We start from the raw sequence: 72,089 nt of genomic DNA, 5'->3' as shown, positions 1-72,089 counted from the left end.
ATAAGTTTCTTAAACTTAGATATAATCTTAAATTTCATGGATAATAACTTACTTGAACTAATAATCTTAAATCGTTCATATTTTTCCGTTGGTACCTCTGAAATTGGTATCAGAGCCACGCAAATTTCTTTCGCGGGGGCTCTAGCCGATGAATTTAATATACATGAATACGATTTTAATAACTTAATATACTTAGATTTTAATTTTATAAATAATACTTTTATAATGCAAACAGAAGAAATTTCCTTTTTCTTCCGAATACTATTAAACTTAAGATTATATCTAAGTTTTTATAGATTTATTAGAAAAATTCCCAAGAGAATTTTTCTTGGTCTGGAATAACCTAGTAAAAAGACTCCTGGTGTAACCTGGCGATATCTTGGTCAAAACGGGAAAAAGGTACGGAAGCATGTTGGACCCTTGTTCTTTTTAATTTTAAAATACTTTTAAATATTTGAATCTCTTGGGTCTTATAAGGAAAATTCTCATAATTAATTTGAAACAGAGATATAAATACTTGCCTTAATAATTTTAAAATTACACTTAAAAATAATCCCTATGTGTTTAAATTTTGCATAGTTATTAAATATTTGTTATAATATGTGGTTTATAAAATTCATAAGTTTCTTAAACTTAGATATAATCTTAAATTTCATGGATAATAACTTACTTGAACTAATAGTTTTAATAATTATTATTATTATTATTATTATTATTATTATTATTATTATTATTATATAAACCAAAATAATAATAATAATAATAATAATAATAATAATGGAAAGTAAAAAGAAACTTACTCCGGATAGGACAAGAGAGAGCGTCGAGCCTGTACCGGCGAGATTTCCGGATTCTGAATCAAGAGGAAGATGAGGAATAGGCTCGAGTACAAGCTGCGAATCATTGAGTTTTTGCTGGAAGTCAATATGCTTTCTACTACTAGTATATCATCATCATCATCATCATCATCATCATCATCATCATAATAATATTAATAATATTAGATCGAAGGAAGGAAGGATTATCCGGTGAAAATTCCAATCCGTACGTGCAATCCAAGCATCGATTGATTGTTTGGGGTTTGGAGTTTGGATTTCTTCTTTCAGTCAATCGGCGAATTATTATTATTACTATTATTCACATAACCTCAAAATCATCTCTGGAGGAAAGAATACTTCCTTCTGTTTTGATCCCTTGAGTATTCGACTTTCCGCATTCAGTCCGTTCTTTGAAACAAAGAAAGTAACTACGTTTTGAGAGAGAAAAAAAAATTAATACCGTTAAGTGTCTTTTAACAAAGATCTATTGAGAGAAAAATAATCGAAAAGTTAGACCGTTAACAAAGATTACTAAAGATATATTATCGGCCAATACACAAAAGGTAAGATTATTTATTTCAAATTTGTCCAAATAAAAAAAACGAACTTAAAATTTACATTCTAAAAATGTGAATGATTCAAATATTGAGATCCAGTTCATATATAATATATAAATTTATTTTTATTTTAGTATAATTTTACTAACCATAGATTTTATCTATTTTATTGTACTTCTAATCTATCATTTTCTTATTTGTTTTTTATACTTGAAGTTACTAAACACGACACAAAGGTTTAGGTGTAGTTTGTTTTTTAAGAAAAAAATTGTCTGCAATATGATTTTATCTGATTTAATGTCTGTAACTGAGGATGTGGTTTAAAGGTCTGCAATCTGAAAATATAATACTGTTTGTTTTATAAACTGGATATCGTCAGCATAAGATGAAAATTAGTTACATATCATATATATTACAGTAGATAAAAGTCATTTAGCGTTTGTAGATTGCTAAAATAATTGGTAATGATGTACGAACTATGGAAGTGGGTGGTGGTAGACGATTGTGGTAGCGGTGAACGGTGGGTAGTAGTGATGGACGGTTGTGATGGTGGGGTGGTGGACCGTGATGGTGGTCGACAATGGGTGGAGGTGGTGGTGGCGGCGGACGGTGGGTGGTGGTGGCGACAGACGGTGGGTGGAGGTGGTGGATGGTGGTGGTAGTGGACGGTGGTTGTAGCCGACGGGGGTGGTGGTGGTGATGGACGGTGGTGGACGGTGGGTGGTGGTGGCGGCGGCGGACGGTGGTGGCGGCGGACAGTGGATGGTGGTGGTGGTGGCGGACAGCGGGTGGTGGTGGTGTTGGACATTGTGTGTTGGTACTTGGTATGATTTGAAGAAGTGTGAATATTGTGAAAAAAACTTATTTTTTAAGAGCATAAAAGCACTTTTCAGATTTTTTTTAAAAAAACAAACAGTCTTCAAGAGCTTATGTATGCGCGCCCGCAGACATAGGCTCCTTACAGACCTTATAAGAAAAAACAAACACAACCTTAGTTATTTAGCTAATGTATATTTCATATGTTGTAAATAGTATGTTGCTAATTTGATAGATTTGTCTTTGTTATCCAAAAGAACTTCAAATCCATGTAGTGAATATTCGAAATTTAATCCCGTTATTTCAAAACTATTCAAAATTAAAATTTTGTTTCTAAATGTCAAAATTGTATGACAATTGGTTAAATCGAATAACCTGCAATCCAATTAGTTTAACAAATGATAAGAGTGCATATACTTTTGTGGAGTATTTAAAAGGTTGTGTTATTTATTCTATATGATGGATATATGTGTATGACCAATTCTTTTGAAGACAAAAAAAAGTCTACAACTACAAAATTGGCTCAAACTTGACTAAACAAGTAGCTGGCAATGTTGACTTGCCACTAACATTACTTTTGGTAATAACTACAAAATCACTATTTCTATTATTAGTAAAATATACAACGGATGACTAGAAAAGCTAACAATCTTTAAAACCTGATAACAAACCAAACATATTGTCTTGATTAATTTATGATCACTGAAACCGATTGAGTAAAAGTCCAAAAAACATGATCGGTTAGAATTATATATTTCCCCATTTATGATTTATAACTTGAATAACTAGGTTTAGTGGTTCGTTTCATGGTTTAAAGTTTGAACCCGCCGTATACCTTTAACATATAACTATTCTTTTCACATTTTTGGAATATACATGGATAATATTATGAAGAAACACAGATTCAATCCCCGGGTATGGGTCCTGGATCTAATGAGTTCACAAGATAGGATACGATAATTACAACCAAGATATGAGTACAACCTCCCAAAGTCCAGTGACCGGAACCTGAAAACAGACACCGTGAGTCTCGTTACGGGAAGGACAAGAGGGGGGGTCTTCCCGTAACCACCCTCCGGCGTGAGAATAAGTACTGTTCTGTAGAAGATAAGCACTTAAGTAAATTGAGAGAATACAGTGGGAGTGAATGAATACCTCATGGTAACGAAGAGAGTATTTATAGCCGAAGAGTGATTGGGCCAGCTGCCCTTAAGAAGATGCTCTCGTAACCACCTGGACACGTGTCCTCTTTTGATAGGTTCGGTTTATACGTTGCATGTGCATGTATAACCACCTGGACATGCGTCCTTTTGATATAGGTTGATGGGCAACACTAGCCATGTGCATGGTTATAACGGCCTTGCCAGGTGTCCTTTATTGATTGGTTGAGAGGTCACGTATTGCCCAAGAAAGCATCTTGGTAGATCTTCTGAAAGGTATTTGACTGTTGACAGCTGTTCCCAAGGTAATACCTCACAGTCATTAATGCGGAAGAAAGCTCCTTCTTGCGGATGACTCCTGAGGGTGCCAAGGTGCTTCCGCATGTTCTCCGAGGGTGTTTCTTCCTCAAATGCTTATGCGGATGGTTTATATGTCTCGCGGGTGACTTGTGGTAGGTTCACGGTTGACCCGCTGGTGTTACTTAAGGGTATTTAGGTCTTTTCAGTACCCTACCTCTATAAGTCCCCCCAGTCCAGTGTTTCTTCCGCGTTAAGTACTTTACGCGGGTGAAATTTTGGACTTAATGTGTATTTGGGGGGCTTTATTCTTTATAACTTGGTAGAAAATATCTTCTGTTTGTTGTGGATAATCATGAAAAAAGGACAAGTTGACAGCTTGCAGGCGCGTGTGCAGGTGACATGACGTTTGTGACGGCTGCAACTGTACCCGACTGTACAACTTTTTCACTTTTTCGAATTTTCCCGCGTGACGTGGTGAGTATCTGTTGGTCGAATTTTTCTCTCTCCACTGTTCGTATCTCATCGCATTAATTGCGATGAGTATATATAGGGGGAGTTAACTTCTTTTTGAAGCTTTATCGTCTTTGTATTTTGACTACTCTCTTATTTTCTTTCTCTGAAACTCTCTGCATATTCCTTTGATTTTATCATCATACCAGGCATTTGACGTTTATGACTAGCACGATGGAGAGGTGCAGTGGGACCAAGATGAGTATCAAAAACTTATTGAACCGTATGGCATTCCACCGGAGTGGGGGTCGGAATTCCCTTCTGTCGGTTCTATTGTCAGTTTCCCCCCTCCCGGGAAGATGGCATTATATGCTGATTATTTTGTGTCGGGAAACTTCCGTCTTCCCGTCACAAAGTTATTTATGAAGGTGATGAAGGCGTTTGGGATTCACTTGTCCCAGCTTCACCCAGGTGCCGTCATGCGAATTCGTCACTTCGAGTTCGTATGTATGGCTCATGAGATGGTACCTCGGCTGGACCGTTTCCCAGTATTTTACAAGATGACCCGTCAAAATGGGTGCTTTTCTTGTCATTCGTCGTCTGACAGGGCTTTCGGGCGCTAGGTTGGGACGATATCCAAAGACTGGAAGAGGAAGTTCTTCTGGATATCGGAGGATGTGGTGCCGGAAGCCATGGTTCGTCGGTCAGGCAACGAGCCTTTAATTGACCTTACTCCGGCCGCTCATGAGAACCGCGACTGGGTCCGCAAACTGACTGCCCCGCTAACACCAATGTGAGTATTGCCCGAGGAGGCCCTTGTCTGGGCGGGGATGAGCCGCCTATGGCCTGCTCCCGGTATGGAGCCTGTTTTAGTTGAGCCGGACGGTCGTAAGTTTACAACTTTTTTTTTAATCCTCCGAAATTCTGTTTTTAAACTTCGTGTTTGTTCTTCAGGTTTCGGATCCATGCTTAACGCCCTGTATGATGATAAGGGGTGCGTGGGGAAAACTATCCGCGACTTTAAGCAGGTGCCTGTCCTGGAGAGGAATGCCAAATACTTCCTCTTTCCTGTGAGTGTGCGGGCCGAGCCGGTTGTCTCGGATTCTATTTTTGAAATAGGTGCGTATATTTTGAACCCTCCTCCTCTCCATGTTCTAACCTCGGATGGAACAATCGTTATCTTAAGTGACGATTCTACCACTTCCGAGGGGGAAAACTCGGATGACGCTTCTGAAACTTCGTCTGTTTCGCATTTGTTGGCAAAATTATACCGGAAGAGGTCTCTCCGAACTTCTCAGGCAAGTGACACGGGTACTAGCGCCGATGATGCCGGGAAAGGACCTAAGACAAAGAAACAGCGAACCCGGCGCTCGAGGAAGCCGGAGCCTAGTCTTGCGGAACGTCTGGGAACGGTGACTGGTGAGTTTCTATTGCTAAAAAAAATTTTAACTTCTCTTAACGTCCGGATCTGATTGCAAATTTCTTGTGTAGATCCTCTGATTGTGGAGGATGACGTGGTTGAGAAGTTATCCATGCCTACTCTGATTGTTGAGAAGCAACCATCTCTTTCCCCAGAAAAGGTGGTTGAGGACAAACCTGGTTCTCCTCCCACCGAGGCGCGTGCGGAGGGGACCAGTGTGCGCCCAACATCCAATCAGTCGATAGATTATCTTTTCGATCCTGGGGTTGCTACCGGGAACGAGGAAGATAACCCAGTTGTTGACGATGCTGGGTTTCTGGTTCATGGGTCTCCGTTTCGTCCTTCTACTGAGCAATTTTCCCCATCACCTTTGACTACTAATGTGATGAGGAGTTCGCTGTTTGGACCATCCGTCCATGAAGCCGGGAGAGGGTCAACGCAAGGTGCGCCACCACAATCTTTCTCGATGCCTATACGGCATGAAACCTCAAGCTCCCAGTATTACGGGGATGCGCAATTAGGAGGGGATTTTGATTTGTTTGTCCCACCATGGAATATTATCAATGGGTCACATTTTACCAACCCTGAAACGTGTATGAATTTTGTGAAGCACTGCGTGCCTCCTGCCTAAATGACAGATCTTCGGGACCGCTCTCGCGATGATCTTTACACTGGTTTATCCGTGTCTTTGGCTAATACTGTAGCCCAGACCCAAGAGATCTTGCGGGAGTGGCGTACAATGGGTGGAAATCTGAGTGCGGCTTCCGAGGCCGTTAAGGCCGCGAAGGCATATGCTGAGGAGCAGCGTAAGGCGGCGGCTGCGGCTAGGTGGAAGCTGATTGATGCTCAAGCCGCACTTAAAGCTGAGCAGGACCGGAGTGTTGCTGCTGCTCAAGGTTGGAAGGAAGCTTGCGAGAGGTCTAACAACACTCTCGAGGCTTCCCGAGCTGAGACCCAAAGGAAGAAAGATGAATTGGCGAGGACTCAGTACGAAGTGTCTCGCCAAAATGCCCGAATCCAAGAGCTCGAGGAGGCATTACGATTGCAAGGGGATCAGTTTGAGCTTAAAGATAAAACTATTGTTGATATGCAGTCTGCATATGACTCCCTCTTGCAATCTCACACTGAAGCAAGTACCCATGCCTCCGCCGAATTACAAGGACTTCGTGATAGAGCGGAGCGTGCCGAGCGAGAGAGACAATACTTCCTCAACCGTGGTCTGAGCTCGGTAGGATTTCTTCATATTTATTCTATCCATGTACTTCTATCTTTTTGCTGACGTGTCTTTTATGTTTTGTTGTTAGGTCATTCATTATGTTAAAAAGAGTAGAGAACTCACTGACTGCTTTGTTAACTTGACGACTGCTGCTAAGGCAGTTGGGCGAGTGGGAGGCTTCAACGAAGGTTTGGTGTTCGCTCAGTCCGGACGACCTACTGATAACCACCCGCTACATGGCCTTGACGCGAAACAAGAATTAGAAATGCGGGTTCAAGAGTTTGATGATCTTGTTTTGCCGCTAGAAAATATGCTTCCGGAGTTTGCTTTGAATGAAGATGGCGTAAAAATATTACGCGTCTATATCGAAGATGAATCTGAGGATGACGAGTCCGAGGACGAGGCTCCAAATGCTCCGGAAGGCACGTCTGCTCCTAATCCGTAGATAGGTTTTGGGATTTAGGCTTTTGCAATTTCTTTTCCATATTTTTGTAATCACTTGTGAATATTTAAATGGAAAGAACTTTTGGTTTGATAATATCTTTGCAAGATATTTTCCTTTTTGAATTTTGAATTCGTGTATCTTGGGTAACACCAGTGACGTGGCGGGGAGAGAAATTTTAAGCGACGTGTGACATGCCCTTTTTGACAACCTGTCATGCTTTTCGAATCTCCCGCCTGACGTGTCGATCATCCCATGGTCCGCGTTTTCTCTTTCCTCTGTCAGTCAGAAGGTAGCATTTATTGCGATGGGTATAAATTAACCCTTTGTGAATCCAATTCGGTCTTATCACTTTCAACATCTAGAGTAATCAGAAAAAACCTCCATCTTATCTGAGAGATTTCTGTAAACTTCTATCATATGGCTGGTGAGAAGAAAAATACTCCGTCGATCCAAGAGGTTACAGTGCATTTGAAAGAGAAAGAGTACGAGGACGTCATCAATATTTACGGATTGGCTCTAGAATGGGAGCCGGAACGCCCGGCGGACGGATCTATTGCGACTAATCCTCCGACGGGGAAGATGGCCATATATAGAGAGTTCTTTACAACGAGCAACTTCCGGTTACCTATAACGAAGTTTGTGAAGGACGTTCTGACTTCCAACGGCCTCCATCTTTCCCAGATTCACCCACTAGGGATGCTCCGAGTACGTCACTTTGAGTTTTGTTGTCAGGCTCATACTATCGACACGACGGTAGGTCGATTTGCAGTGTTCTACAAGCTGACGCACCGCGATGGGTGGTTTGGATGGTCCGCTACCAAAAGAGGCCGTAACGAGGGCCCTATTGGTACCGAGTGCTACCGGAGTCTTTACGAATGGAAACCTAAATTCTTTTGGGCTCGGGAGGGTGTAATTCCATTTACGATGAGTCATCGTAAGGCTACAGATACCCTTCCTTCCGTTGTTGCTACCACAGCGACTAATCTCCCGTGGTATATTTCATTAATAAAGACGCCAACGCCCATGCAGGCGATCTATGAGTCGGCGTTAGTGTACGCCAAGATAAGCCGTTTGTGGCCGTTCCCGACCTTAGAGCCTTTCTATGAAAATTCTGGTGGAGGTAAGTTTTTACATGCAATATTCCAAGGTCTTGTTCTTTTTCTTACCTTTGTGTTAAATTTGCAGGGGAAGGATCCATTCTTTCCTCTTTACTGGATAAGGTAGGAGGCATGATGGCACGCCGTCCTATTGCTGCAACCGACGTTCCATTTCTTGAACGCACCGAGCATAACTTCTTATTTTCTCCTCTCCGCGCGGAGCCTGTTGTTTCCGAAGCAATGTTTGCGAAAGGTGAGAAGAGGATTGCTGAAGGTGACGAGGTTCTAAAACCTCAACCTCTTACTGCTGTGACTTCCAGCAGGGTGGTTGTTCTCCTTTCTTCTAGCGAGGAGTCATCACCTCGCGAAGAAAGACCATGTACTGATACTACTTATTCTACCAATGTCTTGCCTATGGCCACAGGTTTGACCCGCAAACTTGGTAAGGTTTCCACCGAGAAGACCTCGGGAGGTGGTGACGATGCTGATATCGCCGATGATGCTGCTCCTGAGGACGAGGTCCCAATTGTTGGCGAGGGACCATCTAAAGTTATTACAAAAACGCAGATCTCAACTTTCCGAGACCGCCCTTCCTAAGAAGAAGAAGAAAAATATGAGCTAACCTGCGGACTTAGGGTCCCGTTTGCAGGAACTCGATGCCCAAGATGTTTCTATGGGTAAGTTTTTTTGTTTTTGGCATAAATAACCATGCTCCGCATGTCTTTTAATTGACTTTGATTAAATCTTTCAGTGGCCCTGAAAGATTTTTCTGAAGGTAGTTCAGGTTTGAAGGATTCGGGGGCTCCGAAACTTCCAACTCCGCCTTCCTCACCCAAGAACACTTTCCAAAACCCGCTCTATCTGACGGGTATCTCTCATTTGAAGGATATGGAGAAAGGAGGTCATGAGTCTGATACTCTCCGCATGTCTCCGAACTATAACGTTCATCATTTTCGAGACCAGGGGTATTAGTATGTTTCCTTACAAGGGTCAAAGTTCTCGTGCTGCTCATGAGGGAGAAGCTGCTCTGCATTGTCCACGTTGGACATTGCGTGAAGATTCCACATTCAATGACGCGGATCTCTGTTATGAGTTTCTTCAAGAGAGTCTTCCTCCTGCGGAAAAGAAGCGGCAGAGGGAGCGTATTCACCAAGATTTGTTGAATTCCAACTCTTATCTCATGGCGAATCTTGTCTCCACCAATCAGAAGATAGCCCGGGATTGGTTGGCTATGAACAAAGAACTTGATGTCAAGGATCATGAGCTACTTGATGCTAAGAAAGAAACATTTGAGGCTTTGACTGAAGCTAAGGAAAGTTACTAAGCTTTCAAGTCCTCTGAGGAAGCTAAAGCTGCTCTTCAAAAACAATTGGATGAGCAAGCTGAACTGATAAGGTCTTTTCAGGCCGAATCCGCGGCTAAGGAGAAGCGTTTAGTCGACCTTTATACCAAGAACCGAGATCAGGCTTTAGAGTGTGCTGGTCATAAGATGGAGCTTGTCCGGGCCAATGTGGACAAGAAATGGCTATTATCAGCAGCAATTCCCAAGGTATTCAATCTTACACTTTGATTATAACGACCATTCTACTCGTGCTTATGCATGTCTTAATTATTTTATCAAGTTATTACTGATGTCCGGAATAGTGATGACCTCGGAAATTGTGTCGCGGTGCTTTTGAAGGCGTCCAAACAAGCTAGACGACAGATGGGCTTTGCGGAAGGATATAAGTTTGGTTCCGAAGGTCGGCGTCCGGAGGATTATGCCTTGTTTGGTAAGGATACTGCTTCCGTCCTTATCGAGAAGACAAAGAATTTTGATACTCTTAAGTTCGCTCTTTCCGAGCATATATCAGAGCTTGCGGATAAGGAGGATGCTATTTATCAACTAAAAGAGTTATTGGGTCTTGATGAGGAGGAAGAGGAAGCCAAGAAAATGAATGATAAAACGGATGACGAGGATGTCGCTCCGTGAATGTATAAATAACTTTGTTGTAAACGATTCCTTTTGCTTGTAATCTCTTTTGACTGGTATGATAAGAAGTCTTGTTTTCCTCCGGTGCACTTTGTCTTATGTACCATAATATAAGTGTCTATCCGGATCTTCGTTCTTGTCAATAAAAGATTACAACATATGTTACAAGTACGAGATTTTCATAGATTGGGCATAAGCCTTCTTACAATAAAGGAAATTATATGGCTTGTTAGTCTATTGAGGCAAGCAGGCCAATAAGAAAACACTTTTGCTAAATATAACATCTTTTCAACTGAGCCCCATTCCAAGTTCTGGGGATCTCAGTCCCATATATTTTCTCTAACTTGTAGGTACCTTTAGGTAACACTTGCTTGATTCTATAAGGTCCCTCCCAAGTTGGGGCTAACTTGCCCAGAGGGTCCTGACCGGAAGCCTCGTTGTTGCGGGAGACAAAGTCTCCCGCATCAAATTCGCATTGTTGGATCCGCGAGTTATAATATTTCTGAAGCTGTCACTTGTAATTATGCTCGCGGATCGATGATAATTCTCTCCTTTCTTCGAGTAAATCAAGATTCAACCTGAGTTCGTGATCATTATCATCGATTAACAGAACTCGTGCGGATGGAATCCCGATTTCAGCAGGAATCATGGCTTCGGTGCCGTAGGTCAGACTAAACGGGGATTCTGCGTTGCTAGAATTCTTCTGGGCGCGAAAAGACAAAAGTACATGGGGCAGTTCGTCGACCCACCCTGTCCGTTTAGTTCCTAATCTCGCCTTGATTCCCTCCTGGATAGTTCGGTTGGTCCTTTCGACCTGACCATTTGCTTGCGGATGAGCTACAGAGGTGAAAACTTGAGTGACTTGAAGTTCTTTCAGCCACTCCTGCAATCCGCTGTCAGCAAATTGGGTCCCATTATCACTTACCAATTCCCGCGGGAGGCCTGTAACACCCCGCAACCGCAGCGGAAACGTAAACGGGATGCGACAGACACCTCTGATATCAACCACATTGTTTATAAAGAAAACTGAATGCATTAATATACTTCAAAATTACATTATCTCGTATTTCATACCGTCTAGGTGATACACACATCATACCATACGATACATAACTCTATTTGTTATAATGTATCCTAACATCCTGCACGCAAATCTTACACACATCAAGCACTTAGCACGTAAGCAATCATTTCATCTTAATTGTACCTGAAAAGCATGTGAGAAAACGGGTCAACTACGAATAGTTGGTGAGTTTCACAATTCGAGTAAACCATGATATATCAATATCAAAATATAATATTATCGATGTAATTATGCTGAGCCCACAAGTGAAATCTCTGTTAATCCAGAACACTTCCAATAACCTCTGGGGACACTGTTAACCCAGAACACTTCCAATAATCTCTGGGGACACTGTTAACCCAGAACACTTCCAATAATCTTTAACCCAGAACACTTCCAATAATCTCTGGGGACACTGTTAACCCAGAACACTTCCAATAATCTCTGGGGACACTATTAACCCAGAACACTTCCAATGACATCTGGGGACACTGTTAACCCAGAACATTGTTGCGGGACCTTACAATATTAACAACTCAGACAATTACCATCTTAGTACATTTCCGTACGATTCCCGTACAATAAACAATATATAAATACATTCATTTCCATGCGATTCGCATGTACTTAAACATTTTGATAGAAACATGCTTTCCGCCCCGGGAAAATATTTAAAACAGTTCAGTAAAAAGGGGCTCGTGAAACTCACCTTAGCACATGCAAGCAGGTAACAACAGTCATTATCAATTAACACGTCCAATCTGTAATATGATCCCTACGATCGTTATTATACACTCATTATTAATATAACTTTAATCGTATCAACCGGTACATCTGGGAACACTGTTAACCCAGTCCTGTACTCATTCCGGGGGCAATGTTAACCCAGAAACACTTTTCCGGACTCAGATTGTGATATCGTTTAGAGTTCCATGGTCACAATTGCTATTAGTCGTTTTTCTCGTTTTGCGTGCCTAGCACGATTATCCGTTTTTATGTTTCAAAAATGAGTTTGGTCACACACGACCCGAAAATAGTGGTTGTTTGATAATTAAATTTAAAATGTGAAATTATAGCTCGGTTTAGACGTCCCGATTGGCCGCGGAACCCGTTTCCGTCTTTGGCGTACCGGAAACTGTTAAAATCGGTTAAAATACCCAAATCATCCGAATTATTTTCGGATGATTCATTTTTACTTGTTTAACTCAATTATATGAAAATAGTCCATTTTTAGGGTTTTTATACACCAGTCAGCTCGCTTAAGCGAACTTCACCGGTTTACGCGTTTTAACTTTAAAAGTTTGATAATTAGCACCAATACTTATCCGTTTACTCTCGGATCTTGAAATTTTGCACAAATCACTTTTTAACAGTGGGGAATTTTATAAAAATATTTCCAGAATTAATTTCTATATTTAAAATTTATTTATCTATTTTTAAACACCATTTTAAACACTAAATATGTCGTAAATACCAAACGATCTTAGAAAAATCCCAAATTTTTCCTGGATGTCCCCTGCCATCCACATAGTCCCCTGTAATTTTTCCAGAACCAAAATATTCTTTTACATGCCATTTTTACTAAAACCGAGCTAGAAATCCCCTGCCATCCACTATGTGGATGTCCCCTGCCTCCACATACTCCCCTGTAATTTTTCCAGAACCAAAATATTCTTTTACATGCCATTTTTACTAAAACCGAGCTAGAAATCCCTAGAACTCGTTTAACCGAAAAGCCTACTTTGACTTCTCCAACAGACCTCAAATTTTGTGTGTGACTTATACATGATATGAAAAGCTTATCTGAAATTTTCCAGAATTTTTCATGATATTTAACTATTTTTCACCATTTTTAGCCAAAACCGAGCATTAAATTCACCAAATATTCATCCTTTGTCCAAAAATTACCAAAAATTCACAGAACTCTTATTTTCATGTGTAGAACATCTCTGTAAAATTTCATGATCTAACTCTAAACGACCAACAATCTGTCCAAAAACACATACACCGACATAAACCGAATATACCTTTCGTTTTCCGCCACTACAAGCTACAAACTCGTCTTTCCGCCTTATCTACCACTAAACACAGAGCCTACAAACAACATACCACAATACCAAGCAAGTTACACTCACGATCAAGCCATTTCTTTCATGGTTTCGGTTATGATTCCGAAAACAAAGATTTAACCGTAAAAATTCGTTTTTGATTCGTTTAACTCCTTTCTTGGACCAAGATCCTTTGTATAACCCGTATACATCACTTGATCATGCAAGAATCGGTTTTCATCATTGAAACCTCATTTTCTTGCAAACCAACTCAAGAAACGAATATGAACACGTAAATAACACGATTTTCCCTCGGTTTTTCTTGCTAGAATCTCGGGTTTTAGTTCAAAGGTTGAGAGGTTTGAAGGATTGTTGGATTTGTGTTTGTGAAAAAAGAAAGAATGGAATGGGGTTAACCCCCTCATTCCGATCGGAGTAGTGTGGGGGGTGGGGTGGGACCCACCTCTCCAATATTAGCCACATATTTGGATTCTCGTAATCCGGATAATGTTTTGGATAATCTGGTTCAGTTCGTTTTTCGGTTAAATGTTTAATTCGGCTTAAAACGAGGCTAAAACGGTCGTTTTTCGGCTAAAAAATGAAATTTATATAAAATCGATTTAAGAACTTTAAAAAACTTAAACCATGACATTTATTAACTTAAAACATCATATCATTAATTATCGCGCATCTTTTTCGGCTTGATCGATCATCTCTTGCTCGGTTTGGTATTAAAGGTTTCGTTTAACGTACCAACGTACTATTAAATCGAAATCCTTTTTCTGTTCTTTAATCCACCTATCCCGCAGCTTTAATACTTCGTAACATCACTAAATACCATATATCTTGTCTATAATTGAACCCTCGATTCATTCGGGTTTCAATAACTATCGATCGTTTGATCGCATATTCAATACGGTGAATTATATATTCACGTACAATCAATACAATGAACCATGTATTCTCGTATAATTACCATGGTAATTCATGTTTCCGACATTAAATATGACGTAACTATTGTCTACCGGTTAGGGTATACCGGGTTTCGTCGGAATCGTTACATTCTCCCCCCGTTAAGAAATTTCGTCCTCGAAATTTTACACGCCCACTATCCCCTTCCGAGAGAAAGGTGGGGGGTTCTCCTTCAGAATTCACCCTCACGTGAATTCCACTTAATCTTAATCAGTAAAGCTTGGTGTGTCCAAACCGTTTAGTTTTCCCGTCTACTATCACTACGGAATTATTTATGATATCAAGCATGTCTTCTATGAGTACCTCCATTACTAGTACTTTTGTTGCCTCATCGCTTAGGTACTTTTCAATCCGTATACATGGCAAAACATTATGTATAGTACTTAGCCCCTGAAGTACTTTAATCGATAAACTAAATGACCAACCATGGAGATAGTTCTCATGGGGTCCAATTTATTAAGAAGCTATTTTCGGTTTTGCCAAACCTCATATCACCTTTCTCTAAGGTGATGCCTTAAAATGCCTTGTCACCTCTATTCTGGGACAATGGTTTCCTTTGAACGTTGGCATAAATCCTTTGCCAATCTCGCGCTGTTTTCAACTTATCTTAAATATTATAAATCCGATTGGTTGATTCTCGAATCAATTCAAATATTATGGCTTGAGTGACACCCATTTTCAATTTAACAAATTGGTGATAATCACTTCACCCATAGAAAGCTTCAAGCTCTCGATGCTTCCTTCCCCGCCTTCCAATAATAGAAGTAGAATGACTATTTCGATCAGAGATAATTGAAAGTGTACTCTACGATGAGATACCATTTCACCATTATGAATTTGGGCAAGAGTTCATTGTGGTAATCGTCATGGTTTGGGATGAAATGCGAGGATTGGTTACTCGATCCGCGATTACCCAATTTACCTCATGCCTTTAATATATCTTGGGAATTTGCGTCCCGAAATCCATGGTAATTTATTCCCACTATCATTGGCGAATTTTCTGTCGTTGCGGCGTACCCCAGGGTTTTCGGTGTGCAGCCTTATCTCTCGCACAACTCAAATATCCTCTAATATACGTATCCATATCTTTCTCCGACTCAGCCATTAATAAGATCCTTTCAGATATTCGCATCAACACTAGTCTAATCCGATCCCAGATGTATGAAATATTTCGATCTATGCGCTTCGTCCATGATTAAATCACGAAGGTCATGGAGGGTCGGGATCCAAGCCCGATTTTTTTGAAGTAGAGAATTTCGTCCACGCGCTGTTCGAAATTCTTCTCATTGCCGTAAAGTCCCTCCTTTTCCAATTATTTCTCTTTCAACGCCTCCCGTTGAGCGACTCGAATCAGGTCTTAAAGGTTCGACTGGACTATCATCCCCCGTGCTCGCACTCGCAATGGCTTAGCCCGATCTTTCCTACTCAAGGCATCGGCTACGACGTTAGCCTTGCCGGGGTGATAACGGTTGTCACAGTCATGATCGTTTAACAACTCGACCCATCTTCGTTGCCTCATATTCAGTTCTTTCTGATCGAATATGTGCTGCAAACTTTTATGATCGGTGAAGATGGTGCACTTCGTATCGTAGAGATAATGTCTCCACATTTTAAGTGTGAAGATAACCGCTCCCAGTTCTAAGTCGTGAGTAGTGTAATTTTTCTCGTGTACTTTTAACTGTCGGGAAGCATAGGTTATAACCTTATTATACTGCGTCAACACGCATCCTAACCCTTTACGCGATGCGTCACAATACGCAACAAAACCATCGTCTCCATCGGGGAGACTTAAAATCGGCGCTTGGCACAATTTTAATGGTTTCTATCTTATTTGGATCTTTGTGAAATCTTTGTTGCTTTACAACATGAACAAGGGATTATGCCTTCTTTATTCAAAATCACATTTTGAAAACTTCGCGTATAGCTCTTCTTGATTTAACACTTCCACAATTTTCCTTAATCGTCGTTCGTGCTCTTCTTTACGTTGCGAATATATCAAAATATCATCAATGAATGCTATGACAAATTTGTCAAAGTAAGGTTTACAGACTCGATTCATGAGTTCCATGAATACTGCCTGCGCATTTGTTAACCCGAACGGCATGAATAAGAATTCATAATGGCCGTAGCGAGTCCGCAACGCTGTTGCTGCAACGTCCTCCTCTTGGATTTTTCATTTGGTGATAACTATATATAAGATCAATTTTCTAAAGATAAATCGCCTTTTGCAGTTGGTTAAACAGATCATTTACTTCGAAGAAGTGAATACCTATTCTTGATCGTCACTTTATTCAATTCTCCCTAATCAACACATATCCTAACACTTCCGTCCTTCATTCCCCAATTAAAACTGGTGCACCCCATGGTGACTAACTAGGTCGTATAAAATCTTATCCAACAATTCTTGTAACTGATTGGATAATTCTTGCATCTCGGACGGTGCAAGTCGGTAGGGTGCTTTAGCAACAGGGCCAGCTTGAGACATTAAATCGATTCTGAATTCGACCTGTCGGGTTGGCGGTAATCCAGGAAGTTCTTCTGGGAAAACTTGTGGAAATTTGCGTACCACCGGGATATCTTCTATATGTTTTCTTTTAAATACTTTGGCAATCACGTTTGTTAAATACACCACGTCTTCTTGTCGTAAATATTATAACATCTCAAGATGAGATTAGAGTGGCAACATAATACCGTACACTTTTCTCTGTATTTAATCGCTTCATCGTCCGAAAGAGAGCTTCTAATCATCTTCTTTTCATATTTGATTTCTGCTTCATGTTGAGTTAGCCAATCCATGCTAACTATTACGTCAAAACTTCTTTGCTTTACGTTAGCGATTCTACAGTATAGGGTTCTATAGTTTCACTAAATCGGTATCTTTCCAAATGATAGGAGGTTAACGGGAACTAACTTCTATCGACGACCGTAAAAATTATCACTGAAGTCTATTGATTTAAAACTACCACATACTTAGCACCACCTTTGGATCATGACGTGCTTTATTCAAATTACTCACAAAAGCACAGCTCCTTGCTTGATCAGAGGTTGATGCTTGTCATGAGGTTCGTCTTCCAACGACACCTTGGTTCAACTTTGGGCAATTTCTTTTGAAACGTTCTGTACTGCCACATTCATAGCAAGTACAACTGTTTGGCATAATTTGGTTTCTTTGGATGGATTGTTATTGAAGTTGTTGGGTTCGGAGTGGTTGTACATGAATGGGTTGGGGTTGTCGGTTCACATGGCTTCACTTGGTTCTACAATCGTGGCATTACGTCCATCTTTACTACACCTGTGGCCTACTATCACTCGACATTCTTTTTCCTGCCGATAACCATATTTTCCACATTTAGGGAAGAACCCCTTTATGCGGTTCATGTTTTCACACCAGAACTAGTCTTAGTATAATTATGGGTTGTAGGACTTACCTACTTATTCAAAGGCCTATCTTGCACTATGCCTTTATCACTTCTCTTCTTTAACACCCGACGTCTCACCTAACGTCCTTCCAGTCCGCTTCCCATAGAGTTAAGTATATCGATGCTGGCTTGTGACACAACCCTTCCAAAGGTTGTATATTTTACCGGATTGACTATACTCCTTATCGATGGAGTTAGTCCCCAATATAGCGCTCACTTTGCTTAGTTTCAGGAGTAATTAGCCATGTTACCAGACATGACAATTCCTTTAAACTATTAGCGCGTTCTAAGTGATCAGCACACAACATTTCTATCTTCCATAGCTCAGTTTCCAGTCTCTGAACTTAATTATTCGAATAAAAGTGCTCTAGCACAAGAATTTTAAATCCTGACCATATCATCTGAGCAAAAATTTTCTAACTATAATTTTGTACCATCGTGTTCCATCACGATACAACATAATCTACCAACATATCTGTAGCATATTTCACTACACAATGTTCTAGACTCATACCAATATCCTTAACCATTTCGATCTTTTCTATCCACTCACTAATCTATTCCTCCCTTTACCATCCGTAAACTATTAATAATTTCCTTAACACAATCAACAGACATATCCTTTATACCGGATCTAATTCATTACGACTACTATTCATGTTTAGTTTATAACTAATACTTGTAGTCATAATAGTATTCGGTGGAACATTATCACTTTTAGTAATACCACCAAGAATTGAAATATTCATATTCATGTGATTGCTCGATCTACAATCTTGCGATCACATTTGCATCAACACTAGCAGTGATCTATGATACGACATTCGGTATCATTATCTGCCATCTTTGAGCAATCAACTGAATCATATCAATCTCCATCATTGGAGTTACTCTTTTTATGTCATTCTGCCGTACTCATCCCGTACGCAGTAATCAATACTAATCTCACCGTATAACTCGTTACCAGTTCAATCATAACAGCAGGTACACATACACACCAAATATTATCATACATATTACACATACCAGTATCTAGTATATATGTCCCACAAGTATAATAACATATGGACTTAACCTGACGTCGGTTAACTTTTAAATACGTTTCATAACCCTTGTCACCAACTGACATTGAGATCTTCTCAACAAAGATCAATGTTTAATATGCTTGATTTCAATATCCGTCTGCATGTCAGCATAACTGATACACGCTCACCGTGAGCACCAAACGATTACATACCACGGAGTTATAATATCCGTGTTTATTCGTATATCCGGCATACACAGTATACCACCTGCTAACGAATAACCAACTATGCTATAATGATTCCAGCACTTCTTTATGTATGGGTAATCATTCTATTCGAGTAAACATGGGTATAGGCATCTAACGGATGTAAGGTTAACATAGGGAGTTGCAAGGTTCAAGGTAATCACGCAACATGGGTTGCCTTCAAATATTATTAATTACTATTATGGGGAACTCTATCGCTTGCTCAGTCAATGTCCTCCGGCGTTCTAGATTCGCTAAAATCGGTAATTCTCGATCTGGAGATGGTATGACTCATATGTTTGAGAGTGAGAAATACATATATATACTTCTATATATTATTTTTATCTGCTGATTAATTATCAAATTTATTATTATCATTATTTTATTTATTTATTTACCTTAATGGAATAAGAATGGGTTCAGGTACGGATCCGTCCGTACGTGAGGGTCGACGGTTCGGGTGAACATCCGGGGTTATTAGGATATACGGCACCGGTGTTGGTAGGGTAAGGGATTCATCAATTTTGGTTGGGAGTGACGGTTACTAGATATTTCTGGTTAATGTCAAACGGGAGATCTAACTTGGTACTATCATAATTATGACCCGATAAGTCAGACTCATCATCAACCGATGCTCTTAGAAATTTCGGCATCCTCGGTACTTTTATTATTTCATCCCCTGGTTCCTTATCCGAGTCCCATTTCTCAATACATGTACCCACAAGATATGCACGTATATATATATATATACACATTAGCACACATAAATAATATTATATACTTTACACATATGTTGCCATTTTTACCTATCAATGTACCCCGTGACTTCCCCTGAATTCCCTCGTGCGGACAAGTCTGTTATTATGTTCCGGACCATAACAACTCACTTGTCCATCCAAGTTCATCCAGACCTCGTCACTATAAATTATTAGTTGATATTCAGATCCTATAATACTTGAGCTACTGGTTATATTTTAGGTATCTTTTAAAGACATCCTAATTCTTTTATAACCAATGGCTCTGATACCAAGTTCTGTAACACCCCGCAACCGCAGCGGAAACGTAAACGGGATGCGACAGACACCTCTGATATCAACCACATTGTTTATAAAGAAAACTGAATGCATTAATATACTTCAAAATTACATTATCTCGTATTTCATTACCGTCTAGGTGATACACACATCATACCATACGATACATAACTCTATTTGTTATAATGTATCCTAACATCCTGCACGCAAATCTTACACACATCAAGCACTTAGCACGTAAGCAATCATTTCATCTTAATTGTACCTGAAAAGCATGTGAGAAAACGGGTCAACTACGAATAGTTGGTGAGTTTCACAATTCGAGTAAACCATGATATATCAATATCAAAATATAATATTATCGATGTAATTATGCTGAGCCCACAAGTGAAATCTCTGTTAATCCAGAACACTTCCAATAACCTCTGGGGACACTGTTAACCCAGAACACTTCCAATAATCTCTGGGGACACTGTTAACCCAGAACACTTCCAATAATCTCTGGGGACACTGTTAACCCAGAACACTTCCAATGACATCTGGGGACACTGTTAACCCAGAACATTGTTGCGGGACCTTACAATATTAACAACTCAGACAATTACCATCTTAGTACATTTCCGTACGATTCCCGTACAATAAACAATATATAAATACATTCATTTCCATGCGATTCGCATGTACTTAAACATTTTGATAGAAACATGCTTTCCGCCCCGGGAAAATATTTAAAACAGTTCAGTAAAAAGGGGCTCGTGAAACTCACCTTAGCACATGCAAGCAGGTAACAACAGTCATTATCAATTAATACGTCCAATCTGTAATATGATCCCTACGATCGTTATTATACACTCATTATTAATATAACTTTAATCGTATCAACCGGTACATCTGGGAACACTGTTAACCCAGTCCTGTACTCATTCCGGGGGCAATGTTAACCCAGAAACACTTTTCCGGACTCAGATTGTGATATCGTTTAGAGTTCCATGGTCACAATTGCTATTAATCGTTTTTCTCGTTTTGCGTGCCTAGCACGATTATCCGTTTTTATGTTTCAAAAATGAGTTTGGTCACACACGACCCGAAAATAGTGGTTGTTTGATAATTAAATTTAAAATGTGAAATTATAGCTCGGTTTAGACGTCCCGATTGGCCGCGGAACCCGTTTCCGTCTTTGGCGTACCGGAAACTGTTAAAATCGGTTAAAATACCCAAATCATCCGAATTATTTTCGGATGATTCATTTTTACTTGTTTAACTCAATTATATGAAAATAGCCCATTTTTAGGGTTTTTATACACCAGTCAGCTCGCTTAAGCGAACTTCACCGGTTTACGCGTTTTAACTTTAAAAGTTTGATAATTAGCACAAATACTTATCCGTTTACTCTAGGATCTTGAAATTTTGCAAAAATCACTTTTTAACAGTGGGGAATTTTATAAAAATATTTCCAGAATTAATTTCTATATTTAAAATTTATTTATCTATTTTTAAACACCATTTTAAACACTAAATATGTCGTAAATACCAAACGATCTTAGAAAAATCCCAAATTTTTCCTGGATGTCCCCTGCCATCCACATAGTCCCCTGTAATTTTTTCAGAACCAAAATATTCTTTTACATGCCATTTTTACTAAAACCGAGCTAGAAATCCATAGAACTCGTTTAACCGAAAAGCCTACTTAGACTTCTCCAACAGACCTCAAATTTTGTGTGTGACTTATAAATGATATGAAAAGCTTATCTGAAATTTTCCAGAATTTTTCATGATATTTAACTATTTTTCACCATTTTTGGCCAAAACCGAGCATTAAATTCACCAAATATTCATCCTTTGTCCAAAAATTACCAAAAATTCACAGAACTCTTATTTTCATGTGTAGAACATCTCTGTAAAATTTCATGACCTAACTCTAAACGACCAACAATCTGTCCAAAAACACATACACCGACATAAACCGAATATACCTTTCGTTTTCCGCCACTACAAGCTACAAACTCGTCTTTCCGCCTTATCTACCACTAAACACAGAGCCTACAAACAACATACCACAATACCAAGCAAGTTACACTCACGATCAAGCCATTTCTTTCATGGTTTCGGTTATGATTCCGAAAACAAAGATTTAACCGTAAAAATTCGTTTTTGATTCGTTTAACTCCTTTCTTGGACCAAGATCCTTTGTATAACCCGTATACATCACTTGATCATGCAAGAATCGGTTTTCATCTTTGAAACCTCATTTTCTTGCAAACCAACTCAAGAAACGAATATGAACACGTAAATAACACGATTTTGCCTCGGTTTTTCTTGCTAGAATCTCGGGTTTTAGTTCAAAGGTTGAGAGGTTTGAAGGATTGTTGGATTTGTGTTTGTGAAAAAAGAAAGAATGGAATGGGGTTAACCCCCTCATTCCGATCGGAGTAGTGTGGGGGGTGGGGTGGGACCCACCTCTCCAATATTAGCCACATATTTGGATTCTCGTAATCCGGATAATGTTTTGGATAATCTGGTTCAGTTCGTTTTTCGGTTAAATGTTTAATTCGGCTTAAAACGAGGCTAAAACGGTCGTTTTTCGGCTAAAAAATGAAATTTATATAAAATCGATTTAAGAACTTTAAAAAACTTAAACCATGACATTTATTAACTTAAAACATCATATCATTAATTATCGCGCATCTTTTTCGGCTTGATCGATCATCTCTTGCTCGGTTTGGTATTAAAGGTTTCGTTTAACGTACCGACGTACTATTAAATCGAAATCCTTTTTCTGTGCTTTAATCCACCTATCCCGCAGCTTTAATACTTCGTAACATCACTAAATACCATATATCTCGTCTATAATTGAACCCTCGATTCATTCGGGTTTCAATAACTATCGATCGTTTGATCGCATATTCAATACGGTGAATTATATATTCACGTACAATCAATACAATGAACCATGTATTCTCGTATAATTACCATGGTAATTCATGTTTCCGACATTAAATATGACGTAACTATTGTCTACCGGTTAGGGTATACCGGGTTTCGTCGGAATCGTTACAAGGCCAAACCGGCATATGATGAATTCCCAAAGGAATTTTTTTACGCTTGATGCCGTTATTGAGGCAACTGGTTTGGCTCCCACCCACTTGGTGAAGTAATCGATGGCCACTATCAAGAATCCGACTCGTCCTAGGGCTTCTGGGAAGGGTCCCATGATGTCAATAGCCCATTTTTGGAACGGCCAGGCAGATGTTACCGGAACCAGTTCGTTTTTAGGTCGCAGGGTGTTGGGGGCATGGCGCTGGCAAGAATCACACTTTCTGATTTCTTGCACAGCGTCCAGGTGCATGCCAGGCCAATAGTACACCGCGTTCATGTTTTTTGCAACTGTCATTCTCGGTCCCGCGTGCAGTCCACATATACCCTCGTGGATTTCACGGATTAGGTAATTTGCATCTTCTGCGTCTACACATCGTAACAGTGGGCCGAGAAATGATCTCCGGTACAAAATGCCATCATTCATCTGGTAATTTAAAGCTTTGTGTTTGATTTTCTGAGCCTCGGCTTTTCCTGCTGGAAGTGATCCGGAAGATAAATAAGCTTTGATGGGTGTCATCCAAGATTCAACACTAGTTTGTATTACCAGGACTTGGTTTTGTGGAACGGATGGATGGTCTAAGACTTCGACACGAATATCTTTTGCAAAATGCTCGAAATTCGTTGAAGCCAGTTTACTAAGAGCGCCCGCTGATTTATTTTCACTCCTCTTAATGTGAATAACATTGAAAGAGGCGAACTGGCGAATCAGTGCTTTTGCTTGGGACAAATAAGAAGCCATGACATCGTTCTTAGCTTCATACGTTCCATTTATTTGTCCAGCAATTAGCATGGAATCCACCCGAGCTTCTAAATGTTTCACCCCAAGCTTTTTGGCTATCCGTAAGCCTACCAAGAAAGCATCGTATTCTGCCTCGTTGTTGGTACTTTTAAACCCAACTTTATGGCATATGTAAACTCATGGCCTTCGGGATTGACTAGCCTAAGGCCTGCGCCACATCCCTCACTGCTTGAAGCTTCGACCGTGAATAAAGACCAAATCTGTTCTGATTACGGAGGTGCTTGGGGTTGTTGCTCGGTCAAACATTTTCTTTCTTTGTGATGCGGGACTTCTGTGACGAAGTCCGCCAACACTTGCCCTTTGATTGCTGGCCTTGGTTTGTGTTCTATTGCGTGCTCACCTAGTTCGATGGCCCATTTGGCCAAGAACCCAGACAATTCTGGTTTACTGAGAACGTTTTTGAGCTTGTATCCGGTTAAGACATTGTTGGGATGTCCTTGAAAGTACCTGCGGAGGCGTCGGGCAGCATAGACCAGTGCCAACACAAGTTTTTCAAGCATGGAGTATCTTGTTTCCGGGTCCGATAATGTTCTGCTGACATAGTAAATCGGTGTTTGAACGTTCTTTCGATCTGTCAGAAGGACAGCCCCGATGGCAATGTCTGAAGCCGATAGATACAACGTTAAAGGTTCTCCCGCGTGAGGTGTTGTTAACGTGGGAAGTTCCATCAAACTTTTTTTAACCTCCAAGAAAGCTTGTTCCGCCTCCGCGGTCCATTTAAACTGTGCTTTCTTGAGGCAATTCCTCAGAGTTGAGATGAAAGGATGAGACTTGGTTGCATGATTTTCCAAAAAACGATTCAAAGCAACTAGTCGGCCATTGAGTGTCTGAACTTCCTTGAGGGAAGACGGGGAAGGCATGCGGGCTATAGCTTGAACTTTATCTGGATTAGCTTTGAAGCCCGCATCCGTGACAATCACTCCCAGAAACTTTTTTTCTTCCATTCCGAATGAACACTTGGCTGGGTTCAACTTCATGTTAATACCTTTCAATGTTTCGAAGGTCTCTTCAATATCTCTCAACATCTGGTCCTCCTCAACACTTTTGACTACGAGATCATCCATATACACCTCTAAGTTTCGACCAATTTGGTCTTTGAACGCTATATCCATTAATCGTTGATATGTGGCTCCCGCATTCTTTAGTACGAAAGGCATCATTTTATAATAAAAAGTGCCCTGGTCTGTGCGAAATACTGTCTTATCTTCATCACCTGCTGCCATGCGGATCTGGTGATAACCCTTGTAGGCGTCCAGGAACACTTGAATTTAAATGGTGCCACAACATCAACCTTGAGGTCAATCTCTGGTAAAGGATAACAATCCTTAGGACATGCTTTGTTTAGATCTTTGAAATCAATGCACATCCGCCCCGTTCCGTTGCTCTTGGGAACTATGACTGGGTTAGCAACCCATGTCTGATAGCGGATTGGGCGTATGATCCCGGCTTGTAAGAGGTCATGGACTTACTCGTTCATTGCCTTTGTTTGTTCCGGACCCATCTTTTGTTGTTTCTGAACAATTGGCGTAAATAGCGGGTTTACCCTTAATTTGTGTTCCGTGATAGTCCGTGGGACACCAGTCATGTCCGCGGGCTGCCATGCGAACACATCAACATTTTTTGATAATAACTGTTTCAAGAAAGTCCGTACTATCTCGGAAATAGCAGGTCCAACTGTTACAGTTTGATCGGGGAAATCTTTGTTCAAGACCCACTTTTCTGGTTCGGTTCTCAAAGTTTGTTTTGGGATCTTGCTGGGTTTTGAGCTCTCGGTTGCAAAGAAATGTCGATTGACGTGAATTATTGCTATACCAGTGCAGGTCGGAACTCCTACTGCACCGTGTGCTGTGGACAGATGGGCATTGAAGTCACCAATTGCTTCTCGTCCGAGAATAATGTCATGTTTCGATATTGCTGGCAAAACTAGAAATTCGACCTCCTCGGTCCTCGAATGAATTCCGTCGCTCAAGGTAACTGGGAATGAAATTACCCCTCGCGGATGCATTATTTCCCCTCCAAATCCCGAAACTGAAGCATGTATGGGTTTCAATCTTTCTTTATCTTCTTCGTCAAGCTGTTCAAAGCATTGTTCATACATGATGTCCGACGTACTGCCGGTGTCGAAGAAGACATAATGAGAGCGATAATGCCCGAAAAGGGCAGTGATGATCAGGGGGTTCTTGTTGTTCGGGCCCCCTTTAATTCGAGGGAAGATCACTGGCTCATTCTTCCACTCTTCATCATCAGATTCTTTCTTCTTATTCCATGTATGGGACTCGCCTTGTATCATATGAACGGTCAAATCTTTAATTTGCTTTTTACTTGGACCTTGGTTGTCCCGAATGGCGCTTTACCGTTATCGGGTTTCCCATTTTTCACTAAATGCTTAAGTTTTCCAAACTTCACAGCTGCCTCAATTTCACTTTTTAATGTTCTACACTCATTCGTATTATGACCAATGTCATCATGATACGAACAATGCTTCTTGGCATCTAAGAATGACCTTCTTGTCAGTGGCTGTGGCTTTCTGAAACTTATATTTTCTGTAGTGAGAATCTCAGCGGGAGTCTTTGAAAGAGGAGTCCAACTGTTGGGACCTTGGTTCGAGGGTCCCGCTTTGTTCTTGTTGCCTATGAGGGACCTTGCATCAAATGGTTTTGATACGTCCGAGCTTGGTTGAAGTCTCGCCCAAATAGGGCCTTTCGCCTGTCTATTAGGTCTCGGAGTTTGAAATCCGACTTTAAATTTTTGCTTCAGATTACCATTCCTCAAAGTTTTTTCTGTGTTGGCATATACTTTCGCCGCAGTCATAAGATCGTCCCACTCTTTTGGCATTCCATCTCTGCCAGTGAGTGTGCGGACTAGATCATCACATTTAACATTTTTGCGGAAGGCACCACGAAGCATGTCCGTACTTATCCCGCCGATGTTCAGACTTTCATCGTTGAATCTGGTGATAAAATCTTCTATGGACTCGTTATCACGGCGGACAACATCTAAAATTTCTGACTGGTCTCGCGTATGTTTCTTTTGCTGGCTGAATTGTTGAGAAAACTTTTTTACAAGGTCATCCCAGCTGGAAACTTGACCATCAGGTAACTTTTCAAACCATTCTCTCGCTGCCCCTGTTAATGTTAATGCGAACCTATGACACCAATAAGGGAGCGTCCAACCACTAACACCCTCTACTGCCACGAAGTTCTGGAGATGATCACTTGGATCAGTCATACCATTGTATTTTCCTATTGATGTAGGTATTTTGGAATTAACAAGGAAAGGTGCAGTAGCAATACTTGCTATGAATTTCGATTTTTCGGCAAAGGCTGTCGGACGATATGGTTTGGTGAAGTCCCGTTCAGCATTGCTGTGATACTCAGTGTAGCGGACTATGTCCTGCGGTCGACTACTTCTTGCCCGTGAGCTCATCCTACTATCGCCGGTATACATACTGTATTCTCCCGGCTGATAAGTTGAGTCGTAACTATCAAATTCTTCTAAGTAAGATTGCATCCGCATATTTATGCGAGGACGAGGGCGTAACCTCGGTAATTTGCCAAACTCTGATTCCGTCTGTTGGCTGTAACGGATCTGACTTCCTCTTACTGTTGGTGGAGGAGAAGGAGATCTCCTGGGAGATTCCTCATAATTCAAAGTGCGGGCATGAAATCGTTCATCACGTTTTATGCGCTCATATTCAGCCACCAAACTTTGTTGTTGCACATGAAGCCACTCCTCGGGAGTAAGCTTTTCTCTTGATTGATGGGATCTCGCCATGTCAGATTTGCCTGAATCATTTTCCAGATCAAATTCTGACTGGTTTCGGCGAGTCTCATCCGTAATCCGTCTGAGATTACCCAAATTTGAACCTTCCGGTGCCGAGCCACGTCCCCCGTCTGTGGAAGTGGGACCGGTTGGTGTTGTAACATTTTCTAGGGTAAAACCCCCAGGTGTTACATTGGTGATTCGTGACCCGGAGTTGTGACACGTTCAAGAATACGGCCACCTGGAGTCGTAATGCGTGCAAAAACACTAAGACCCGGAGTTGCTTTCGTGTTAGTCACACGTGAATTGGATGCAGGGGTTCCCGTCGGCCCTTCAGGAAGTTTACTCATATCAAACGAACTAAAAAACCAATGAAAACTATTGCTGTTCTAAAACAAAACACGGATGGCGCCAATGAAGAAACACAGATCCAATCCCCGGGCATGGGTCCTGGATCTAATGAGTCCACAAGGTAGGATACGATAATTACAACCAAGATATGAGTACAACCTCCCAAAGTCCAGTGACCGGAACCTGCAAAACAGACACCGTAAGTCTCGTTACGGGAAGGACAAGAGGGGGGGTCTTCCCGTAACCACCATCCGACGTGAGAATAAGTACTGTTCTGTAAAAGATAAGCACTTAAGTAAATTGAGAGAATACAGTGGGAGTGAATGAATACCTCATGGTAACGAAAAGAGTATTTATAGCCGAAGAGTGATTGGGCCAGCTGCCCTTAAGAAGATGCTCTCGTAACCACCTGGACACGTGTCCTCTTTTGATAGGTTCGGTTTATACGTTGCATGTGTATGTATAACCACCGGGACACGCGTCCTTTTGATATAGGTTGATGGGCAACACTGGCCATGTGCACGGTTATAACGGCCTTGCCAGGTGTCCTTTATTGATTGGTTGAGATGTCACGTATTGCCCAAGAAAGCATCTTGGTAGATCTTCTGGAAGGTACTTGACTGTTGACAGCTGTTCCCAAGGTAATACCTCACAGTCATTAACGCGGAAGAAAGTTCCTTCTTGCGGATGACTCCTGAGGGTGCCAAGGTGCTTCCGCATGTTCTCCGAGGGTGTTTCTTCCTCAAATGCTTATGCGGATGGTTTATATGTCCCGCGGGTGACTTGTGGTAGGTTCACGGTTGACCCGCGGATGTTACTTAAGGGTATTTGAGTCTTTTCAGTACCCTACCTCTATATATTCCGAACTCAGATTCATATTAAAATAATATAGTTTTGTAATTCTTTTATTAAAAATGGCGTTTTGGCCAACCACTTATGGTTCTAGGTTTTAACTCAAAATTTTCGTTAAAATCGAACCAGACAGTACCAGGCAATCAAGTTTTCATAAAATTTTTAACTAAAACAAATGATCAAGATTAACTTGTTCTCCATATACATTAACAATCCAGTTTTGGCCTTTTGGACATCAACTCTTTTTGTACAAGAACTAGGCAGTTGTCCCCCCGCGTTGCGGGGAAGAAAGAGAGGGGGGGTGGCGATTAAGAAACGTTGTTACACGTTTGTACCGAGCAATCACATATTTTATGGTTTACATTATCCATATTGCCCTTCATTACATCATATTAGAGGGTCTACAAAACATGTGCAAAAACTAATTACAAATCTTTACGTCATATTAGAGGATCTACAAAACATGTGCGGAAACTAATTACATAAGGTTGTTAGTTATGTCTTGTAGAGTTGTTAGTTCTGCCAAAAGTTGTCTTCTGCCACAATCAATGTTGTCTTCTTCCAAAATGTGTTGAACCTACCAAAATGTCTTATAATGTTTGATCATCTTCTACTGCTTGGCCTGTGATAGGTTAAGAACGATTAGGATGATTAAAAGGTTATAGGTGGCATACATGTTGTGCACAAAAATGTGCTATCAATGTGTGATCTTGTGATGTAGGTCATGAGGCAAAGAAGACACTTACTGCTGCCTAATAATACTTATTAATGCATCTTGTGTACAAATAATGTGGTGTGCTAGTCAATGACTAGCACACCACATTATTTGTACACAAGATGCATTAATAAGTATTATTAGGCATATCTATAAGTTTATGTAAATTCTTTTTAAGGGATATCTTTCAAAGTTCATCTACTGATTACATTTAGTTTTAGAATATCGACATTTTAATCAGATGTAATGGCGATGGTCATTGGAACTGCATTTTAAATGATTGAATGTATTAAGTGTTGGTGTGGTGTGATGTGTATTACATGCAATAATCAAGCTTCATAGTTAGTGTATCTAGAAGATCTTAGATTGGCCTCTCTGATTTTGGGTTTGGGGTTGGTGGTGGCAACCTGGCAGCCCTATGTGCATCTCTTCTGAGGTGGATTGATCTGTGTCAGTGCCGGACAAGTTGGTGATTTTTTTGACAAAAAATGATCCATCTGATTTTACCATTAGATTGATGATCTTTGGAACATCTATTATGTAGAGATTTGTAACGGTAACTCACTTTGGCTGATGTATTCCATGTCTAAAGCCATGGTCTAACATTTATAGTCTTCGGTACATCAGTTATTGTAGATTATAGATGACAATATTGGTCATTTGGTTGTATCTGTGTCACCGATGATTGACGCATTGAGGCAGTGCGTATGATTTAAAGTATGACTTTCAGCTGCCTAAAGGTCTATTGGTATTTCTGTGTAATTGGATTAGGTTATTGATGGTTATGATTTTTGCTATTAAGTAACATCTTTGTTTTGGGCAGGGTTTGAGGAAAAATTCACTGATATTATATCCTTCATACTAAAGAAATAATGTATTTGTGAGTTGTTAATGTATACTTAATAATAGAAGAGCATGCCTAGTGTTGCACCATTGCATTTGCAGCCTTATATGGATGTATAACAACTTTTTAATTGTCACCTTTGTTGGTCAGATTGTCCTAATGTAAAATAGGTTACATTTAGGCTTTAGATTGTTGCTTATTGATAAGGAAAACTGACGACTTTTTTTGTTAAGATTGAAAGTTTAACAAGGATTTAACGGTTTATATATAGTTAAACTAAAAGAAAATGTTTATATTTTCTTTGTTGTACAGGAGCTGTGATACATTATATATTTTCAACTTGTTGTGCCGATACACATAAACTTGAGATGACAAAAACATAGGGTAAAGTTAAAATACAAAGGACAACAAAAATGAGAAGGGTGAGAAGGAATTTAATCCATTGATCTTATATTTGGATGGTGGAGATTAATTCAAGAATAAAAATTAAATTAAAATAGATGAGAAGGGCATGAAGGTAATAACTCATTTATGAAGACTTTCTCTCTCCACATGCAAGGCACATGTCAATTCCCCCATCATTTTAAAACGTCTATAACTTTTTCATACGACGTTTTTTTTAGAAATTTTTTTTATCAAAATAACGAGCGTTTTTTATCTTTAATATGAATATCATATTGTTATATAAAAATAAAAAAAAGTTGGTGGGTTTTTTTTGTATTGTGTTATTTGGTTGTCCATTGTGTTTTTTAATTGGGTTTTTCTATGCATTGTGCTATATATTTTGGTCATTGTGTTTTTCAACTGATACTCATATTAAAGATAAAAATTAAAGTAAAGATTACGTCACTGTGTCTTTCGTTTGTCACTGTGTCTTTGTGCTCAACATTTGCTTTATGTTGATTGTGTATTACGTTCAAGCCATTGTGTAATATGTAGATTCCATTGTGTCTTACGTTTAAGGTCATTGTGTTATATGTATTTACCATTGTGTCTTACGTTTAATGTCATTGTGTTATATGTATTTACCATTGTGTCTTACGTTTCAAGTTATTGTGTTATATCTATTTACCATTATGTCTTACGTTTCAAGTCATTGTGTTATATGTATTTACCAGTGTGTCTTACGTTTAAGGTCATTGTATTATATGTATTTACCATTTTGTCTTACATTTAAGGTCATTGTGTTATATGTATTTACCATTGTGTCTTACATTTAAGGTCATTGTGTTATATGTATTTATCATAGTGTCTTACGTTTAAAGTCATTGTGTTATATGTATTTTACCATTGTGTCTTACGTTTCAAGTCATTGTGTTATATGTATTTTACCATTGTGTCTTACGTTTCAGGTCATTGTGTTATATGTATCCATTATTGTGTTTTATGTTTCACGTTAATGTGTAATGTGTATTCATCATTGTGTTTAGTATTAGATTATTTGTTGGTATTTTTCATTACATTTACATATTAGTATTACACAACGATGTTATTAGTATTAAAAAAAACACAATGACCAGTTGAAAGACACAATGACGAAAAAACACAATAATAAATAGAAAGACACAATAACGAAAAAAGACACAATGGTAAGCAAAAAGACACAATGACGTAAATTATTTTTTAGTCTTATGTAACAAAATTATACTCATATTAAAGGTAAAAAAACGCTTGTTATTATGGTGAATTTTATTTTAAAAAAATATCATATAAAAAAGTTATAAAAGTTATAAAATGATGGGGGTATTAACATATGTCTTGCATGTGGAGAGAGAAAATGTGTACAATTACATCTATACCCTTTTTCCTTTGGTCCCTACTTGACACATGTCAATTAATTATGGCTTCTCATACTTCTCATTTTTATTCCTCTTTGTAGAATAACTTGACTCGTATACATATACCACACACTTATATAAAAAGCACATAATTAGCTACACTGTTGTGACATCCCTTAGCGTATTTGGTGACAATAAAAGAGATACATTACTGAAGTATGTGAGTACATAATTCTTACCATGTTTTGGTGCGATATGTTGTATAGCGGCTCGTTGATTGTTGTTGGGATTTGCTCTTGGCTTTGTGTTATGGTCAATGGGAGTTGCTTCAACCTGTTTTCATTGGATTCATGGTTAACAGGTTATTTATAGCTGTTTGATATGTACACCAATTTTTATTTTAGTGTTTTGGTACCTGTCGATTTATCGTTGGGTGTTTGGGCCCGTTGGATTCACAGTGATGGTTATTAGATGGGTGGATTCTAATTGTTTTACATAGTTATAGTTCATGTTCTTGTTATGTAAAGTTTATTTCTATATAAATAGTATATTCAGGTACTTACATAGTACTCTCTTACTATTCTTGATGTGATCACTGGTAACATGCAAAGTTGTAGTAGCAGGTTGGTATGTTGTCATTAGATATTGGTATGAACCTGGTTTTCCTTCCAATAAAGATTGAAGCTTTATGTGAGATTACCAAGATCGATCTTCTTGATGAATTGCTATATAGTTGGTGGCATTGTAGCATGACTAATCTGTGATGCGCATCAGGGTGACTGATCTTTCAATCTGCGACAACATCGATTGCGTCACCTTGCATCAAGTGGAAAATTTTGTGATTTGTAAGATTTGTTTTGTTCATATGAGTTTTGAAAGTGGTGCTACTTACATGGTGGTCAACGAATAGGCAGCATAAATGTTGTCGCTTGTCTCTTGATACCCGGTGTTTCAAACATGTATCATAACATTCTTATATTTCAGGCAGACGTATGGTTGTCATTTTTTTGGCGTGACTTGTTTTCTTTGTCAGATGTTGGATGTCACCGGCAACCTACATTAAAGTGTCATTTGAAAAATTATCATTTCACAAACAATAATGTAAAGGGGGTGTATATATGAACACCTTTATGTTATTGATTTCTTTAATAGTGATGTTGTTAGTATGAGTTGTGTAAATGTTCTTTACGTTGTAAGATGACACAATAATCATAAAGCAAACAAACATCTTGTCAATCTTAGTTTTATGACAAATCAGACACGCGAACGAAAAAGAAAGACACTATGGTGGTAACAACTAAACTATCTTAACTGAAATTTCAGCTAAAAAATAAGTCACCTTACACTAATTAAAAGAGCACACTTTAACAACACATGAGACTAATAAAACAAAGTACAAAGAACATACCTTAAAAAACTTTGTCGTCGATCACCATGAAACAAAAGCGAAATCAGGCATGCGACAATCATAGACAAAACCCCAAATCATTAATGAAAAGCACAATTCATAGTGTCAATAGGATGTCATAAAAATAAGAAACCGTATAAGAAAAAGGCATGCCAACACGCAGAACACTATCGCATATCTGGTCCAAAATAATTTTGTAAATCCACTTAAATAGTTATAAAATTGTTTGATCATTATATCTAGTCCAATTAAATCATATCTTACTGTTTAGTTCCTCGGTTTTTGCATAGCAGATTGTTAAGTCTCATAAAAGTAGAAAATCAAAATTTCGTTTAGATGTCAACAAACCATTACACCACTCATACCAATTAACCACCAAATGATATTGATTTACAAACCAAATTACCACACACTACCAAAATAATAATGTTAATAATAATAATAACCGTTTGTTCAACATTATTTCTCTTAAGCATTTCATCAAACAGCTTGCATGCATGTTAAAGTAAAGTACAATTTGAAGCAATTAATACATCAAACGATCCCAAACACGTAAAGAAAAACACAATTATCATAAAGACACGTCCCATATACAAACAATAAAGAGGAACATTTAACCTCAATTTCCCATTTCATGACTGAAAATTAACATCGCCTTCTAACATGCAACATCGTAGTAGACGGAAGCAATAGAGAAAAACGACAGTCGGCGACGACAGATGATTATGTAGATGAAAAGAAATGTAGATCGGGTAAACTGATAAAGCAAAGAAATTGTTAATATATAAATTTAAATGAAATATCTTGTGGTAACATATATTTATAACAGTTTTCATGACAAAATCCACATATAAACAGTTGACCAAGCTGTAAGAGCAAAAGCAGCAGCCAAATAAGTCCACATCATAAGTATTGCACACTCCTCTTGCCCAACACTGAAAAACTGTGCCATTGTACCTGCATATTCCTTTCAGAATAATTTTTTTGACTTTGAAAAGTCCTTGTTTGACTTCCAAAGTCAAAGGTACTTACATATATTCACACCAGGTGGCAGAGCAAACATAATCAACTACACAAATCTAAAGAACGGATCCGGTGGAAGCAACCCCATCGTTCCTGCCACGTTAATCACACCAATCCCAATAACAGGAAGAGTTGGGTTGGGTTCAGCTATGTCAGTTATGGATCGGTTATTTTGGTTGTTATACTTACAGAGGCAAGAGTTGGGGGAGCTAGTAGTTGCTCTAGAATTTTCTTTAACATTTCTATTAACTGATCTGAAACCGACTCGTCTTTTTTCTCATCATTCTCTTCAAACCCCTTATACACAGTCTACAAATCATGAACACAAAAACGAATTAAAAACAAAAACATACACGAAAAAATTCAAAGGAGGATGCTTACACATTGGTTTTCTGTATCATCATTGATCATGTTTGATGAAGGCATGATTGTATCAATATAATCATAATATACATTATTTAAAAGAGGTGTGTTTTGATTTGCATCCAAGTCTTTATTTGCTTCATTCAATAATTTATTGATTTCTTTCGATTCGTTGTACCTCAAAGCCGAGCCTTGGATCATTTGGTAAGACATGTCCACGTTTAAAAACTACCCAACTGCACAAAATCATTTCATAATACTCAATTAAGCATGTAAACGAACACGAAAGTAACATGTTTGTGTATGATCTTTCAGTTGTGACTGAACAAACGATCGAACACCAACAATTAAACGAATGGGAAATTCTTGTTTGTAGTTGTTCGCTAACAAAATGAACATGTTTGTGTTAGTTTATGTTCATTCAATGATAGTATAAACGAATGGCTTACAAACGTAAAGAAACAAACATAACTTAGCAAAAACCAATTAATAGTAATATGAAAAACAATGTGTCGAGACTAAGAATTATTACTAAACTAAGTCGTAATGGACCAAAAGAATTCAAATGAATATATTACCGAACCTAAATGAATGAGCTTAAACAAACATAAATGAACGAACATAAACAAATTTAAATAAACAAACGCTCACGAACATAAATGAACGTAAACGAACGAACATAAACGAATTTAAATAATTGTATGTTCACGAACATAAATAAATGAACGAAACATGTGTTCATGACCGCTCTTTTAACTAAATGAACAAAAAAATTTTCATGTGTATTCATTTATTAAAAACAAACGTCCAGCAAAAGGGTTCATGAAAGATTTACAGACTGTTCACTGAACGTACGTTTAGTTTACGTGCCTATAGTCAATGCGTTTTTCTTTATTGATAAATGTTATCTTTGAAGGATAGTTTAGACATTTAGACATTTGATTGATTTGGGTAGAAAATATTTGCATATAGGTTCATTTGGGTCCATCTAAATTATACAATGGGTCAAATGGGCCATTGTTACAAAACTTGCTAATACAAAATGGGTCCAAACAGGTCAACACCACATCCCGTGAACCCATTTTGATCATTTGTGTGACATTCGTGATAAAATGAGGTATACTATATTCACCACGTAGCGAGTAAACGATAAATCGGTTAATTCGTAGTGCTTTAACGAGTAACCGACTGATACAGATTACGACCCGTATATATACTGAGGGGTCATATACGAGTTTTATATATATATATATATATATATATATATATATATATATATATATATATATATTATAGAGGCTAACATATTGATATTTAGGCCCCGGTATGCTTAAAACCATTTAAACGAAAAGGGTTTCGTTTATTGATACGCTATGAGTTTATACTCAATCGTTAACATCAAAATGAGCATTGTAGCATCCGTTAAGCCGAAAAAGATTTATAAAACACTTATATGACATGCTCTAAGCATTTCGTGAAAATACTTCGGATTTTTACAACGAGTCAGTACGTTTTTCTTATTTTACAAAATAGGCTGAAAAAGACTCGTTTTCGCGCTATTTTTCGCACTCGAACTAGTTTTCTTGCGAAAAACCGAACCCGAATTAAATTTTGGACCGAAGTTTACTCGTGGCACGAATATCGAGGCACCATTGGGCCAAAATGGAGGCCCGGCTACAAAAAGGGGTTACCCCACCCTTTTCTAGTATCTTTTATATAATAATATAACTTAGATATTTTGACAAATTAACTCAAGAAGCTTCATTTTCTGCTGGCTATCTTCTAAATTCAGCCAAAATTTAGAGGTAAATCACTTAAATTCACATTAATTTCAAGCTTGATTACTAAGGCTTAAATATGGAAAATTAGGTTTTGATTACTTTTAAACATGTTTAACCATTCAAAAACCATAAAAATCAAGTAAAATCATTTTTGATGTTAAACATAACTACAAAGCAGAAACATATTAATTTTTGGTCAAAAACGCGGATTAGAACATGAATACGACGTTTTTACGGTTCAAAAGTTCGGTTTGAAACTAAAACTGAAACCCTAGTTAACAAGGCTGTTCCATGGATGATTTATGCTTGGATTGATGTTACATGACATGTAGATACACTAAGTTTGCTACCCAAGACCCGAAAAGTCGTTTAAACTATCAAAATCTACCGAAAACCGACAAGGTATTAGCGGTTAACTCGTTTAGGGGCTGTTTGTGCTTCGATTGTGACGTGATTGTTTTTTTGGTAATAAAACTTTGCAGAGACATTAGGGATAACATAATTGAGTCCCTGTTCAAATTTTGTAATTGTTCGTTAAACGGAGAATATTTGGCGAATTTATTACCGTTTATTGGCGTTTATTCGGAAAAAATAGGTAAACTTCATGAAAAATTATGAAATTTGGTTTGGAATCCAAAACTGTTATGATAAGATCACTGGAAAAACTTGGGAACATTTTGAGATGTCTAAGTATTTTTGTGCAATTGTGTTCTAATCGAGCTTTAATAGCTGAAAAACGCGCAAAAAGGCATTTTGGGCAAAGATTTAGATTCTGGAGATTTTTTAGGGGCTATGTGATGATATTGAGACCACTTGGAAAAATTATCGGATTTTTCAGATGTCGTTTGGTATAAACGGGCTATTTATTACTTAATTATAACACATTAAATGAATTTTTATAAATAGATAATTAATCATAAAATTTCTGAAAATATTTTTATAAAATTCTCCATATTTTAATTTATTTTTACAAAAATTTCCATAATTTATATATAAGCGCATAATTAGTTATGATTAATCAAAGATTTAATCTATATATTGTTTTAATGAAACCGACAGTTTTATGTTTAACGAACTGAATGGTATGTCAAAATATCAAAAGTGGTCAAATATCATAGTTTCGAATGAATTTGATAAACACGAACTTTTTACGAAAATTCCGGACAAATTGGGTGGATTGTACGCGGTTTGTATAATCAAACCCGTGTGAAAACGGAAACGAACCCTACGATTAATCCATATACCGAACCTTAAAATTCTTTTATAAATTAAATCATTTTATCAATAAATATGGTTACTTAAGTTTATGTGATCTTACCTAATCCCGAAACGCATAAACAATCAACTTGGCTAGACTCGGAAAACGGTGAAACTGAGCCAAATCTAGTTTTGAACATTTCATAGTGTACAACGTCACAATCTAAGACTATGGCCAAGTTCTGGGCTTAACAGCTATACCCAGACTAGTTATACAGCCCGATTTAGCTTAAACAATGTACTAGTATTAACAGTACGATACTTGTTATAGGAGTCAAGCTATAATCGAGGAACATTACTTACTGATACGTATCACCAGCTAGAACTACGATAAGGTGAGTTTCACGACCCCACTTTCTAAACTGTTTTACGAACTTTTGGGGGTGGAAAGCATGTTTACAAATACTTATATACTTGAAAATGTGTGATGATGTGAATTATCTAAGTACTAACACTTGAAAGTCCCCACAAACACAAGTGATTAACTTCGTGCCGGTGACGTGTGGATAGTACTATCGGTTTGACAAACCCAACTAACAGGGCCAGAGGGGTATGCCGGAACATGTTAGCCCAGTTGCACATTGTCATTTAAACTTATTACATTCTGCTATGTGGTGTTAGACATAATACAAACTTTGGGCAAAGTGGCTGTTAAACGCCAACGGGAGTACATGGGCAAGGGTGGCCATGCGTGCGAGCTGTCTTGGTTTCACTTGTGGCTTAGTATAAAAACATCATGCACATATATACTTATATACATACGTAATGTGAACTTTACGAACTCGTATACTTATTTTGTTCGTACTCGTGTAACTTGAAACTCACCAACTAGACGTAGTTGACCTGTTTTAACATGCTTTTCAGGTAAGCCAAAGTTGGAATGAATTGCTTACGTGCTTGGTGTTAGAAGCAAAGTTGAATAGCTATGAATAGATGCAAATACGTACTATGAATAAGAAACCGAGAACTGGTTATGTGATTTTCATCTAGTTTATAAACTCAGTACCTACCAATGTAATATGATGTAAATTAGTTTGTCAAATTTCTTTATAAACAATGTGGTTGATACCAGTGTTATCTGTTACATTCCCGTGTTACGCTTCCGCAACTACCTAGTCGGGGTGTGACAGAAGTTGGTATCAGAGCCATTGGTTATAAAGAATTAGGATGTCCCTTAGGATACCCTAATATAACCTTAGGCTCGATTAGCTCTGGGAATAAAATAATATTTAATAATATATACTGACGATTCTCGTGATGAACGCGAATGGACAAGTGGGATATTATGGTCCGGAATGTAATAACGGACTTGTTTGTACGAGGGAATTCGAAAAGAAATCGATAAACAATCCGATAGGTAAAAACAGCAACATATGTGTGTGAAATATATTACATATATATAAAGGATTATCTGTGCTAATGTGTACGAATACATGTATGTATTAAATCGTAATTAATATTATACATTATTATTATAATTAATATTGTCAAGAATTATTATTATACTAACCTTTGTATAGAGGGATGTCGATAACTAGAGATGATGCAATTGATCAAGTACCAATACCATCTCTTGAGAAGGAAGAACCAGAAACAAACCTGGGGGAGAATGAATATGTAGAAATATATGAAAATGAGAGAAATGACGTGATTCCATATGAGGCGCCAATTGATAAGCTTGACTTATCAGACTATAGATGTGATAGTTATTTCCTTAGGACATCACTTAGATATGAAGTAGAAGCTACCAATACTTACCACTCTCTTTCTAGAGTTCCTAGATCTACCACACCATTATCACACCATACCCCGGTGACTACCCCCACTCATAGAGCTAGTCAGACTGACCGTACGTGTGTACCATCACCTAATAGTATGCCTTCCCCACCCATATTGACTTATCATAGGGGAAGAACCTTCAGTATCTATGTTATCGAGATACCTTTCCTTACATGGAGTATACTTGTACTTAATCCAGAACCTCCCCATTTAGCCGACCCAGCCTGGTTAGTTGTATTGACTAATTAGATACTAAAGCACTTAATAGCTATAATCACCAACATATAGAGAAGACGTGAGCAATATGATTACATGCTGGATATACAACAGGTAGTGATGAACTTACATTGATCCGATACTCATTATTGACGGCTCTTGGACAGAGTGACAACCAAGTTTTGCGGATGTCAAGCAATTATTGCAGCCTAAATGGTTGTTTGTGTGTGGTTATTGTATTATATACATATGGATAAATATAAATAAAAGTAGTATGGTTTGTTGTACGTAGTCGTTTGATACCTCATGCAGCACTAGTAGTAGCATATTGCGCTGACATGGAGGATGTTTTTAATCTACTATTGTTACAAGCACTGACCTTACCGGGTTAAGCCTCTATATAGTGACAAATTTTTGTATATCTATTTAAAGCGCCAGCCTATACCAGGTTAAGCCTATGCGTTGATTTTGGAATAAATACGTACAGTAACAGTTAGGGGTAATACAAATGTGTTCTTTGGCATAGCTGTGTGTTTATGTTTATTGTTATAGAATGGCCCCAGAGAAAACTAATACTATATTTGAGGCGGAGGTGGGCGAAATGATTGCTCGCCACCTACAAGCAGTGATACTGAATATTGTAGCGCAAGTCACTGCCGGCATACGTGCAAATACAACAGTTAACCAACTGTCGAGCACTGATACAACCACTAATACTACACCTCCGCGAACACTAATGCAGCTACTAAAACTATTTCCCCGTTGAATACAAATAATGTCACGAATATAACTCCCCCACTATATACTAATATTTCTATTAACACGAATCCTCCGCGTCGAGAATGTTCGTATGAACAGTTTATGTCGTGTAGACCTATAAATTTCAGTGGTACTGAGGAACTAAACGGATTGATAAGATGTATTGAAAAGGCTGAATCCGTAATTAACATAAGCAACTGTCCACCATATTGTATAGTTAAGTATACTACTAGCATGTTTATTAATCATGCCTTAATGTGGTGGAATATGATTGTACAAACTCGGGAACGAGAAGCGATTAACAGTATGACATGAACTAAACTTAAAACCCTTATATTAAAACATTTCTACCCAAGAAATGAGATCCATAAGTTGGAACACGAACTCTGGAATTTGGAAATGAGAGGCCCTGATCATTTAAGCTACATAAACCGTTTCAATAAATTGACTCGTTTAGTTACGATGGTCATTTATTCTGGAACCCAAGCGTATTGAGCACTACATTTGGGGACTGACCCCAAACGTGAGAAGTATAATCAATTCCATAGCCCACCCAACTTTAGAAAGTGGCGTGTCACAAGTCAGCGTCGTTAATTTTGACCTTACAAGAAACGGTGTATTAAGAGTACCAAGGGAATCGTCTGGTCTGAAACGAACTGATTGTACCTCTAGAGCACAAATGAAATCTCAGAATCAAAGAATCCGCCCTGCAACTCAGAATTATACTATGACCAGTTCCAACACGAAACAATATACATACAAAGGGTCGTTGTCGAAATGTGAAAATGTAATTTACATCATACTAGTGAGTGTCAAACATTTATGTGTCAAATATGTGGAAAATTGGGCATTGTACCCCAAATTGTAGAAAGAAATGAATACTCCGAACCGACAATCTTAAGCAACCCAACCGCGTCGTTCTCAACACCCACCTCGACCTCAACCAATCCGACCACAACTCAATCAACAAACCCCACCTACCATGAACTTTCGTACCTGCTACGAATGTGGTAGTATGGAACACCTTCGAAGATACTGTTCCAAGTTGAATCGGAATGTAGTAAGAAGACAGAACCAAGCACAGGCATCAACTTCCAATGCATCTTGGAGATGCGCTTTTGTAATAGGATCGAGTGAAGAGCTTCGTGATCCGAACCTAGTAACGGGTACATTCTTAGTTTCCGGTCAGTATGCTTCAGTTTTGTTTGATACGGACGCTGATAGAAGTTTGGTATCTGTTAACTTTTTACCCTTAGAAAATATGCCGGTTAGTGAACTAACAGATACCTATACTATAGAGCTTGCTAACGGTAAGTCTGTAATTGTGAAACAAATCATACGAAACTGTTCCCTTATCCTAAACGACCACCCATTCCTTATTGATTTACTACAAGTGGAATTAGGAAGTTTCGATGTTATAGTCGGTATGGACTGGCTGTCTAAGTTTAAAGCTGAAAATGTTTGTAAGGATAAGACTGTCAGGATACCTCTTCCGAATGATGAGGCAATGACTGTTCAAGGTGAGAAGTCTGGTACTATGTTGCCTCTCGTATCCCAACTTAAGGCATTAAAATATTTGCACCAAGGTTGTACATTATACTTGGCGAACTTAATAGTCAAAGACCCCGATGAAAAGCGAATATAAGACATCCCAGTGGTACATGAGTATTCAGATGTATTTCCCGATGAGTTTCCTGGTTTACCACCGACCCGACAAGTTAAATTTCGTATTGACTTGTTACCGGGAGCAACACCCATTGCTAATTCACCTTACCGACTTGCACCTTCTGAAATGCAAGAATTGTCCAACCAATTGCAAGAGTTACTAGACAGGGGATTTATCCGACCTAGTTATTCACCATGGGGAGCACCAGTGTTTTTTGTGAAAAAGAAAGATGGAAATTTTCGGATGTGTATTGATTACCGGGAATTGAATGAAGTGACTATAAAGAATAAATACCCCTTACCTTGAATTGATGATTTGTTTGATCAACTTCAGGGTGCATTTTTCGAAAATTGATCTCAGATCGGGTTATCATCAAGTAAGAATTCAGGAAGAAGACGTACCAAAAACAACATTTCGAAACCGGTATGGTCACTATGAATTTCTGGTTATGCCGTTTGGGTTGACAAATGCACCTGCAGTGTTTATGGATCTTATGAACCGAGTTTACAAACCCTACCTTGACAAATTAGTGATAGTGTTTATCGATGACATTTTGATATATTCGAGAGGTAAGGAGGAACACGAACAACATCTAAGGGTAATCTTGGAGTTGTTGAGGCAAGAAAAGTTATACGCTAAGTTGTCCAAATGTGAATTCTGGCTACAAGAAGTCCAATTTTTAGGACACATTGTGAATCATCAAGGAATCCAAGTAGACCCCAGTAAAATCGAGGCTATTAAAAATTGGCAAGTACCTAAATCGCCGAAAGAAATTCGCCAATTTTTGATGAGTTGATTCTTGATGAAGCGCACAAGTCCAAATATGTGGATATATTCGGCCTTAACACGAGCACAAGTAGCGCATTTACTTACATATGTGGATATATCCTTCTTCATACCAGGCCACCAGTAAAACACTTTAACGTCTTTATACATTTTATCGGTACCTAGATGAATAGAATATTTGGACTTGTGCGCTTCATCAAGAATCAACTCACGAAGTTTATGAAGTGTTGGAATCCAGACCCGGTTTTTGTAGTAATATATTTCATCAATTTTCATCTCAAAATTCTTTTCGTTCCCGTGTACTTCTTCCTTTTCTAGCTAGTCTGTTTTTAAGGCTTCGTCTTGTGCAACACGAACTTGTTCGGTTAGGCTACTTTGGACAATCATTCCGAGTGCTCGTACCCTCAAACGGTTTAACTCTGTCCTTTCGGCTTAAAGCATCAGCTACTATATTGGCCTTACCCGGATGGTATTTAATTTCACAATCATAATCGTTTAACAGTTCTACCAATCTTCTTTGTCTCATGTTTAGTTCCTTTTGATCAAATATGTGTTGTAAGCTTTTGTGATCAGTATAACCCATAATTTGGAATTGGGAGCAGTTATCTTTGCATTGAAAATCTGGAGACATTACTTGTACGGCACCAAATGTACCATCTATACTGATCACAAAAGCTTACAACACATATTTGATCAAAAGGAACTAAACATGAGAAAAAGAAGATTGGTAGAACTGTTAAACGATTATGATTGTGAAATTAAATACCATCCGGGTAAGGCCAATATAGTAGCTGATGCTTTAAGCCGAAAGGACAGAGTTAAACCGTTTGAGGGTACGAGCACTCGAGGACCAAATCCGCACACTTCATCCCAATCCGTAACAATTACTCTACCGAGAAACTCGCTCAAATTTACATTGATGAAATTGTATCTAGACACGGGGTACCTCTTTTGATTATTTCAGATCGAGGCAGTCACTTTACTTCACATTTATGGCAAGCAGTTCAAGAAGCTCTGGGAACCCGAATACACCTGAGTACCGCTTACCATCCCCAAACAGATGGTCAATCCGAACGAACCATCCAAACCTTAGAAGATTTACTTCGCGCTTGTGTATTAGATTTCAAAGGAAATTGGGATCAACACCTCCCGCTCATTGAATTCTCTTACAATAACAGTTATCACAGTAGTATACAAGCAGCACCTTATGAAGCCTTATACGGACGAAAATGTAGATCACCACTTTGTTGGACAGAAGTGGGTGATACTCAAATTTCAAGATCCGATTTGATTCAAGAAACAACTGATAAGATTCATAAGATTAAACGAAAGTTAAATGTCGCTCGTGACCGATAGAAAAGCTATGCCGATATTTGTAGAAAACCGTTATCTTTTGAAATAAGCGACAAGGTGTTTTTGAAAGTATCACCGTGGAAATGTGTTATAAGGTCGGGGAAGATCAGTAAATTAGCCCCGAGGTACATTGGACCTTTTGAGATTATTGCAAAAATTGGTCCCGTAGCTTACCGATTAAAACTACCCTTAGAATTGAGCACTATTCATGATGTGTTTCATGTATCAAATCTGAAAAAGTGTTTGACTGATGAAACGACAATAATACCACTGGAAGATGTTCAGATTAATGAAAAGCTCAACTTCGTTGAGGAACCGGTAGAAATTTTGGACGGGAAAACCAAACATTTACGACACAACAAAATCTCATTGGTAAAAGTTCGGTGGAATTCAAAACAAGGACCCAAATATACTTAGGAACGAAAGGACGAATTCCGAAAGAAATACCCACACCTGTTCTCTAAAAATAAAACCGATGAAAAATTAAATTTCGAGGAAGAAATTTCTTAACGGGGGAGAATGTGACATTCGTGACAAAACGAGGTATACTATATTCACTACGTAGCGAGTAAACGATAAATCGGTTAATTCGTAGTGCTTAAACGAGTAATCGAATGATACAGATTACGACCCGTATATATACTGAGGGGTCATATACGAGTTATATATATACATATATTATAGAGGCTAATATATTGATATTTAGACCCCAGTATGCTTAAAACCATTTAAACGAAAAAGGTTTCGTTTATTGATACGCTGTGAGTTTAAACGCAATCGTTAACATCAAAATGAGCATTGTAGCATCCGTTAAGCAGAAAAAGATTTATAAAACACTTATTTGACATGCTCTAAGCATTTCGTGAAAATACTTCAAATTTTTACAACGAGTCAGTACATTTTTCATATTTTACAAAAATAGGCTGAAAAAGACCCGTTTTCGCGCTATTTTTCGCTCTCGAACTAGTTTTCTTGCGAAAAACCGAACCCGAATTAAATTTTGGACCGACGTTTACTCGTGGCACGAATATCGAGGCACCATTGGGCCAAAATAGAGGCCCAATGGCCCTTTATATATGGCGGCTACAAAAAGGGGTTAGCCCACCCTTTTCTAGTATCTTTTATATAATAATATAACTTAGATATTTTGACAAATAAACTCAAGAAGCTTCATTTTCTGCTGGCCGTATTCTACTTTCAGCCAAAATTTTGAGGTAAACCACTTAAATTCACATTAATTTCAAGCTTGATTACTAAGGTTTAAACATGGAAAATTAGGTTTTGATTATTTTTAAACATGTTTAACCATTCAAAAACCATAAAAATCAAGTAAAATCATTTTCTGATGTTAAACATGTCTACAAAGCAGAAACATAATGATTTTTGGTCAAAAACGCGGATTAGAACATGAATACGACGTTATTACGGTTCAAAAGTTCGGTTTGAAACCAAAACCGAAACCCTAGTTAACAAGGCTGTTTCATGGATGATTTATGCTTGGTTTGATGTTACATGACCTGTAGATACACTGAGTTTGCAACCCAAGACCCGAAAAGTCGTTTAAACTATCAAAATCTACCGAAAACCGACAAGGTATTAGCGGTTAACTCGTTTAGGGGCTGTTTGTGCTTCAATTGTGACGTGATTATTTTTTTGGTAATAAAACCTTTCAGGGACATTAGGGATAACATAATTGAGTCCCTGTTCAAATTTTGTAATTGTTCGTTAAACGGAGAATATTTGGCGAATTTATTACCGTTTATTGGCGTTTATTCGGGAAAAATAGGTAAACTTCATGAAAAATTATGAAATTTGATTTGGAACCCTAAAATGTTATGTTAATATCACTGGAAAAATTTGGGAACATTTTGAGATGTCTAAATAGTTTTTGTGCAATTGTGTTTTAATCGAGCATTTTGGCCAAAGATTTAGATTCTGGAGATGTTTCAGGGGCTATGTGATGATATTGAGACCACTTGGAAAAATTATTGGATTTTTCAGATGTCGTTTGGTATAAACGGGCTATTTATTACTTAATTATAACACATTAAATGAATCTTTATAAATAGATAATTAATCATAAAATTTCTGAAAATATTTTTATAAAATTCTACATATTTTAGTTTATTTTTAAAAAATTTTCCATAATTTATATATAAGTGCATAATTAGTTGTGGTTAATCAAATATTTAAACTATATATTATTTTAACGAAACCGGCAGTTTTATGTTTAACGAACTGAATGGTATGTCAAAATATCAAAAGTGGTCAAATATCATAGTTTCGAATGAATTTGATAAACACGAACTTTTTACGAGAATTCCGGAAAAATTGGATGGATTGTTACGCGTTTTGTATAATCAAACCCGTATGAAAACGGAAACGAACCCTGCGATCAATCCAGATACCGAAACCTTAAAGTTCTTTTATAAATTAAATAATTTTATCAATATATATGTTTACTTATGTTTATGTGATCTTACCTAATCCCGAAACGCATAAACGATCAACTTGGCTAGGCTCGGAAAACGGTGAAACTGAGCCAAATCTGGTTTTGAACATTTTATAGTGTACAACGTCACAATCTAAGACTATAGTCATGTTCTGGGCTTAACAGCTCTACCCGGATTAGTTATACAGCCCGATTTACTTTAAACACTGTACTAGTATTAACAGTACGATACCGGTTATAGGAGTTAAGCTATAATCGAGGAAGATTACTTACTAATACATATTACCAGCTTGAACTACGATAAGGTGAGTTTCACGACCCCACTTTCTAAACTGTTTTACGAACTTTTGGGGTGGAAAACATGTTTGCATATACTTATATACTTGAAAACGTGTGATGATGTGAATTATCTAAGTACTAACACTTGAAAGTCCCCACAAACACAAGTGATTAACTTCGTGCCGGTGACGTGTGGATAGTACTATCGGTTTGACAAACCCAACTAACAGGGCCAGAGGGGTATGCCGGAACATGTTAGCCCAGTTGCACATTGTCATTTAAACTTATTGCATTCTGCTATGTGGTGTTAGACATAATACGAACTTTGGGCAAAGTGGCTATTAAACGCCAACGGGAGTACATGGGCAAGGGTGGCCATGCGTGCGAGCTGTCTTGGTTTCACTTGTGGCTTAGTATAAAAACATCATGCACATATATACTTATATACATACGTACTGTGAACTTTACGAACTCGTATACTAATTTTGTTCGTACTCGTGAAACTTGAAACTCACCAACTAGACGTAGTTGACCTGTTTAACATGCTTTTCAGATAAACCGAATTTGGAATGAATTGCTTACGTGCTTGGTGTTAGAAACAAAGTTGAATAGCTGTGAATAGATGCAAATACGTACTAATGAATAAGAAACCGAGAACTGGTTATGTGATTTCCATCTAGTTTATAAACTTAGTACCTACCAATGTAATATGATGTAAATTAGTTTGTTGAATTTCTTTATAAACAATGTGGTTGATACCAGTGTTATCTGTTACATTCTCGTATTACGCTTCAGCAACTACCTAGTCGGGGTGTGACAATTTGTTTTCTAAAACGATTCATTACAACCCGAGTCTATTATGCTCATACACATTTTGACCCGACCCATATTGTGAGGTTCACTTACCGCCATTGAGAATGACACGTATAAGAGTCCTTTAGCTTTACAAACATTTTGGTTCCCGAACGGGCTGCCATCATCGGTGCAGATGGTAGGGACCATTATCAACAAAAGATTTGCAAAATTACCTAAATTTTTATACAATATTAAAAATGTTAAATTGTTAAAATAAATATTAGACTGAAGTTAGCTGTTGAACACTTAGCCATTATGAGGGCTTCTAAATGAGGCTTTAGTTTGATAAATTTTCTTGCTACCTATCCCAATATTCCTCCACATAAAAATGTGAATCCAATATTTATTGGCATAAACCACCTATATAAATAATAATAACACATTAAATGGATATGAAACAAACAAATAAATATGTCTATTTTTAGAAAACTTACCACGAGATGTTATCTTGAAAGGTGACAATCTCAACAAGGCTTGCGAAAATAAGAGAAGGAGTAAATACCACAAACACAATATGCAAATGCAAAAATCAAGTATCTTTAATTGTGGATAGTCTCATAAAGAGAATTTAGAGCTACCTACCTTATTGAGGGAGTTGCGGGTGTGGTTGGAAAGAAGATTGAGATAATCATTAGACAAGAAGGCTCCGATGGCACTGACTATCAACACCTGCAATATCGACATCAATGCCACCTCCAACAGCCCCCAAAATCCCATTTCAATTTCAGTCTCCCCTCCTGTATGTCTGTCTGTCTGTTAGCGCATATGTTATACTTACACGCAGCATCATATTAATATATATAAACTAAGCCAAAACAACATTTTGCTTTGGTTTGCTTCCTACATTTAAATATATTGTTTTATTTGTAGACGGAGGCTTCCCAAGCATTTGACCTGAATTCACGTCACGAAAAATCATATAAACCTAAAACGGGTTATATATTTTCATTATGTTAAAAAATAACTTCACTAAATAGTTGATATGAAAAATCCTATAAAAAAGGGATATACTAAAAATTAATATCCATTTTTTTATAAAAAATATTATTTATAACTAATAAACAATTTTATAGTAAAAAAAATAAGCAGATCATAGATCTCACCAAACCCAGATGAATTTTAAACGAGCTATAACATCTCATTTATTTGTGAAACTCTTTCATTATCAAACCCTAAGTATATTATTAACTTCCTTGTAATAAATAAAATTAAAATAAAATATATATTGAAAACAAAAAAGAAAAACTACCCCCGTAAATACGGGGGATACTACCTAGTTATGTGTATATATATATATGTGTGTGTGTGTGTAGATATATATATACATATGTTTTGTAACTTTTCATTATGAGATAATAAAATTTCTCGTTGTTTCATTTCTTATTTTTTGTGTCAACGTTTTCAACGATTACTTGGTATCAGAGCAAGGTTTTTAGTCCTGCTCTTTATCTTAATCAGTTTCTCTATTTTTTTTTTTTCCGGTTTTCTCTTTTTCAATCTGATCATTTTTTAATCATTCTTCCGTTTTGTTTGAGAATTTGATTGTTATTTGATCATTTTCGTCTGTTTCAATCTATCTCTTTTGAGATTTCATCTCTTTTTCTTTTTCTTCTTTTTGTTCTTATGGTTTCTAGAAGTTTTATTCTTGTTTTTGAGCAATTTCTCAAAGTTTCAGGTAATTTTCACTCAAAATTTTGTCAATTCTTCTTGATCAACTTATACGTCGTATGAGTTTCTGCTTACATGGCACACAAGTCTCTTCCTTACCTCGTATATCTTTTGAGTGTATGTACTTATACGCCGTATAAGTCTTATACAGCGCATAAGTTTCTTTTTTTCCCGTTCTTTCTTCTCGTGTATTTGTTTCGTTTAACCTGTTTTTCAAATGGCAGCCTCGAACAGTTTTGTTGTTTCAAATGTGATCATAGATTCCTCGAACCCTCTATACCTTCACATTTAGGATAATCCCGGTGTGATCCTTGTTTCCAAATTCTTTGATAGTACCGGTTTTGGAGCTTGGAAAAGAGCGATGAGATTGCACTTTCAGATAAAAACATGCTCGGTTTCATCAACAGCACTGTAACCATGTCGGTTAATGAACTACATCTTGGATTTTGGCAGCGTTACAATGATATGTTGATATCATGGATTCTTAACTCCTTACTCATGATTCGTAATAGTGTCTTGTATACTGAAACTGCTCAGATTTTTGGATGAGCTTAATTCTGGCTATCGTCAGGTAATTGGTACTAAAATTTATCAGTTACAAAACAAGAAACCTATATACACACACACATGATATATTCATGGCGTATATGTATATACGGTGTGTTACACATCCTATAACATATACGACGCATATGTTGAAAACCTAGCGTATAACACTTATACGCTCGCATGCCTTTGTTTTCCCAATTTTTATATGGAAACAATTTTTTTTAAGAATAAAGCCTGGCTATATGGGGTAATCCAACGGTAAAATATGACTGCAATCACAGAGGTAGTGTTTGTTATGCAGTAATGACAGGCGTAATGATTCATTACGTGGGAATGAAATAAGAGGTGTTTGGTTGCACAATGGAATGGAATCATCCATTACACATGGAATCCCATTCCCTCAAAACCATTCCTTCCCACCCCCCTTCTTTTTTTTCATTCCATTCCTCCTTCAACCTACTTTCTCAACAACACCATCATCTAAGAACAACCATCGCCACCACCACCACCACCACTACCATAGCCACCACCATCATCTGACCACCACCGCCACCGTCACCACCACCACCTCCGCCACCACCACTGTCACTGCCGCCACCACCTGGCCGCCACCGTCGCCATCAGCACCCCATTACCACCGCCTTACCACCAAAGCTACCACCGCCACCATCGTCGCCATAACCACGACAACCATTGTCACCGTCGCCACCCGACCATAACCGCCACCGCCACTATCACTGTCTGGCTACCACCACCGTCATCACCACCTCACCACCCTACCACCGCCATCACTACTAATGCTAGCATCGCTTGACCACCACCACCACAACCCCCACCCCCACCGCCATCGCCACCACCATTTTCATCTCCAGAGTTATCACCATCGTCGCCATTTCAGTTTTTTTTTTTGTTAAAAATATATGTTTTAGGATAGGAATATTTTTATTATTTCTATTTCATTCCTAAAAATTTTTTCAGATACCAAACAACATAAAGTAATTATTCATTTCATTCCTATATGTTAACCAAAAAAGACAAAGGAATGGTAATGATCTGTTTCATTCCTTTGTCCATTCCATTCCCCCTTCGTTTCATTCCTTTCAACCAAACATAGCCAGATAGTGTTGGGTAACCCAAGTCTAGCATCATATTCCAGGTAAAAATCGCTACTTAAAGGCCTGCTACGGTAAACCCGGTTGGCATCGAATTCGAACTTGAAACTTTACAGTATCTAGCCTAGGATTTTTTTTTTCAAAATAGTAGGTTTAATATAAAAAATTATTGTTAGGTATCTAACAAGGGAGTAAATGGGATTTAGGTTTCCAGCCATCTAAGATGGCTGGATTGAGTTTCTCTCTCCTAATGGCAATCCACGTAAGCAAAGACGTGGAAGTGTATGGTGACTAGATCAGCCATCTGAGATGGCTAGATCCAACCTTATTCCCTTACTGACAAGCGACAACAACATGAAACCGGCTATTTTTTTTAGAACGACGATTTTCTTGTATTTAGGCTATTGTACTCCCAAAATTGGAGAGCCATGTTGTCCCACTCGGGCCAGACTATGTTGTCTTAACCGAGCTCATGTTATCTTTCAGAGTTTGGCTTGGGCGCTCCCCCAGAAAACCATATCGCCGGCTGCCACTTAATAGTCGTTGTGCCACCACAAGAGCATAACTCTCTAGCGTAACACACGGTGGGACGAAAACTCGGGTGAGCTAGGGTTTTAAACTGACAACATAAGTTTTGTTCAAGGCCTAGCTCAAATCCTTCATTGCCTAAATACAAGAAAGTAGACATTCTGAAAAAAATAGTTGGTCTCAAATGGTGCTGCCACGTGCCAATAAGGGAATAAGGTTGGATCTAAACATCCCATATGGCTAATCCGGTCACCATACACTTCCATGTCGTTCGCTATGTGGACTGGCACTAAGAGAGAGAAATCCAATCCAGCCATCACATATGGCTGAACACCTAAATCCTATTTACTCCCTTGTCAGGTATCTAAAAAACCATTCTTTTTATATTAAAGCTTCTAATTTGGTAAACTTAAGACCATTTTTAACAGATTTCATGTTAGATTTTCCAAAAAAAAATATAGAATAATTTGTTGAAGCACTATCAATGGAGGGTGGGTGCTAGTGAAGTGAAATTTCCTTTGCATGGAAGGGTCAGACGGTGTGTTTGTGGATAGAGTTTCTATGGGGCGTTATGCGTCATGTGGTGTCACGTTACCATATGGGCTTTATGGCAAAAATAAAATAGGTATAGTGGATGGAGCCCCCATTAATCATTATCTCTTTATTATTATTATTATTATTATTATTATTATTATTATTATTATTATTATTATTATTATTATTATTATTATTGATTAAAAATAATAAAATAAAGCAACCAACCAATCAAAACCAACCTCCCCCCCCCCTCTCCCGGCATTTTAAAGAAAGCCCCTATCCATAGCGCACCAGGGGTGGTGTTTCCGGTGCTATGGGGGTTCCATAGGGTGGGATACACTCCGCATGGTCTTAAGATGGGTTCTACGGGAAATGAGGATAGAAAAATGTCAACCCTAAAGAAGATGTAACAATCGGATTTTCCATTTAATATTTTCTAACTGTTACCTGATCCGTTTCGAAATTTATCAAAAAAATACCACGTCTATCAAGTATTTATTATTTTATTATTATTTGTTTATTATATTTATTTAATATATATATATATATATAACCTTCATTTATATGCAATTCTAACCCAAAACTATACTTTAGCCCCACTTTGTTTCATCTCTATACTTGAGGGACCAAACTGCAATTTCTACCAAATATTATATCCAAACCCAATAACGCAAACCAGCAACCCATGTTTATAACAGTAAACCCGTACCTAGTTAGTTGTCTTATGCCTTAATATTCGTTGTGATCTTGGTATTGATTTGTGTGTATTGTTCTCCTTACCAAATCGGCCTCATCGACGTATTTAATTTTGTAATTTAGATCATGTTGATACGTTTTCATATTATAACAAACCGTCTATAATCAAATTGTATATTACCATTTAAAGTTGTTGATAACTCAATTAAATTAACCCGCACCTTCTTTGTGATCTCACGAGCCTAAGCCCCATAATTAATTTTATTATCATCACCTGCAAATGGCAATCCCAGTTCGTGTTTTAGCCGGTTGCTCATCGGCCTAATTGACTGTCAAATTATCAGCGTTATAGGTATTGTATTACATCAATTTGTTTGTCTAATGGTCAGGATCATTAATCATATGATTGATCGGCCAAACGTTAAACGTTTTGGCCGATTGATGTTTCTAGGTTTTATATTTGTCACATCCCAACTTAAGGCCTAGGCGTGTGACCAATAATTGGTACCTATTTTGTAAATATATCAGAGTTTGAGGGGTTATTTAGCGGAAAGTTTGCAATATTTTAATAATTAAAAACCGAGTCATCTCTACCTTACGAGCGTCTATCATTTTGAATGGCTCTAATTCCTTGTTACCTGTACTAATATGTTTCCCAGAAATATGGGGGAAAATACGTCAGCGATATGCTGGTAAATCGTTGAGTTTAAAAATATTTTAATAAATCTTTTTTTGACTGACAATATAGTTTTCTTGAACAATCTCAGCAGAAGCGTCTCTTATTTATGTGATTTGTGCCGCTGCCATACACACACAATTCCGATTCTTCGGGAACCGAAGCCCGTTGGAGAACTTTTATTATGACCTCTAGTCTGCAGCCACGTAGCCTTGATTGATAGACTAGAAAAATTATGTTTGGATCAAGACACATGTGTACTAGGTCCGAGTTGCTTTTATTTTCTACCTTGTAAATTATGGATCACGTAATCCCTTAAATGTTTTTGTTAGAGATCACATAATCTCATAAAAATATTTGACTGATTTTGTTTAAGATAAACAACCCTTTTATCTTGACTGATTAAAAAGGTTTAACGTATTCACATGTGATTGTTTGTTCTGAATGATGTGTTGATCTCATTTAAAAACCTTTATGAATAAATGATGATTGACCTATAATAAAATAGGTTTATATAAATACCCGTATCGTCTCTTAATCCGGCTACAGACCTTTAGTTTGGTTTTGATAGCTTTAAACCTTGATTGATCATTTGTTTGAATAAAATATTTTGGACATGAATTTCTTCTCTTTATTTGCTAATCATGTTCTATGTTTCTTCTTCAAGAAGAAACGTCATTTGTCTATAACCTTGATATATAAAATCTTATGTTTCTTAATCATAAAGAAACACTATTTGACTATACCCTTTGTAGGTAAAAGCTTATCTTTCTTACGCTTGAAGAAATATTATTTTAACTATATCCTCATGTATGTGAATGCTTATTTTTCTTAACCACGAAGAAACTATATCTTAGTTATAACCTTTGTTTATATAATTTTGTATTTCTTAAGCATAAAGAAATCTTATTTTAATTATTACCTTTTAATTTGATCAAGGTCTAGGCTATACCCCCGACTAGGGTCTAAGCCTTGAAATAATAATATTTTATTTGGGCGGAACCCCTACCTTGTTTAGCTTAATAATTACCTAGACTTTCGGCAGCACTTCCACACTTGCACGAATATCGGGGTATTCTTGATCTACTTTTCTTGGAACGCAAATCGATGCGACATTTGGGGGTCGTCGAGTCGTGCACGCACTTCGAGGTAGAATGTCGGGTTACTTTTGGGTGCCATCAAAGCACCGCATTGCGCCCTTCGCCATCGCCGTCGTCCTCGACCGAGCCCGTGCGCGTGTGCATCGGGTGCTCCGCACCCTCCGCTAGGTGCATGCTTGGTATAAAAGAATATTATTATGGAAATTTATTTCTTTATAAAGAGCTTCCAAATCTTTTCCACTTTCCTTGTGGGATGAGTTTTATATTTATTATTTATACCCATGTGGAATGCTTTCATTTTCTTCCATTTTTCCATGTGGGATGAATTCTTTTCCTTGTTTTATTAATATGGGATTGAACTTCCTTATTTGTATTTTTATTTCCTTAATTCCTTAACATGTAATGTTTTTAGTTCTTTTATCCAAATTCTCCATTACTTATTGTAAGAATATTTTTTATCCTTTAACTTTCCTAAGTTGTCAAATTTGGATCGAAATTTTGTGGATGTTTCATCCAACCCTCCTTGGAATGAATTTCTTCATAGAGATTCGTTCTAGTGATTTCTTGTTTATTTACTGTTAGATTCTTTCTAATCTGTTTCTTGAGTTTAATTCGAATTATTTCAATGATTGCAATTCCTGATTTGCTGTTAACTCGCATCTTTGGATGATGTTTTCAATTAATAGTTTAGAATATCATAAGTAATTATAAATTGCTAAGCACAGTGGCCAGTTGTGTTTAACTATTTACCTTACCTTTTGTATTCTAAACATTTACTGATGTTAACTAGATTGCTTCTTGGATTCAGTCTAACGAATCCGTTAATTTACTCATCTTGATAACATTCAAGGTATCCATATTCGAGTAATGATATCCTTTACTTTATAATCTTAACGGACTCCTTCCGTTTATTTCCATCAGTTAACCTTTGAACTTTTAAAGTTCGGATAGTTGATTTTCTTGGAGTATACATATTCTTATGTCTTAGTTAATTTATTCTCTTTATTTCATATTTTTATTGATGATGATTAAATAACATTGTTCCTTGTATTTCGTAAATTTTAGAAATTTAACTATCTATTTTCCTTTGCATATAAGCATTCTTGTGTAAAGACACGATCTTCATGCTAATATCTTTATTTATATACATTAGGTTTTTAAATACCCTTATACGATTACAAAATTTCTCGTGTAAAACGAGTCTACAAACAGTTTACAAGAGTTAATTAAACTATTAGTTATTTCTAATGTCTTCGGATCTTGACTTTCATTTTACATACTCTTGTCTACTTCTATTCTTGATTGTAGGGCGCTCCTTGTGTGCTTAACATATTTATCGTCAAATTTCCTTTCTTAGCATCGCTTCCACTTGCGTTGCTTATCTTATTCGGACATTCCGAACTGAAGTGTCCGTTTTCCCCACAGCTAGAACATACTATTGTTTTCCTCTTGCAATTATCTTCCGAATGACTGAGCTTCTTGTAGAGGGTACATGTTACTAACGGAATATTTTTGGTTGGTCTTAAACACTTTCCGTTATGTCTTTGCCACAGCTTTGGCATATTGGTCTTGTGAATTTAAAAGACCCTTCCTCCTTTTCTTTGTATTTCTTTATTTTATTTTCCTCAATTTCTTCTTTCTTTCCTTTGCTATTCTTATCTTCTTCTTGGTTTATGATAAGACCATTCATAAGATAACCAGCTAATTCCATGGCTGAATCATCGGTTTGAGGCAAATGAGATCTTACCATGTCTCTAATTTCCCAAGGCAAACCCCAAATGTAGCGGGTTACTTTATTGGATTCGGGTATTACCAAGTGTGGTACCAATCTACAATACTCATGAAATTTAGTATTGTATTCCTTGAGATTAGTGCCTTCCACCTTGTGGTTCAAAGACCTAGTTTGAATAAGATCGGTTTTATGCATGGGACAGAACTTTTGTAGCACAATTTCTTTGAATGTTTCCCACTTCAATTGGTACATAGTTTCTCTACCCTTTGACATGATTAGGGTATTCCACCATTCCAAAGCTTTGCCTTTAAAGTATTGAGAGGAGTATTGAATCTTTTAAATCTCTGTACATTGACTGATAATAAAAACGGACTCGATTTCTTCAAGCCATCGTAAAGTTGATATGGCACCTTTATCTCCATAGAATTCTTTTGGTCCATAGGCTTTGAAGTTCTTGAAACTACAGTCTTGGATTACTAATTGTTTCTTGAATTTATGATTGAATTTTCTCTCAGCGTTGGAGCTATGAACACTTTCTTCATGATGAGAAGGATTTCAGTATGGATGTGTTCTAACAATATTGTTTGAATGTTGAGATTTACTTTTATGTGTTTCCCTCTTCATTTTATCGATGAGAAGAGTCATTGAATTATGAATTATTTCTTGAATTTGGACAAGATACTGCTAAGGAATCTCCTGTACAGGTTTTTGTCATATCCTTGTTGCTTCTTTGAATTGAAGCTACCTCATTACTCTTGATTGTTTGGGTCCGACATTCTGTAAACATAATAGATTTTAGTATGAACGAAATTCTTATTTATATACCAATGACTGAATGTTTGCAACAGATGTGTGACATCGAACAATTGATACAAGTACGAAAGATTGATTTGTGTATAATATGTTTAATTAATTTTATCGCATTTCGAGAGGATTTATTTCTAATCTTTCTAGAGGTTGTTCCCAATCCCAAAATTCGTTCTATACATATGCCCAGCAATGAGAATGGCACAATTCAGTCGTTTATTCTTTGTTTGATGATTGGGATAATCGTATTAAACGATAGTTTCACTATATTATTTTCCAAATATCTTTATGATGGTTGATGAGGTTCTTGTGAGACATCAATGCTTTCTTGTTGTATATTCTTGAAATGGTTAGTACATACCTTATGTACAAATAGACCACGAGAATTTCTATAATTCTCTTTCTAAGTCTGTTTCATTTAATCTTTGCTAATTATTTCATGTAGCGTTGACTTGGGGTTAGTCATCTTTTTGGGTTTTTGTCCACCTGGACTTTTCCTCAATCTTCTAGCTAGTATTCTCTCACTTCCAGATGTTCTGAAAGAATTATCTTGAGAGTTTGTGCAATATTTTATTAACATAATTCTTTAAAAGATACATTACTAAACTCTTATTTATGTTGTTACAAGATTGCACGACATTTATTACAATTGCATTGTCTACAACTACTAAGATTCTTATTTCTTCCATCGAACAATCAATTTCTTGATCTTGTTATTCTTCTTGGTGCTTTCTCCTTTCTCCTTTTCTTTTCGCCTTTCCTCAGCATCCATTTCTTCCTTGAGTATTGCTTCAGCTAGTTTGGTGACATTGATCTCATAATGAGTTAATTTATCTTCAATGTCATACATTTCCATGTTCTAACGTTCACTTTCAGTGTGGGTAAAGTAAAGATCTTCCATTGTTAAAAAATTATAATATTCCTGTCCTTGAGGATTTTCATCTGGATAAGTCATTACTTTTTTTCCTTTTGGCATCATTGGTTTCTTGGATCAACTTGATCCGGCTCCATACTTGTTCTGTTTTGAAATAATCCGAGCTAGTAGGATGTCAGAATCAAACGAATCTGAATCTTCCTCCATTGTTGTTTGGTATGAATTTTCATCGCTAGGTATCAGAATTAGAAGAAAAGATGTTCTCATATAGCCTTTCCCTTTACCGGATCGCGGTTGTATTGATTCCTGGCTAGATTCACGATCGGACATCTGTACGAGGTTATATTAGGGATAGGAGTGTGTTTCCTATCTTATTCGTACTTGTTTATATCTTATCCGTAACAATTTTTAATCATAGAATGATTATTTCCTTGATATTCTCAATTGAACACTTAATGATTATAAACTTATTATTGATCAAAGCCTAGCTATAATCAAATAGAAAATTCGCTAAGATCGGTGGCTCTAACACAAACTTGCCACACCCCGACTTAGGGCCTAGGCGTGTGACCAATAGATGGTACATGTTTTGTAAATTTATTAGAGTTTGCGGGTTATAAAATATTAATATATATATATATGTGTGTGTGTGTATATATATATATATATATATATATTAAAACATTAGTTTACTTGTAAACCTTTATTTATAATAATAAAATATTTTATTTATTAGAAAACTTCTTGGATAATAAATATCCGAGTGAATAGTTTATAAAAGTTGTTTAAATATTGTTTGCTATATTTTAATAATTAAAAACTTAGCCATCTCTACCTTGTGAGCGTCTATCTTCTTGAATGGCTCTAATTCCTTGCTACCTGTACTAATATGTTTCCCAGAAATATGGGGGGAAATATACGTCAATGATATGCTGGTGAATCGTTGACTTTAAAAATCTTTTAATAAATCTTTCTTTGATAGACAAGATAGTTTTCTTGAACAATCTTAGCAGAAACATCTCTTATTTCTGGGATTTGTGCCATTGCCATATATACACAATTCCGGTTCTCCGAGAACTGACGCCCATCGGAGAACTTTTATTATGACCTCTGGTCTACAGCCATGTAGCCTTGATTGATAAACTAGACAAATTATGTTTGGATCCAGACACATGTGTACTAGGTCTGAGTTGCTTTATTTTATATCTTGTAAATTAGGGATCATGTAATCCCTTAATGTAACATTCGTTACTTTTCAAACCCGAAAATCCGACCCGTTTTAAATTTTTGGTTTTTATTTATAAATATATGTATAAAACATATTATTATATCCAACTCCATAATAAAATATACATTCAACATTTCTAATCCCCTATGTGATACCCGGCATTTTCAGTTAAATCCTGTTGACTGTGTCAGTAAACCCAGTTAATTCCGTTAACTAAGTTAATGAACTCCCATGGATATAGTTTCATATGTGCAAACATTGAGTCAATGGTGTCGTTGGTGACCTATGTGAGAGTAGCTAGTTATTGATAACTAGAATAATAAACTTGTCACACATGCTATTATATATGATATGTTATAATAAATTTGTCACACATGATATGTTTCATGTATTATATGTGGTGGGTGAAATTGTGTTACATGCTACATGATTAGTTGTTGTATACTTATATGTTGTAGGAGAAGTGAATAATTAAAATAACATGACCTATGATATATTACATGACAAGTAACAAAAAGACTAGTACACAACATGTGGTTACTAGAAAATGTTTATAATAGAATGTAACATGTCACATGTAATAAAAACTGACATAACCTAAAGTTTAATAAAATTAATTATGTCTTAATGATTGTGTTAATGATGAGTAAATAACAATTAATGTTATAACTTTTTTTTTCTTCCTTTTGGCCATCCATATCACATCACACACACATACATTTTATTTTTCTAAAACATTCTCAAATGTCATAATCAAGTTGGGTGATTCTTGGAACAAATAGTGATATAGCATTGATCAAGCAAGTAAGTAAGCATGGTTAATATATATTTTTTTTATGTTTCTTTGATTTGGGATTGTGGGATTGAGTATCCAAACACATGTAACCATAAGAAATAAAAAGATGATAAAGTTGATGGTTTAAAAGAAATTGTGTGTCTTGTCATAAAAGAAAATATGGAAACCTTTTGCACATAAATATTATTATATAAATTAGTAAAATAATTAAATACATGAGATTTTGTCATAATAAATGGTTCCTTGATGATTAAAGATCATAAGGATATAAGAATCATGATTTTTTTGACTTTTGGTTTGAATCTTCTTGTTGACAAACTCTGTGTTTTAAATTGTAGATTGTGTAACTTGATGATAAGTTGGTGTTTCTGATTGTTTTGTGATACTATGATTAATTACTTTGAATCTAGTTTTCAAAAAGCCAAGAATCATAATTTTTGGACTTTGTTTGACTAGTTTTTATTAATTTATAAAATCGGATTGCAATCCTGATTGAAAGAGAAATTTTCTGAGTTGTGTTGTAAATTGTATAACTTGAGATTGAAAATATATATGGGTCTTATTCCACTCCTGCAATGTTATAAATTGAATTAGGAATCCAATACAATTTGTCTTGCATCAATTGGGCATATATGGAATTTTTAGTATATATTTACATTCTGTTGTGCTGATAAGGTAGCTGAAAATAGGTTGCTGTAGTGTATGAATTTTCATGATGTTTGTGAGTGTTGAAATATTACAAGAAAACTTTATGTTGTTCCTAATACTTTAAAGTATCTGTGGGAATTATTTGATAAACTATTTGCATGTTTTGACTGGTTAGAAAAATAGGTTTTGGTGACTTAAAATCTGCCCAAATTTATCCAACATGTTGTTTGGTAAAAATAGTTGTAGTTTGTACAAAGATTGTTGTGTTATATTGGAATTTGACTTTATTGGTCAACTTGAAATTATTTGACTAAATGCTTGGTCTTACTTATGAGAAATGAAATTGGTAAAGTGTGACTTAGTCATAGGGTTGCATGAAAAATGATTAATTGCAAATTACATGATCGATTGTTAGGTTGCGACTAAGAATATCTTATGATTATTTTAAGTCTAGATAATTGGTCAAAAGCCACCAACCGGTCTTCGGTCAACATTTAGGGTCAAAGGTCAATATTTTGGTCAAAGGTCAATATTTTTAGTCAACGGTCAACAACATGGACCTTTTGGTCAAAAGTTAACGAAAGTCAAACTTTTAATAATCCGTGGGATTGTTTGGATAGTAAGGATTCTAGGAATCGCTTAGAAAATAATTATAGTGCTTGTATGAATATCTATATTTTATAAGTCGTTAGTTAATATTAATTTTTATGCTTTTAATTCTAGTTCGTGACGTTCAATTGCTTCGATTTCATTTACGTACTTTCGGTTTTATTTCAAGTTTGTCTTCAACATCAAGGTGAGTTTCTCACACCCCTTTTTTACCCTTTTTTAACTATTTTGGGGGTAGCATATATATCCTATCAATAATTCAATTTCATTTATTCATTACTAGTTTGAGCCCCGTGTATTACACGGGGAATTGATGAACTTTTTGAAATTTGAACATTAATCAAAATACAATCGACAACACAATTGTCATATATTGTTAATAAAATTACAATTTATATTAAAATTATAGGAATTACTAAGAAACATTACGCAAATAATTACTAATAAGAAAAAATTACTTGTACAATACGTTTGTGGTTGTATTAGTCAATATACCTAATTTATCAATAATCAAAATTATTCCATGACTACCTGTAAATCTTGACAAAACGATATAGTTGTCCGTGTGAAAACACGGGTTCTTTCAAGTACAAGCCAACCATATATAATAAAACAAGATTATGTATTAAATCTAAATCTTAAATATATATAAATGAAATCTTCTTAAATTCTCTCAAACCACCAGATTGTTTTATTTGTAACTGAAGATTTATCATGCATTTAAACTGAATTCACGGGTATGGGTCTCACCAAACCTAGATAGCCTTTTAAACGGGTTATAACATCTCATCCTATTAAAAATTAATCACATTATACATTTTATATGAAAATTCTATAAAATAGGGATATACTAAAAATTAGTATCCGTTTTTCATAAAGATACTATTTATAATAAAGAAACAATTTATAGTAAAAAAACCGGGTCATGGGTCTCACCAAACCCATATAGCTTTTTTTAAACCGGGTTATAACATCTCATTTATTTGTGAAACGCTTTCATCATCAAATCCTAAGTATATTAATAACTTCCTTACGATAAATAAAATTAAAATCCAAAAAAATATATTAATATTAGAAATGAATAATATAAAACAATCCCGTATTACAGGGTATAAAAGCTAGTTATATATATATATATGATAGCTAAGAAAAGAAGAACATGATTCTAGCCTTCCGAAACAAACCAAAAGAATAAATTTAAATGGCTAGTATGTCGATAAACAAATTTATGACATTGTAATCAATGTATATAATAAATTTTTTAAAGAATGAAGTATTTTAATTGACTTTTATTTTATATACATGAAATATTAAAAAAATAATAATAAAGCAATATTCTGACCACTTCAATCCAATTTGGCATGTTCTTTTTTTATAGCTAAATTGCTTCATTTTAATACTTAAGGATAAACATGATATTAAAATATAAAAAGAAAAAAAAGAAATAAATAAACATTAACACACTTGCTTTATATATAAATAAAAATAGAACTATTTTTGGTTGGGTAATGACTCACATGGGATCCAAATAAAAAAATGGGTTTAAAAATGTGAGGATGATTGAGAGAGTGACAAGTGGCACATAGTAGTATTCTTTTATTAGAGTAGTAGATTTACAAACTACAATTCGCTACATGGATTTGTGTGTTTACTTGTTACTTACTACAAATTACTTGCTCATGGATTACTTCAAGATAGTATGATCATACGCCCCCCTTTGCGCTCAATACATTTGTTGTTATGAATGGAAAAGGGCCTCATTATCTGAGTATGTTGGTGCACAATCCCAACTGGAAAGGACCTTACTTGCGCTTATCTGAGTACGCTGGTGCACAATCCCAGTTGGAAAGGACATTACTTTCTCATTTACACTTGTTCATGGAATTGTATGATTTTTATGTACGTATATCAAAACTTGTGTGGACTCACCAACTATTCATTTAGTTGACTTTATTTTATATATATATGTTGCAGGTACAATTATTAGAGGATGAAACAGAGAAGACACTAGAACTTAGGTTATATTAATAAATTGACAAGTTGTTAATTGTTCTTGTATTCTCCTTGTATTTCTTGTTACAAACTTGTGTGCTTGATGTTTAAATTAATTAATGATAATATTGTCACTTAATAGTGTCACATGTGTTTTGGGCAATCTGTACGTCACACTCGGGCGTATTCCACTTTAGCCGGGGTGTTACAGATTGGTATCAAAGCCGTGACTATAAGATAGGACATCTTTCCATGTGAGATGGATTTTTTTCCTTATTTTCTTAATACGGGATTGAACTTCCTTATTTGTATTTTCATTTTCTTAATTCCTTAGCATGAAATGTTTTTTGTTCTTTTATCTAAATTCTCCATTATTTATTTTAAGAATATTATTGATCCTTCAACTTTCCTAAGTTGTCAAATTTGGATCGAAATTTTGGGGATGTTACAATATTCATTCCGGGTATCTTGCCTGTCTGGTTATATATTATTGTCATAAGGTTTATACCAACTGACACTCCAGCGCGCATGGCTAGTGTGTTTGTGTTTAAGTCTCATGTTGGCTGGGGGCGCGGATTCAAGCCACCCCTATCCCGTTTTTGTTGTTATTTTTGGAAAAAATCAATTTAGTTATAGATTGTAAATTTAATCATTTAAAATCATATTATAAATACAATAACTAATTAATATTTTGTCCTAACCGACATATCAACTAGTCGTTTTCCGAACTTTATTAAAACCACACACATATATATATATTACAAATGCGTAAAGGTTTAATCAATAAAGAATTAAAAAGGTTTTTTTGGTTTAAATATAAATAATTAAAATATAAAAATAGATCTTATTGTTTTAAAATAATCATTGGTCAAATATTTTTATAAACAAATATTTATATATATATAATTTATTACAACTTAAATAAAAATAATACTTATAAGTAAAAGTTTTATAAATGATTATATTTTATATAAATATATTTTTATTATTTGCAATATTAGTTTTAAAGTAACCTTTTATTAATAAATAAGAAATTTAATTAAATTATTATTTTCCAAATACCCGTTCATATCTCGAATCTCTATTAGTCCATTTATTAATTCATAGTATTCTCTAATTATTATTATTACTTAGAGTTTTCCCCTTGATATATCTCGACGAGCGTGACACTTGTTTGTTATCTTCTTATTACACTCATTCCTTCGCTTATTGACAAGGTGTGTTATCACTCCTCTTCTTTTACTTGCTTTCCAAACTTTTGGGGACATATGCGTACTTACACTATTTACTTATTATTAGTATTCACAGTAGCAACTGTTAACCTTGTGAGCTATCAGTTATGTGTCTAACTTGCAAATTGTTAATTTGTTTATTTGAACGCATTCGGAGAGGTCCATCATAATCACATTTAGTATGATCATACGACCGTCGTAATACTAAAAGCCCACTTCGCATGGCGATGGTTTTACCGACACTTATTACTTTGCTTATTGGCTTAATTGTATACCGCATTAAGGACAATCTACTTATTTTTCTCATATTATATTATACTGAACTTACTGGTGTTTTAATCACTCAATCTTGTGTTGACAAATCTATTTTTATTTTATACGCATATGCAGGTATTAGAATGAGTTGATTGTATGATTGGTGAAGAACTTAGGGATGATTTATGCAAGAAGAATTAATCAAGATTTATCTTAATTTTAAATTTGTATTCTTGTTGTTGCTTTTATTTCAAGATTTTGTATTTGAATTATTTGAGTTATTTAATTGAATTTAATAGATATTGTCACTTTTAAATATTGCATGATAGTACTTTGAGAGCTGTGAACAATCAGTTCGCGCCCTCGCATTGCCGTCTTAGGTTGGGATGTGACAGAAGAGAACATAGAGAGCTGGTTAATCAGGCGGTGCCTACGTGGACAAGCTCGTCCACTCTCCCATTAGGATAGTCTAATAAAAGAAAGTAAAAATAAATATTACGTAAACAGTTATATAATCATCTTATTTATCATAAATAAATAATATGCTATCTCACATTTCTTGATTTATATTTGATTATTTGGTAATTTATAATTTTTTGATCGCCATGATCAAAACCGTCTCCAAAATTCCTAGTACCCAAAACCGGTACTAATAATCTTTATATAATTTTTTTTCTCCAAAATGGTCCAATGAAACATTTTATTTGGTTATTTATAAGTCCATTAGTTTATTACTAGGCCCAGACTTAGTAACATAATAAAAAATTGTTTATGGACTTATTAAAGATTTTTTTTTTGCCCTTATTAGTTTCTTATCATCTACTTTTAGCCTAGTTCACTTAATAATACTAGTACTTAGAACCCGCTGCAACATTGTGACGGGAAAGTTAAACCGGAAAAATGAACTACTTGTGTGGTAATTAAGGGATGGGACCATCAACATGGAGAAAATAAGTGACATGATAATCAACAGGTGCATTAAGCGGCGGGAATGTTAAACCGTATAATGAACTACTTGTGTGGCAATTAACGGTTTAATGAACTGCATGTGCATTAAGCGGCGAGAATGTTAAACCTAAAAATGAACTATTTGTGTAGCAATTAACAGTTTAATGAACTATTTGTGTATCAATTAAGCGACGGGTTCATCAACATGTAGAAAATAAGCGACGGGAATGTTAAACTGAAAAAATAAACTATTCGTGTAAACTATTTGTGTAGTAATTAAGCGACGGGACCATCAACAGTGAAAAAACGAACTACTTGTGTAGTAATTAAGCAACACCATCAACATGTAAAAAATAAGAGACATGACCATCGATATGAGCAAGCTTTGTCATAGTTATGCTTTGTCCTAGTTGATAGAGATCATTTAAGTATTTTTCTTATTTTTAATCATGTTGATGACTTAACTATATTGAATACGTCAATAGTTGATAGCCTGTTAATTGAGTTTGCTTTGAAACAAAAGAATTAGAATTTTAAACGGTTTTTGTGACACTCAAAAGTCATCAATATGATATTAGCCTAGAGGTAACCACGTTTTTTCCATACTACTCAAAATTCTTCATCTTTTTCTCACTATCATAACACTTTATGGATTAGTCACCATGTCAGTCACAACCACCCCTCCTTAAGAGTTAAAACATCATCACCCGCACTCCTGAAGACACCGCCGCCGCCGCCGCCACCACTCTTTAATAGATTCTCTGTCTTTCGTGCTCTTCATCTTTAGATTTAGATAGAGAAATACCACAACCTTCCTTCTTCCTCTTACTCAGGGATCAAGGGTTTAACAATCGCCACATCCACCCCTTGTGTTGTCGATGATGTTGTTAAATCCGAGAAAGTCGTCAAAAACATAACCTGCGTCTTCAGCGTCGTCGTCATTAGCTGTAGAGGGCCAACGATTGTGGGCACACCTCTCCTCTTTCTTTCTATATACGTGACACATACGTGTATTAAATATGTATGAGAATAGGATTTTATAGAACTTATGATATGTAAGTAAGCCATAGATGTTAAAGATCAGAGAGCGGGTAAGAAATTGTGTCAAAATCAGAAAGTGAGTAAGCAATAAGTGACAAAAATCAGAAAGTTATGTAAAATTACAACTCACATAGTAGGCTGTACAATTTATTTATATGCAGTAAAACAAGCTACAACAATAAACACAACACATAAAGCATGAAGTACATGTCAACAAGTTGTGTTTAAATATGTATGTATGTATGTATGTATGTATGTATGTATGTAATATTGTAATAAGTGATCCCCTCACGTTGGTTGTAGTGTTTGGTGTGGTATGTAATGAGTTATCCATGCTAGTGTGTTGCCCCATGTGCATATGGTTTGTTGGATGTTTTCGTGCAGGGGTGCCTATTAAAAATATTGGCGTATGCATATATTGGATACATCATGTTTTGTAAAATATTTGTTAATAAAGTAGGTTTATGGGTTTTGTGATTTTTAGTCAACATAAATGATTGAATGTGTGTTAACTGGTGAGTAGTTAGAGCTTAAATTTAACTAGGAGATGAAATAATTGATCAAATTAAAGCTACAAATTTTTTGGTCAACGAATTATTAAAAAAAGGTAAAGTGGTGGGCATAATATGCAAAATTCTATAGTCATTTGAGTGGCCATTGCATAATCATAAAGTGTATGCGATGGTATTATAAAGACCATGAGATTCATTTGGATCAATGTCTTCACTCCTCCTCCAAACTCTCCTATACCAGTGTGTTTACGGCGCTCAATTACACGCTACATGACAAATGGGAAGTGGTTTGTCATGAGGAACTCACAGACACTTTATAAAATCGCTATTGATATGAGGCTCCTTCAATACTTCCACATCGTCAACTCATTTGACGATAGTGTAGGTGTTGTGTACTTGGAAACCGTTGTTGCACCGGCTATATGATGTTACTTGCTTCTCTTGTTTAATGCACACGGTTACGTAAAGGAACCATTTTTAGTATTTCACCCTTACTACCTATTTTTAAATTAAATTTAACTTATCAGTTGATAATGATTCATATATTTGCTCAAATGGTTGATTCTTGGAATATTATTATGTTTTATAGCTAAAAAATTATAATTAATTCTCTCTTTATTTTTTTTTTCCGCATCACTCGACTTAAGAGCCCGCGCATTACGACGGGGGCACCATGGATCCCGGGCATTTGGTAGGTATGGGGTGGTTCGTTATCGCGCCGCTTTGGAGCAGTATGTGTTTTTTTAAAATAAGTTAGTTAACTTTCAATGAGAATTAACTATAGATTATTTGTTAGTAATTTGTAAACAAAAAATAAATCAAGGTGGGTCGTATTAGTTTAACACGATGCACTATTATCGACAATTTGGAATTTGTATAGATGTTGTTTGAATATGTAAAAGCACAAGATACATTAGTATGTAATAATTTGATAAAGTTCGGCCATGTAAATGGAGTTAATAATTAGTTGGTGAAAGCTAATGGTATGTAAAAACAAAGATCTAAAATATCCGGATGGGTAAAAACAAAGATTAAAAAAATACAGGTGAAGGAGGCTTTAATGATTACGTTCTTCCAACAACATGAAAACCAATGAAGTATTTAGTTTATCAAATAATTCAACTCAAGTGACAGGAGCACGTATCGCATGTGCGGTGTAACGGCTCGTCCATCTTGTCAGTCTCTGTCATCTTATGGGCTTGTCTTGACTTATGCATACCCATGCTTGAAAGAGTGTTTATGTATGAATTTGTTATATTAGGTTTTCTGCTATTCTTGTGCATTATGTGGTCATTTTTATCATCCCAACCGTGTCTCAAACTTCTATCAAACAAATGAAAATAACAAAGAAAGACGGTTACCTTTTAATGAGGGTTCACATTCACAGTGGTAGATGTAGAGAAAGGATTGTTTCTGGGAAATCGGTTTTATTGTCTCGCAAGTGAATAATAAGAAAGCAAAGACGGTTGTTGCGGTTGATTGGGATTCCCGGGTGCAACCTCGGTTCCTTTAGAACTAATATTTCACCTTAATATTCACCAACCCTAAACATGAGTCGAGCCCTAAATGTAGTCTGCCTGCCATGATGTTACTGCATAAATATGTCAAGTACGAAGTTTGAATATAACTATTTTTCCTTTTGAAACTCCAAAGGTCAACCTAACAATAATATTATATATTAGTATATAAAATATTTTCATTTAAAAATTCTAATTATAATATAATAAGACATAAAATAATAATTATATGTAAGGCCCCGTTACCGGTGTCCTACATTGGACGTTGGATTTACTCATAAATATAGTTCTAAATATCAGAGTTAATAAAAAAAACTTTACGCGGAATATATAAACTTCATATATTACATAATCATCAAATCTTGTCTTAACAAACATTCGAATCGTTTAAACATAAAATGTAGTCTTTTTAACAACATAACATTTCCTTGAGATGCCAGTATCTTCAATTCCATGTCATGTGTTTCCCCTCAAGCGAGTTGCCTCATTCTACTCACCTGCGTGCATACTAAAAGTCAGCTATGCTGAGTGAGTTCTAGCTAATCAATTAACATACAATACTTTCACATACTCATACATACGCATCCATAGATACTTAGTATTTACTTAACCTTCTTATCTTTCTTTAGTACATACAAGAATACATATACTTTCATTCTTTCTTTCTTTCATTCTTTATTTTAAACCCTACTTTACATTATTCTATTCTGCCTCGAGAATTATAAGAGCTCGGTCCCATTTCAGCCTCAGATGTTATTAGGGTCCGGTCCGTTTCGGCCTCTAGTATTATTAGGGTTCGGTCCCTTTTCTGCCACGAATATTATTAGGGTCCGGTCCCTTTTCTACCTTGAGTATTATTAGGGCTCAGTCCCTTCCTTCTGTACCTAGCCATCTCTTACATTCATTCATATCATACATATATCATTCATACATTATATATAGCATTCATATCCGTAATATCACTTAGGATAAGTGTATTAACTAGTCAAATCAAGTATGCACACAGCCCCGAACACATAACAAAGAATGGGGCTAGAAACTCACCTGGATCCTGTTTCTTTCTCCGTTAATAGTTAATCCTCTTCTTAACTAGGCCCTGCTGACTGTATATAAGTTACACGTATTAATACTCATCATATTTGTTTCAGCCAAAAATGGCTAAGTCAGGTCTAATCTAATGGTTTCGTTTTAGATCACATTATACTTAGAATATTTTACTCCTTACCCTAAGGTCTTTGAATACAAGGTATTCATTCTTTCCTTATCATCCTCTATTTATCTCTTCATGTTCATGTAATGCATACCCTCATGTGTGTGTGTGTATATATATACGGGGGAGGGTTATTTTGAGAACCATGGTTAGTTTTCAGAACTTTAAGAACTCAATTATGAACCACAGATTTAATTAAATGATATGAAATATGTGACTGAGATTAAATTTAATTAAAAAATGAAGCGGGAGAGATAATAAGTATTTTTGATAATTACACAAGTTTAAACGTTAGTTACACATGTGTAAAAAGTCGATTAGGTGTGTAAAAAAATACTGTAATTTTTTGTACATCACTTACACTTACGTATTACACATGTGTAAAAAAAATCGAAAAAAATTTGTTACGTTGAGTTCTTTCGAGTTCTTAAAACTCAAAGTGGTTCTCAAAAGAAATCAATCCTATATATACGTGTATATATATATGTATATATTTGTATATAGGACACATGGGTTACACCATGCATGCTGGTTTCGAAGTGTATTCTCATATGTATGTACGCGAGTATATATATTTACATATGTATACATTCGAGTTCAACCAGTGTAACAAAATATAGGGTGTTACCGAATCCTATTAAGTAATAGGCCTTAATTGTGATTGGGTCTAAGGTGTATGCGAGTATAAGTTGTGTAATCGGGTTTCTATTGTGCTCGGGTATGGGATGTAATCAAGCCTCCAATAACCAATCAAATATATTGTAAGAGAATATGCCATCCTAATCGAGTCCTCATGGTGATCGGGTCCCCTTGTAATCGATTACATAAGTGTAATCAATTCATATTGTAAGCGACCATATTGATCGAGTCCCAATGTGTGCGATGGACATTGTAACCGAACTATGATTGTTTTCGGGTCTTCCATTTGTGATCGATTGGCCAAAGGTAATCGACAGGAGCTTGTAATCAACTTATACAAGTAATCGGGTCCAATTGTATTCGACCCCAATTGTAATTGACTTATAAATTGTAAGCGAACTGTACATGGTATGCGATTAGGAACATCCTAGTTCAGCCATATTGTAATTGAGTTCCCAAAAGTAATCAGGTTCATGAGTTGTAATCTTGTGTAATCGACGATGCTAATGTGATAGAGTTTCAAAGTAAGCGAATCACAGATGTAAACGATCGTAATATGTAAGCGAACCTATTTGTAATCGACCATAGTAGTAAACGAACATAAAGTGAGCGACTGGTCTGAACAATTGGTCATGGGTTTGGTCTTTTATCAACGTTATAACCACTCGTTTTAATCCTAACACCTCGTTTTGGCTCGGTATGAACTCCTAGGCATCTCATTAACAATTTTAGCTCATACTTGACCCGTTTATAACATAAAGCATGAGCCTTTATGGTAAAACATTCAAAACTCGATCTAGGGTTTATTTTAAACGAGTCGTTCATAACCGTAAGTTTGTTAAGTCCATTTTAACATCAAGTTTGCTACTTTATGGTTCGTTTATACCCGATCTACTCTAGGTTTAAGTTTCAAGGCCAACTGTTCATTAAAACATAAAATTTAAGATCAAGA

At 36.5% G+C, this 72,089-nt stretch overlaps 1 long non-coding RNA gene and 2 pseudogenes across 2 annotated transcripts in view; all 3 read right to left on the bottom strand.

Moving 5' to 3' along the window:
* Positions 1-998, bottom strand: part of LOC143623126 (serine/threonine-protein kinase/endoribonuclease IRE1a-like) — an 11,103-nt pseudogene extending 10,105 nt beyond the window's left edge. The window contains exon 1 of the transcript XR_013151843.1: positions 801-998. The product of XR_013151843.1 is annotated as a serine/threonine-protein kinase/endoribonuclease IRE1a-like (transcript). The remainder of the gene's footprint in view (positions 1-800) is intronic.
* Positions 999-34,451: 33,453 nt separating this feature from the next.
* On the bottom strand, positions 34,452-34,774 carry LOC143623131 (uncharacterized). The gene is made up of 2 exons (XR_013151845.1): positions 34,695-34,774; positions 34,452-34,619 (listed from the first exon to the last, which is right to left on the bottom strand). It is a non-coding gene; the product is annotated as an uncharacterized LOC143623131 (long non-coding RNA).
* Positions 34,775-34,841: 67 nt separating this feature from the next.
* On the bottom strand, positions 34,842-48,948 carry LOC143623125 (protein PIN-LIKES 7-like; annotated as a pseudogene).
* Between the last annotated feature and the right edge of the window lie 23,141 nt (positions 48,949-72,089).

Source organism: Bidens hawaiensis, unplaced genomic scaffold, assembly GCF_021521415.1.
Source record: "Bidens hawaiensis isolate Kalapana, Puna unplaced genomic scaffold, B.hawaiensis_p1.1 tig00003307_1, whole genome shotgun sequence".
In the NCBI taxonomy this organism is placed as follows: domain Eukaryota; kingdom Viridiplantae; phylum Streptophyta; class Magnoliopsida; order Asterales; family Asteraceae; genus Bidens; species Bidens hawaiensis.
This window is presented reverse-complemented; position numbering and strand designations above follow the sequence as displayed.